This window comes from Lactuca sativa, chromosome 8, assembly GCF_002870075.4.
Source record: "Lactuca sativa cultivar Salinas chromosome 8, Lsat_Salinas_v11, whole genome shotgun sequence".
NCBI classification, from domain to species: Eukaryota; Viridiplantae; Streptophyta; class Magnoliopsida; order Asterales; family Asteraceae; genus Lactuca; species Lactuca sativa.
This window is the reverse complement of record NC_056630.2, coordinates 301,832,476-301,904,564: the sequence shown is the minus strand read 5'-3', so window position 1 is coordinate 301,904,564 and position 72,089 is coordinate 301,832,476.

Here is a 72,089-nt window from a genome sequence, read left to right as displayed (position 1 = left end):
ATTCACCATAAGGGATGCAAACTGCTTCTAGGTTACTTTTACGGATGATTATAACAAATATGGGTATGTCTACTTGATCAAGCACAAGTCAGAAACCTTTGAAAAGTTCAAAGATTTTAAGCAAGAAGTGAAGAATCAGTTGGGCAGGAAGATAAAGATGCTCCCATCCGATCGAGGTGGCGAGTATCTTAGAATTGAGCTCCACGACTATCTTAAGGAATGTGGAATTGTTTCAAAATTGACGCCACCTAGGACACCACAACTGAATGGTGTGACTAAGAGGCGCAATCGAACCTTGTTGGACATGGTTCGTTCCATGATGAGTCGAGCTTCGTTACCTCATTAGCACATATCAAGGTTTATGGTTGCGAGGCTTTTGTAAGATGAGAGACTCACGACAAGTTTCGTATGACTTTTCATATGAAAAAAAAGGAGATCACTCTAAGCAAGCTTCAAGGCCTTTTGCAAACTGCTAAGAGTAGTTTGAAGGGAAGTTATGTTGCATCAACTCTTACTGCTGCTGCCCCTGTCTTGGCAATTGGACAAGGGAAAGGAAAGAAGAACAACGCTCCTTCTAAGAGCCATAAGGGAAAATCCTATGATGGATCCTCTTCTAGTCGGACCAAAGGTGGTCCTGCTACTCCTTCCTCTAATCTAAAGGATGTAGAGTGCTTCCACTTTCACGACAAAGGCCATTGGAAATGAAGTTGCCCGAAGAATCTACAAGATATTAACGATGGTAAGATAAAGCCCACCTTCGCAGGTATTTACACTATTCAATCTAATAACTCATCACATGCTATGTCTTAGGTCCTTGATATAGGATGTGGTTTTCACATTTTTCCTGATTTGCAGAGTCTAAGAAGAAGTAGGGATGAAGAGAATGGGAAGATAACTTGATCACGAGGAATGGGAGAGCATCGCGTGTCACCAAGATTGGAGTTTATTCTTTAGTGCTTAGTAGTGGGTTAGGATTAGATTTAGAATAATTTTTGCTACTTGTTAGAAATGACACGAAACATTATTTCTTTTCATGGTTTGTATAAACAAGGTTTTAGATTTTCGTTAATAATGAAAATGGTTGTATTAATGCTTTCTTGAATGGTACTTTCTATTTTGAAGCATTGCCTTGTAATGGTACATATGAAACTATGATGGTTGTAAATAACTTAGGAAATAATGTGTTGCATATCGATTCGTCCAATAGTTTGGAAAAATCATGCTTGTGAAATTGTAGACTTGGGCGTGTCAACAAGAAGCGCATAGCCCAACTCCAAAAGGATGGAGTGTTGGAGTCATTTGACCTTAGGTTCGATGACACGTGCGAGTCTTGTTTGCTTGGAAAGATGAAAAAGTCACCTTTCACTGGTACTTGTGAAAGGGATGAGGTTTTATAGGATCTCATACATACAGATGTATGTGGGCCCTTTAGATTCACCATAAGGGATGCAAACTGCTTCTAGGTGACTTTTATCGATGATTATAACAAATATGGGTATATCTACTTAATCAAGCACAAGTCAGAAACCTTTGAAAAGTTCAAAGATTTTAAGCAAGAAGTGAAGAATCAGTTGGGCAGGAAGATAAAGATGCTCCCATCCGATCGAGGTGGCGAGTATCTTAGAATTGAGCTCCATGACTATCCTAAGGAATGTGGAATTGTTTCAAAATTGACGCCACCTAGGACACCACAACTGAATGGTGTGACTAAGAGGCGCAATCGAACATTGTTGGACATGGTTCGTTCCATGATGAGTCGAGCTTCGTTACCTCATTAGCACATATCAAGGTTTATGGTTGTGAGGCTTTTGTAAGATGAGAGACTCACGACAAGTTTCGTATGACTTTTCATATGAACAAAAAGGAGATCACTCTAAGCAAGCTTCAAGGCCTTTTGCAAACTGCTAAGAGTAGTTTGAAGGGAAGTTATGTTGCATCAACTCCTACTGCTGCTGCCCCTGTCTTGGCGATTGGACAAGGGAAAGGAAAGAAGAAGAACGTTCCTTCTAAGAGCCATAAGGGAAAATCCTATGATGGATCCTTCCTCTAATCTAAAGGATGCAGAGTGCTTCCACTTTCACGACAAAGGCCATTGGAAATGAAGTTGCCCGAAGAATCTACAAGATATTAACGATGGTAAGATAAAGCCCACCTTCGCAGGTATTTACACTATTCAATCTAATAACTCAACACATGCTATGTCTTAGGTCCTTGATATAGGATGTGGTTTTCACATTTTTCCTGATTTGCATGGTCTAAGAAGAAGTAGGGATGTAGAGCATGGGAAGATAACTTGATCACGAGGAATAGGAGAGCATCGCGTGTCACCAAGATTGGAGTTTATCTTTTAATGCTTAGTAGTGGGTTAGGATTAGATTTTGAATAATTGTTGCTACTTGTCAGAAATGACACGAAACATTATTTCTTTTCATGGTTTGTATAAAAAAGGTTTTAGATTTTCGTTAATAATGAAATTGGATCTATTAATGCTTTCTTGAATGGTACTTTCTATTTTGAAGCATTGCCTTGTAATGGTACATATGAAACTATGATGGTTGTAAACAACATAGGAAATAATATGTTGCATATCGATTCGTCCAATAGTTTGGAAAAATCATGCTTGTGAAATTGTCGACTTGGGCGTGTCAACAAGAAGCGCATAGCCCAACACTCCAAAAGGATGGAGTGCTGGAGTCATTTGACCTTAGGTTCGATGACACGTGTGAGTCTTGTTTGCTTGGAAAGATGAAAAAGTCACCTTTCACTGGTACTTGTGAAAGGGATGAGGTTTTATTGGATCTCATACATACTGATGTATGTGGGCCCTTTAGATTCACCATAACGGATGCAAACTGCTTCTAGGTGACTTTTACCGATGATTATAACAAATATGGGTATATCTACTTGATCAAGCACAAGTCAGAAACCTTTGAAAAGTTCATAGATTTTAAGCAAGAAGTGAAGAATCAGTTGGGCAGGAAGATAAAGATGCTCCCATCCGATCGAGGTGGCGAGTATCTTAGAATTGAGCTCCACGACTATCTTAAGGAATGTGGAATTGTTTCAAAATTGACGCCACCTAGGACGCCACAACTCAATGGTGTGACTAAGAGGCGCAATCGAACCTTGTTGGACATGGTTCGTTCCATGATGAGTCGAGCTTCGTTACCTCATTAGCACATATCAAGGTTTATGGTTGTGAGGATTTTGTAAGATGACAGACTCACGACAAGTTTCGTATGACTTTTCATATGAACAAAAAGGAGATCACTCTAAGCAAGCTTCAAGGCCTTTTGCAAACTGCTAAGAGTAGTTTGAAGGGAAGTTATGTTGCATCAACTCCTACTGCTGCTGCCCCTGTCTTGGCAATTGGACAAGGGAAAGGAAAGAAAGAAGAACGCTCCATCTAAGAGCCATAAGGGAAAATCCTATGATGGATCCTCTTCTAGTCGGACCAAAGGTGGTCCTGCTACTCCTTCCTCTAATCTAAAGGATGGAGAGTGCTTCCACATTCACGACAAAGGCAATTAGAAATAAAGTTGCCCGAAGAATCTACAAGATATTAACGATGGTAAGATAAATCCCACCTTCGCAGGTATTTACACTATTCAATCTAATAACTCATCACATGCTATGTCTTAGGTCCTTGATATAGGATGTGGTTTTCACATTTTTCCTGATTTGCAGGGTCTAAGAAGAAGTAGGGATGTAGAGCATGGGAAGATAACTTGATCACGAGGAATGGGAGAGCATCGCGTGTCACCAAGATTGGAGTTTATTCTTTAGTTCTTAGTAGTGGGTTAGGATTAGATTTAGAATAATTGTTGCTACTTGTTAGAAATGACAGGAAACATTATTTCTTTTCATGGTTTGTATAAACAAGGTTTTAGATTTTCGTTAATAATGAAATTAGTTGTATTAATGCTTTCTTGAATGGTAATTTCTATTTTGAAGCATTGCCTTGTAATGGTACATATGAAACTATGATGGTTGTAAACAACTTAGGAAATAATGTGTTGCATATCGATTCGTCCAATAGCTTGGAAAAATCATGCTTGTGAAATTGTCGACTTGGGCGTGTCAACAAGAAGCGCATAGCCCAACTCCAAAAGGATGGAGTGTTGGAGTCATTTGACCTTAGGTTCGATGACACGTGCGAGTCTTGTTTGCTTGGAAAGATCAAAAAGTCACCTTTCACTGGTACTTGTGAAAGGGATGAGGTTTTATTGGATCTCATACATACTGATGTATGTGGGCCCTTTACATTCACCATAAGGGATGCAAACTGCTTCTAGGTTACTTTTACGGATGATTATAACAAATATGGGTATGTCTACTTGATCAAGCACAAGTCAGAAACCTTTGAAAAGTTCAAAGATTTTAAGCAAGAAGTGAAGAATCAGTTGGGCAGGAAGATAAAGATGCTCCCATCCGATCGAGGTGGCGAGTATCTTAGAATTGAGCTCCACGACTATCTTAAGGAATGTGGAATTGTTTCAAAATTGACGCCACCTAGGACACCACAACAGAATGGTGTGACTAAGAGGCGCAATCGAACCTTGTTGGACATGGTTCATTCCATGATGAGTCGAGCTTCGTTACCTCATTAGCACATATCAAGGTTTATGGTTGCGAGGCTTTTGTAAGATGAGAGACTCACGACAAGTTTCGTATGACTTTTCATATGAAAAAAAAGGAGATCACTCTAAGCAAGCTTCAAGGCCTTTTGCAAACTGCTAAGAGTAGTTTGAAGGGAAGTTATGTTGCATCAACTCTTACTGCTGCTGCCCCTGTCTTGGCAATTGGACAAGGGAAAGGAAAGAAGAAGAACGCTCCTTCTAAGAGCCATAAGGGAAAATCCTATGATGGATCCTCTTCTAGTCGGACCAAAGGTGGTCCTGCTACTCCTTCCTCTAATCTAAAGGATGTAGAGTGCTTCCACTTTCACGACAAAGGCCATTGGAAATGAAGTTGCCCGAAGAATCTACAAGATATTAACGATGGTAAGATAAAGCCCACCTTCGCAGGTATTTACACTATTCAATCTAATAACTCATCACATGCTATGTCTTAGGTCCTTGATATAGGATGTGGTTTTCACATTTTTCCTGATTTGCAGAGTCTAAGAAGAAGTAGGGATGTAGAGAATGGGAAGATAACTTGATCACGAGGAATGGGAGAGCATCGCGTGTCACCAAGATTGGAGTTTATTCTTTAGTGCTTAGTAGTGGGTTAGGATTAGATTTAGAATAATTTTTGCTACTTGTTAGAAATGACCTGAAACATTATTTCTTTTCATGGTTTGTATAAACAAGGTTTTAGATTTTCGTTAATAATGAAAATGGTTGTATTAATGCTTTCTTGAATGGTACTTTCTATTTTGAAGCATTACCTTGTAATGGTACATATGAAACTATGATGGTTGTAAATAACTTAGGAAATAATGTGTTGCATATCGATTCGTCCAATAGTTTGGAAAAATCATGCTTGTGAAATTGTAGACTTGGGCGTGTCAACAAGAAGCGCATAGCCCAACTCCAAAACGATGGAGTGTTGGAGTCATTTGACCTTAGGTTCGATGACACGTGCGAGTCTTGTTAGCTTGGAAAGATGAAAAAGTCACCTTTCACTGGTACTTGTGAAAGGGATGAGGTTTTATAGGATCTCATACATACAGATGTATGTGGGCCCTTTAGATTCACCATAAGGGATGCAAACTGCTTTTAGGTGACTTTTATCGATGATTATAACAAATATGGGTATATCTACTTAATCAAGCACAAGTCAGAAACCTTAGAAAAGTTCAAAGATTTTAAGCAAGAAGTGAAGAATCAGTTGGGCAGGAAGATAAAGATGCTCCCATCCGATCGAGGTGGCAAGTATCTTAGAATTGAGCTCCATGACTATCCTAAGGAATGTGGAATTGTTTCAAAATTGACGCCACCTAGGACACCACAACTGAATGGTGTGACTAAAAGGCGCAATCGAACCTTGTTGGACATGGTTCGTTCCATGATGAGTCGAGCTTCGTTACCTCATTAGCACATATCAAGGTTTATGGTTGTGAGGCTTTTGTAAGATGAGAGACTCACGACAAGTTTCGTATGACTTTTCATATGAACAAAAAGGAGATCACTCTAAGCAAGCTTCAAGGCCTTTTGCAAACTGCTAAGAGTAGTTTGAAGGGAAGTTATGTTGCATCAACTCCTACTGCTGCTGCCCCTGTCTTGGCGATTGGACAAGGGAAAGGAAAGAAGAAGAACGTTCCTTCTAAGCGCCATAAGGGAAAATCCTATGATGGATCCTTCCTCTAATCTAAAGGATGCCGAGTGCTTCCACTTTCACGACAAAGGCCATTGGAAATGAAGTTGCCCGAAGAATCTACAAGATATTAACGATGGTAAGATAAAGCCCACCTTCGCAGGTATTTACACTATTCAATCTAATAACTCAACACATGCTATGTCTTAGGTCCTTGATATAGGATGTGGTTTTCACATTTTTCCTGATTTGCATGGTCTAAGAAGAAGTAGGGATGTAGAGCATGGGAAGATAACTTGATCACGAGGAATAGGAGAGCATCGCGTGTCACCAAGATTGGAGTTTATCTTTTAATGCTTAGTAGTGGGTTAGGATTAGATTTTGAATAATTGTTGCTACTTGTCAGAAATGACACGAAACATTATTTCTTTTCATGGTTTGTATAAAAAAGGTTTTAGATTTTCGTTAATAATGAAATTGGATCTATTAATGCTTTCTTGAATGGTACTTTCTATTTTGAAGCATTGCCTTGTAATGGTACATATGAAACTATGATGGTTGTAAACAACTTAGGAAATAATATGTTGCATATCGATTCGTCCAATAGTTTGCAAAAATCATGCTTGTGAAATTGTCGACTTGGGCGTGTCAACAAGAAGCGCATAGCCCAACACTCCAAAAGGATGGAGTGCTGGAGTCATTTGACCTTAGGTTCGATGACACGTGTGAGTCTTGTTTGCTTGGAAAGATGAAAAAGTCACCTTTCACTGGTACTTGTGAAAGGGATGAGGTTTTATTGGATCTCATACATACTGATGTATCTGGGCCCTTTAGATTCACCATAACGGATGCAAAATGCTTCTAGGTGACTTTTACCGATGATTATAACAAATATGGGTATATCTACTTGATCAAGCACAAGTCAGAAACCTTTGAAAAGTTCAAAGATTTTAAGCAAGATGTGAAGAATCAGTTGGGCAGGAAGTGAAAGATGCTCCCATCCGATCGAGGTGGCGAGTATCTTAGAATTGAGCTCCACGACTATCTTAAGGAATGTGGAATTGTTTCAAAATTGACGCCACCTAGGACGCCACAACTGAATGGTGTGACTAAGAGGCGCAATCGAACCTTGTTGGACATGGTTCGTTCCATGATGAGTCGAGCTTCGTTACCTCATTAGCACATATCAAGGTTTATGGTTGTGAGGATTTTGTAAGATGAGAGACTCACGAAAAGTTTCGTATGACTTTTCATATGAACAAAAAGGAGATCACTCTAAGCAAGCTTCAAGGCCTTTTGCAAACTGCGAAGAGTAGTTTGAAGGGAAGTTATTTTGCATCAACTCCTACTGATGCTGCCCCTGTCTTCGCAATTGGACAAGGGAAAGGAAAGAAGAAGAACGCTCCTTCTAAGAGCCATAAGGGAAAATCCTATGATGGATCCTCTTCTAGTCGGACCAAAGGTGGTCCTGCTACTCCTTCCTCTAATCTAAAGGATGCAGAGTGCTTCCACTTTCACGACAAAGGCCATTGGAAATGAAGTTGCCCGATGAATCTACAAGATATTAACGATGGTAAGATAAAGCCCACCTTCGCAGGTATTTACACTATTCAATCTAATAACTCAACACATGCTATGTCTTAGGTCCTTGATATAGGATGTGGTTTTCACATTTTTCCTGATTTGCATGGTCTAAGAAGAAGTAGGGATGTAGAGCATGGGAAGATAAGTTGATCACGAGGAATAGGAGAGCATCGCGTGTCACCAAGATTGGAGTTTATTTTTTACTGCTTAGTAGTGGGTTAGGATTAGATTTTGAATAATTGTTGCTACTTGTCAGAAATGACACGAAACATTGTTTCTTTTCATAGTTTGTATAAACAAGGTTTTAGATTTTCGTTAATAATGAAAATGGTTGTATTAATGCTTTCTTGAATGGTACTTTCTATTTTGAAGCATTGCCTTGTAATGGTACATATGAAACTATGATGGTTGTAAACAACTTAGGAAATAATGTGTTGCATATCGATTCGTCCAATAGTTTGGAAAAATCATGCTTGTGAAATTGTCGACTTGGGCATCTCAACAAGAAGCGCATAGCCCAACTCCAAAAGGATGGAGTGTTGGAGTCATTTGACCTTAGGTTCGATGACACGTGCGAGTCTTGTTTGCTTGGAAAGATGAAAAAGTCACCTTTCACTGGTACTTGTGAAAGGACTGAGGTTTTATTGGATCTCATACATACTGATGTATGTGGGCCCTTTAGATTCACCATAAGGGATGCAAACTGCTTCTAGGTGACTTTTATTGATGATTATAACAAATATGGGTATATCTACTTAATCAAGCACAAGTCAGAAACCTTTGAAAAGTTCAAAGATTTTAAGCAAGAAGTGAAGAATCAGTTGGGCAGGAAGATAAAGATGCTCCCATCCGATCGAGGTGGCGAGTATCTTAGAATTGAGCTCCATGACTATCTTAAGGAATGTGGAATTGTTTCAAAATTGACGCCACCTAGGACACCACCACTGAATGGTGTGACTAAGAGGCGCAATCGAACCTTGTTGGACATGGTTCGTTCCATGATGAGTCGAGCTTCGTTACCTCATTAGCACATATCAAGATTTATGGTTGCGAGGCTTTTGTAAGATGAGAGACTCACGACAAGTTTCGTATGACTTTTCATATGAACAAAAAGGAGATCACTCTAAGCAAGCTTCAAGGCCTTTTCAAACTGCTAAGAGTAGTTTGAAGGGAAGTTATTTTGCATCAACTCCTACTGATGCTGCCCCTGTCTTCGTAATTGGACAAGGGAAAGGAAAGAAGAAGAACGCTCCTTCTAAGAGCCATAAGGGAAAATCGTATGATGGATCCTCTTCTAGTCGGACCAAAGGTGGTCCTGCTACTCCTTCCTCTAATCTAAAGGATGCAGAGTGCTTCCACTTTCACGACAAAGGCCATTGGAAATGAAGTTGCCCGAAGAATCTACAAGATATTAACGATGGTAAGATAAAGCCCACCTTCGCAGGTATTTACACTATTCAATCTAATAACTCAACACATGCTATGTCTTAGGTCCTTTATATAGGATGTGGTTTTCACATTTTTCCTGATTTGCATGGTCTAAGAAGAAGTAGGGATGTAGAGCTTGGGAAGATAACTTGATCACGAGGAATAGGAGAGCATCGCGTGTCACCAAGATTGGAGTTTATTTTTTACTGCTTAGTAGTGGGTTAGGATTAGATTTTGAATAATTGTTGCTACTTGTCAGAAATGACACGAAACATTATTTCTTTTCATGGTTCGTATAAACAAGGTTTTAGATTTTCGTCAATAATGAAAATGGTTGTATTAATGCTTTCTTGAATGGTACTTTCTATTTTGAAGCATTGCCTTGTAATGGTACATATGAAACTATGATGGTTGTAAACAACTTAGGAAATAATGTGTTGCATATCGATTCGTCCAATAGTTTGGAAAAATCATGCTTGTGAAATTGTCGACTTGGGCGTCTCAACAAGAAGCGGATAGCCCAACTCCAAAAGGATGGAGTGTTGGAGTCATTTGACCTTAGGTTCGATGACAAGTGCGAGTCTTGTTTGCTTGGAAAGATGAAAAAGTCACCTTTCACTGGTACTTGTGAAAGGAATGAGGTTTTATTGGATCTCATACATACTGATGTATGTGGGCCCTTTAGATTCACCATAAGGGATGCAAACTGCTTCTAGGTGACTTTTATCAATGATTATAACAAATATGGGTATATCTACTTAATCAAGCACAAGTCATAAACCTTTGAAAAGTTCAAAGATTTTAAGCAAGAAGTGAAGAATCAGTTGGGCAGGAAGATAAAGATGCTCCCATCCGATCGAGGTGGCGAGTATCTTAGAATTGAGCTCCATGACTATCTTAAGGAATGTGGAATTGTTTCAAAATTGACGCCACCTAGGACACCACAACTGAATGGTGTGACTAAGAGGCGCAATCGAACCTTGTTGGACATGGTTCGTTCCATGATGAGTCGAGCTGCGTTACCTCATTAGCACATATCAAGATTTATGGTTGCGAGGCTTTTGTAAGATGAGAGACTCACGACAAGTTTCGTATGACTTTTCATATGAACAAAAAGGAGATCACTCTAAGCAAGCTTCAAGGCCTTTTGCAAACTGCTAAGAGTAGTTTGAAGGGAAGTTATTTTGCATCAACTCCTACTGATGCTGCCCCTGTCTTCGCAATTGGACAAGGGAAAGGAAAGAAGAAGAACGCTCCTTCTAAGAGCCATAAGGGAAAATCCTATGATGGATCCTCTTCTAGTCGGACCAAAGGTGGTCCTGCTACTCCTTCCTCTAATCTAAAGGATGCAGAGTGCTTCCACTTTCACGACAAAGGCCATTGGAAATGAAGTTGCCCGAAGAATCTACAAGATATTAACGATGCTAAGATAAAGCCCACCTTCGCAGGTATTTACGCTATTCAATCTAATAACTCAACACATGCTGTGTCTTAGGTCCTTGATATAGGATGTGGTTTTCACATTTTTCCTGATTTGCATGGTCTAAGAAGAAGTAGGGTTGTAGAGCATGGGAAGATAACTTGATCACGAGGAATAGGAGAGCATCGCGTGTCACCAAGATTGGAGTTTATCTTTTAATGCTTAGTAGTGGGTTAGGATTAGATTTTGAATAATTGTTGCTACTTGTCAGAAATGACACGAAACATTATTTCTTTTCATGGTTTGTATAAAAAAGGTTTTAGATTTTCGTTAATAATGAAATTGGATCTATTAATGCTTTCTTGAATGGTACTTTCTATTTTGAAGCATTGCCTTGTAATGGTACATATGAAACTATGATGGTTGTAAACAACTAGGAAATAATGTGTTGCATATAGATTCGTCCAATAGTTTGCAAAAATCATGCTTGTGAAATTGTCGACTTGGGCGTCTCAACAAGAAGCGTATAGCCCAACTCCAAAAGGATGGAGTGTTGGAGTCATTTGACCTTAGGTTCGATGACACGTGCGAGTCTTGTTTGCTTGGAAAGATGAAAAAGTCACCTTTCACTGGTACTTGTGAAAGGAATGAGGTTTTATTGGATCTCATACATACTGATGTATGTGGGCCCTTTAGATTCACCATAAGGGATGCAAACTGCTTCTAGGTGACTTTTATCGATGATTATAACAAATATGGGTATATCTACTTAATCAAGCACAAGTCAGAAACCTTTGAAAAGTTCAAAGATTTTAAGCAAGAAGTGAAGAGTCAGTTGGGCAGGAAGATAAAGATGCTCCCATCCGATCGAGGTGGCGAGTATCTTAGAATTGAGCTCCACGACTATCTTAAGGAATGTGGAATTGTTTCAAAATTGACGCCACCTAGGACGCCACAACTGAATGGTGTGACTAAGAGGCGCAATCGAACCTTGTTGGACATGGTTCGTTCCATGATGAGTCGAGCTTCGTTACCTCATTAGCACATATCAAGGTTTATGGTTGTGAGGATTTTGTAAGATGAGAGACTCACGACAAGTTTCGTATGACTTTTCATATGAACAAAAAGGAGATCACTCTAAGCAAGCTTCAAGGCCTTTTGCAAACTGCTAAGAGTAGTTTGAAGGGAAGTTATGTTGCATCAACTCCTACTGCTGCTGCCCCTGTCTTGGCGATTGGACAAGGGAAAGGAAAGAAGAAGAACGTTCCTTCTAAGAGCCATAAGGGAAAATCCTATGATGGATCCTCTTCTAGTCGGACCAAAGGTGGTCCTGCTACTCCTTCCTCTAATCTAAAGGATGCAGAGTGCTTCCACTTTCACGACAAAGGCCATTGGAAATGAAGTTGCCCGAAGAATCTACAAGATATTAACGATGGTAAGATAAAGCCCACCTTCGTACGTATTTACACTATTCAATCTAATAACCCATCAGATGCTATGTCTTAGGTCCTTGATATAGGATGTGGTTTTCACATTTTTCCAGATTTGCAAGGTCTAAGCAGAAGTAGGGATGTAGAGCATGGGAAGATAACTTGATCACGAGGAATAGGAGAGCATCGCGTGTCACCAAGATTGGAGTTTATCTTTTAATGCTTAGTAGTGGGTTAGGATTAGATTTTGAATAATTGTTGCTACTTGACAGAAATGACACGAAACATTATTTCTTTTCATGGTTTGTATAAAAAAGGTTTTAGATTTTCGTTAATAATGAAATTGGATCTATTAATGCTTTCTTGAATGGTACTTTCTATTTTGAAGCATTTCCTTGTAATGGTACATATGAAACTATGATGGTTGTAAACAACTTAGGAAATAATGTGTTGCATATCGATTCGTCCAATAGTTTGGAAAAATCATGCTTGTGAAATTGTCGACTTGGGCATCTCAACAAGAAGCGCATAGCCCAACTCCAAAAGGATGGAGTGTTGGAGTCATTTGACCTTAGGTTCGATGACACGTGTGAGTCTTGTTTGCTTGGAAAGATGAAAAAGTCACCTTTCACTGGTACTTGTGAAAGGGATGAGGTTTTATTGGATCTCATACACACTGACGTATGTGGGCCCTTTAGATTCACCATAACGGATGCAAACTGCTTCTAGGTGACTTTTACCGTTGATTATAACAAATATGGGTATATCTACTTGATCAAGCACAAGTCAGAAACCTTTGAAAAGTTCAAAGATTTTAAGCAAGAAGTGAAGAATCAGTTGGGCAGGAAGATAAAGATGCTCCCATCCGATCGAGGTGGCGAGTATCTTAGAATTGAGCTCCACGACTATCTTAAGGAATGTGGAATTGTTTCAAAATTGACGCCACCTAGGACACCACAACTGAATGGTGTGACTAAGAGGCGCAATCGAACCTTGTTGGACATGGTTCGTTCCATGATGAGTCGAGCTTCGTTACCTCATTAGCACATATCAAGATTTATGGTTGCGAGGCTTTTGTAAGATGAGAGACTCACGACCAGTTTCGTATGACTTTTCATATGAACAAAAAGGAGATCACTCTAAGCAAGCTTCAAGGCCTTTTGCAAACTGCTAAGAGTAGTTTAAAGGGAAGTTATTTTGCATCAACTCCTACTGATGCTGCCCCTGTCTTCGCAATTGGACAAGGGAAAATCCTATGATGGATCCTCTTCTAGTCGGACCAAAGGTGGTCCTGCTACTCCTTCCTTTAATCTAAAGGATGCAGAGTGCTTCCACTTTCACGACAAAGGCCATTGGAAATGAAGTTGCCCGAAGAATCTACAAGATATTAACGATGGTAAGATAAAGCCCACCTTCGCAGGTATTTACACTATTCAATCTAATAACTCAACACATGCTATGTCTTAGGTCCTTGATATAGGATGTGGTTTTCATATTTTTCCTGATTTGCATGGTCTAAGAAGAAGTAGGGAGGTAGAGCATGGGAAGATAACTTGATCACGAGGAATAGAAGAGCATCGCGTGTCACCAAGATTGGAGTTTATTTTTTACTGCTTAGTAGTGGGTTAGGATTAGATTTTTTGAATAATTGTTGCTACTTGTCAGAAATGACACGAAACATTATTTCTTTTCATGGTTTGTATAAACAAGGTTTTAGATTTTCGTTAATAATGAAATTGGTTCTATTAATGCTTTCTTGAATGGTACTTTCTATTTTGACGCATTGCCTTGTAATGGTACATATGAAACTATGATGGTTGTAAACAACTTAGGAAATAATGTGTTGCATATCGATTCGTCCAATAGTTTGGACAAATCATGCTTGTGAAATTGTCGACTTGGGCGTGTCAACAAGAAGCGCATAGCCCAACTCCAAAAGGATCGAGTGTTGGAGTCATTTGACCATAGGTTCGATGACACGTGCGAGTCTTGTTTGCTTGGAAAGATGAAAAAGTCACCTTTCACTGGTACTTGTGAATGGGACGAGGGTTTATTGGATCTCATACATACTGATGTATGTGGGCCCTTTAGATTCACCATAAGGGATGCAAACTGCTTCTAGGTGACTTTTACCGATGATTATAACAAATATGGGTATATCTACTTGATCAAGCACAAGTCAGAAACCTTTGAAAAGTTCAAAGATTTTAAGCAAGAAGTGAAGAATCAGTTAGGCAGGAAGATAAAGATGCTCCCATCCGATCGAGGTGGCGAGTATCTTTGAATTGAGCTCCACGACTATCTTAAGGAATGTGGAATTGTTTCAAAATTGACGCCACCTAGGACACCACAACTGAATGGTGTGACTAAGAGGCGCAATCGAACCTTGTTGGACATGGTTCGTTCCATGATGAGTCGAGCTTCGTTACCTCATTAGCACATATCAAGATTTATGGTTGCGAGGCTTTTGTAAGATGAGAGACTCACGACAAGTTTCGTATGACTTTTCATATGAACAAAAAGGAGATCACTCTAAGCAAGCTTCAAGGCCTTTTGCAAACTGCTAAGAGTAGTTTGAAGGGAAGTTATTTTGCATCAACTCCTACTGATGCTGCCCCTGTCTTCGCAATTGGACAAGGGAAAATCCTATGATGGATCCTCTTCTAGTCGGACCAAAGGTGGTCCTGCTACTCCTTCCTTTAATCTAAAGGATGCAGAGTGCTTCCACTTTCACGACAAAGGCCATTGGAAATGAAGTTGCCCGAAGAATCTACAAGATATTAACGATGGTAAGATAAAGCCCACCTTCGCAGGTATTTACACTATTCAATCTAATAACTCAACACATGCTATGTCTTAGGTCCTTGATATAGGATGTGGTTTTCATATTTTTCCTGATTTGCATGGTCTAAGAAGAAGTAGGGAGGTAGAGCATGGGAAGATAACTTGATCACGAGGAATAGGAGAGCATCGCGTGTCACCAAGATTGGAGTTTATTTTTTACTGCTTAGTAGTGGGTTAGGATTAGATTTTTTGAATAATTGTTGCTACTTGTCAGAAATGACACGAAACATTATTTCTTTTCATGGTTTGTATAAACAAGGTTTTAGATTTTCGTTAATAATGAAATTGGTTCTATTAATGCTTTCTTGAATGGTACTTTCTATTTTGACGCATTGCCTTGTAATGGTACATATGAAACTATGATGGTTGTAAACAACTTAGGAAATAATGTGTTGCATATCGATTCGTCCAATAGTTTGGACAAATCATGCTTGTGAAATTGTCGACTTGGGCGTGTCAACAAGAAGCGCATAGCCCAACTCCAAAAGGATCGAGTGTTGGAGTCATTTGACCATAGGTTCGATGACACGTGCGAGTCTTGTTTGCTTGGAAAGATGAAAAAGTCACCTTTCACTGGTACTTGTGAATGGGACGAGGGTTTATTGGATCTCATACATACTGATGTATGTGGGCCCTTTAGATTCACCATAAGGGATGCAAACTGCTTCTAGGTGACTTTTACCGATGATTATAACAAATATGGGTATATCTACTTGATCAAGCACAAGTCAGAAACCTTTGAAAAGTTCAAAGATTTTAAGCAAGAAGTGAAGAATCAGTTAGGCAGGAAGATAAAGATGCTCCCATCCGATCGAGGTGGCGAGTATCTTTGAATTGAGCTCCACGACTATCTTAAGGAATGTGGAATTGTTTCAAAATTGACGCCACCTAGGACACCACAACTGAATGGTGTGACTAAGAGGCGCAATCGAACCTTGTTGGACATGGTTCGTTCCATGATGAGTCGAGCTTCGTTACCTCATTAGCACATATCAAGATTTATGGTTGCGAGGCTTTTGTAAGATGAGAGACTCACGACAAGTTTCGTATGACTTTTCATATGAACAAAAAGGAGATCACTCTAAGCAAGCTTCAAGGCCTTTTGCAAACTGCTAAGAGTAGTTTGAAGGGAAGTTATTTTGCATCAACTCCTACTGATGCTGCCCCTGTCTTCGCAATTGGACAAGGGAAAATCCTATGATGGATCCTCTTCTAGTCGGACCAAAGGTGGTCCTGCTACTCCTTCCTTTAATCTAAAGGATGCAGAGTGCTTCCACTTTCACGACAAAGGCCATTGGAAATGAAGTTGCCCGAAGAATCTACAAGATATTAACGATGGTAAGATAAAGCCCACCTTCGCAGGTATTTACACTATTCAATCTAATAACTCAACACATGCTATGTCTTAGGTCCTTGATATAGGATGTGGTTTTCATATTTTTCCTGATTTGCATGGTCTAAGAAGAAGTAGGGAGGTAGAGCATGGGAAGATAACTTGATCACGAGGAATAGGAGAGCATCGCGTGTCACCAAGATTGGAGTTTATTTTTTACTGCTTAGTAGTGGGTTAGGATTAGATTTTTTGAATAATTGTTGCTACTTGTCAGAAATGACACGAAACATTATTTCTTTTCATGGTTTGTATAAACAAGGTTTTAGATTTTCGTTAATAATGAAATTGGTTCTATTAATGCTTTCTTGAATGGTACTTTCTATTTTGACGCATTGCCTTGTAATGGTACATATGAAACTATGATGGTTGTAAACAACTTAGGAAATAATGTGTTGCATATCGATTCGTCCAATAGTTTGGACAAATCATGCTTGTGAAATTGTCGACTTGGGCGTGTCAACAAGAAGCGCATAGCCCAACTCCAAAAGGATCGAGTGTTGGAGTCATTTGACCATAGGTTCGATGACACGTGCGAGTCTTGTTTGCTTGGAAAGATGAAAAAGTCACCTTTCACTGGTACTTGTGAATGGGACGAGGGTTTATTGGATCTCATACATACTGATGTATGTGGGCCCTTTAGATTCACCATAAGGGATGCAAACTGCTTCTAGGTGACTTTTACCGATGATTATAACAAATATGGGTATATCTACTTGATCAAGCACAAGTCAGAAACCTTTGAAAAGTTCAAAGATTTTAAGCAAGAAGTGAAGAATCAGTTAGGCAGGAAGATAAAGATGCTCCCATCCGATCGAGGTGGCGAGTATCTTTGAATTGAGCTCCACGACTATCTTAAGGAATGTGGAATTGTTTCAAAATTGACGCCACCTAGGACACCACAACTGAATGGTGTGACTAAGAGGCGCAATCGAACCTTGTTGGACATGGTTCGTTCCATGATGAGTCGAGCTTCGTTACCTCATTAGCACATATCAAGATTTATGGTTGCGAGGCTTTTGTAAGATGAGAGACTCACGACAAGTTTCGTATGACTTTTCATATGAACAAAAAGGAGATCACTCTAAGCAAGCTTCAAGGCCTTTTGCAAACTGCTAAGAGTAGTTTGAAGGGAAGTTATTTTGCATCAACTCCTACTGATGCTGCCCCTGTCTTCGCAATTGCACAAGGGAAAGGAAAGAAGAAGAACACTCCTTCTAAGAGCCATAAGGGAAAATCCTATGATGGATCCTCTTCTAGTCGGACCAAAGGTGGTCCTGCTACTCCTTCCTCTAATCTAAAGGATGCAGAGTGCTTCCACTTTCACGACAAAGGCCATTGGAAATGAAGTTGCCCGAAGAATCTACAAGATATTAACGATGGTAAGATAAAGCCCACCTTCGTAGGTATTTACACTATTCAATCTAATAACTCAACACATGCTATGTCTTAGGTCCTTCATATAGGATGTGGTTTTCACATTTTTCCTGATTTGCATGGTCTAAGAAGAAGTAGGGAGGTAGAGCATGGGAAGATAACTTGATCACGAGGAATAGGAGAGCATCGCGTGTCACCAAGATTGGAGTTTATTTTTTACTACTTAGTAGTGGGTTAGGATTAGATTTTGAATAATTGTTGCTACTTGTCAGAAATGACACGAAACATTATTTCTTTTCATGGTTTGTATAAACAAGGTTTTAGATTTTCGCTAATAATGAAATTGGTTCTATTAATGCTTTCTTGAATGGTACTTTCTATTTTGACGCATTGCCTTGTAATGGTACATATGAAACTATGATGGTTGTAAACAACTTAGGAAATAATGTGTTGCATATCGATTCGTCCAATAGTTTGGACAAATCATGCTTGTGAAATTGTCGACTTGGGCGTGTCAACAAGAAGCGCATAGCCCAACTCCAAAAGGATGGAGTGTTGGAGTCATTTGACCTTAGGTTCGATGACACGTGTGAGTCTTGTTTGCTTGGAAAGATGAAAAAGTCACCTTTCACTGGTACTTGTGAAAGGGATGAGGTTTTATTGGATCTCATACATACTGATGTATGTGGGCCCTTTAGATTCGCCATAAGGGATGCAAACTGCTTCTAGGTGACTTTTTACCGATGATTATAACAAATATGGGTATATCTACTTGATCAAGCACAAGTCAGAAACCTTTGAAAAGTTCAAAGATTTTAAGCAAGAAGTGAAGACTCAGTTGGGCAGGAAGATAAAGATGCTCCCATCTGATCGAGGTGGCGAGTATCTTAGAATTGAGCTCCACGACTATCTTAAGGAATGTGGAATTGTTTCAAAATTGACGCCACCTAGGACACCACAACTGAATGGTGTGACTAAGAGGCGCAATCGAACCTTGTTGGACATGGTTCGTTCCATGATGAGTTGAGCTTCGTTACCTCATTAGCATATATCAAGGTTTATGGTTGCGAGGCTTTTGTAAGATGAGAGACTCACGACAAGTTTTGTATGACTTTTCATATGAAAAAAAAGGAGATCACTCTAAGCAAGCTTCAAGGCCTTTTGCAAACTGCTAAGAGTAGTTTGAAGGGAAGTTATGTTGCATCAACTCCTACTGCTGCTGCCCCTGTCTTGGCAATTGGACAAGGGAAAGGAAAGAAGAAGAACGCTCCTTCTAAGAGCCATAAGGGAAAATCCTATGATGGATCCTCTTCTAGTCGGACCAAAGGTAGTCCTGCTACTCCTTCCTCTAATCTAAAGGACGCAGAGTGCTTGGACTTTCACGACAAAGGCCATTGGAAATGAAGTTGCCCGAAGAATCTACAAGATATTAACGATGGTAAGATAAAGCCCACCTTCGCAGGTATTTACACTATTCAATCTAATAACTCATCACATGCTATGTCTTAGGTCCTTGATATAGGATGTGGTTTTCACATTTTTCCTGATTTGCAGGGTCTAAGCAGAAGTAGGGATGTAGAGCATGGGAAGATAACTTGATCACGAGGAATAGGAGAGCATCGCGTGTCACCAAGATTAGAGTTTATTTTTTACTGCTTAGTAGTGGGTTAGGATTAGATTTTGAATAATTGTTGCTACTTGTCAGAAATGACACGAAACATTATTTCTTTTCATGGTTTGTATAAACAAGGTTTTAGATTTTCGTTAATAATGAAATTGGTTCTATTAATGCTTTCTTGAATGGTACTTTCTATTTTGAAGCATTGCCTTGTAATGGTACATATGAAACTATGATGGTTGTAAACAACTTAGGAAATAATGTGTTGCATATCGATTCGTCCAATAGTTTGGACAAATCATGCTTGTGAAATTGTCGACTTGGGCGTGTCAACAAGAAGCGCATAGCCCAACTGCAAAAGGATGGAGTGTTGGATTCATTTGACCTTAGTTTCGATGACACGTGCGAGTCTTGTTTGCTTGGAAAGATGACAAAGTCACCTTTCACTGGTACTTGTGAAAGGGATGAGGGTTTATTGGATCTCATACATACTGATGTATGTGGGCCCTTTAGATTCACCATAAGGGATGCAAACTGCTTCTAGGTGACTTTTACCGATGATTATAACAAATATGGGTATATCTACTTGATCAAGCACAAGTCAGAAACCTTTGAAAAGTTCAAAGATTTTAAGGAAGAAGTGAAGAATCAGTTGGGCAGGCAGATAAAGATGCTCCCATCCGATCGAGGTGGCGAGTATCTTACAATTGAGCTCCACGACTATCTTAAGGAATGTGGAATTGTTTCAAAATTGACGCCGCCTAGGACACCACAACTGAATGGTGTGACTAAGAGGTGCAATCGAACCTTGTTGGACATGGTTCGTTCCATGATGATTCGAGCTTCGTTACCTCATTAGCACATATCAAGGTTTATGGTTGTGAGGATTTTGTAAGACGAGAGACTCACGACAAGCTCAAACCTTGTAGTGAGCGATGTATTTTCATCGGCTACCCGCAGAAGTCCTTAGACCGAAGGACAATGTTGTCTTCGTTGCGAGGAGAGGGGTATTCCGAAAGAGAGAACTCATATGCCAAGAGGGCAGTGGGAGGCAAATTGATCTTGAAGAGCTTCATGAATCAAGAAATGAAGGAACCTCTAACATTGGCGCTCAACTCGAGGAGGAAACTCCTACTGAACTGATTGATGAGTCCTTACCTCTTTGACGTTCCAGTATAATTAGTGTTCCACCCGTATTATATGGTTTCCATATAACTACTGAGGGTGATACGTTTATTAGTTATAGTACACTAATAAATATGGATGAACCTAACAACTACAAGGAAACCATGGCAGGCCCGGAGTCTGCAAAATGGAAAGAGGCTACAGATAACGAGATTCAGTCCATGTATGTGATGGGTTTGAGCCATAAGAACTTTCCTATGTGCACATGCAAACCCTAATGCTTGGATCTAGGTTTCTCTAATTAAACATGCTTTGCATCCAAGACTTTCAATCATAGATCTAGAGTAAACAAACAATTCATAACATATGAAATTAGATCTAGAAGAATACCTTGAGTTACTTGCTTGAAAACTTCTTTTCCTTGGAGCTTAGAGTCACAATTGGCACTCCTCTAATGCCTTACAAACACCTACTATCAATAAGATGATTTGAGAGAGGGAGAGAGGTGAGAAATCGGCTCTAGGGTGTCCTCAAAGATAGAGTGGTCGATTTCTCCAACCCTAAGGGTCTATTTATACTATGAGCTCCTAGGGTTTCACCTTAAACTCTAATTGGATAACTTATCCTCAAAGCAATCCAAAGATCCTTATAGATAAGGCCTTGGACGATTTTTAAGATATCCATATCTCCAAATTGTCCCTTCCCATATCCATAAAGATTCATAACCCTAAACACAACTATCACACATTTGACAGTTTATGCCCCTTTATTCAATTAATCTCTTTAAGTCACCAAATTAATTCCTAATTAATTTATGACTTATATCAATCAAATAATATTATTATTCCTTTAACATATTATTCTTATAATACATTAATAATAATAATATCTCTTCTCTCTATATAAATCACCTTGTCTAGTTGCTATGGTGAAGGCAACCCAAAAGGACCATGCACAACCGGGTCAAGTACTTACCAAATATAATTACTGCCTTAAACACTAATCCAATAGTCTCCCACTTGGATAAGTCTAGTAACTATAAATGCAAACACAATCCAATTAGCAATCGTAGCTCTCAAAGACGCTGTCAACTCTGATCTTGTTAGTATCCTGTCCTTTAGATAAGGGATCGTACAGTACTCTGTTTTGATATCATGCAGACAATCTCATGAAATATTTTTCATACTTATTATCTAGCTATTATTTTCTCGATCTCAGATTTATTCAACATAGAAATTAATCGAACACATCAATTCAGTCCTGACCGGGCCCGGCACATAAGTCAAACCAAATCATCAAGCGGCTGTGATATCGCTTTTACCCTCTTAGGATAAAAGTAACAGATAAACATCGACTTATATGCATTTACTTATCCACTAATCAACTATACACAACAATGTGTTTTATAACATCAATTTACTGATGTGGTTTCGCATTATCAATGCACAACCAATTAGTAAATATTAAACCATATATCTAGGTTTTAAGACCATATGATATTATCGACTTGCTATCACTTGTGGTATATTCCGTAGAGTGATTCTAGAAAGTGCGGGTTTATTCCAATGCTCAGAACTTGTTCATAAGAACTCATGAATGTTGTAGCAAACCTTTGATATGCCTAATACCATTTAGACAATCTACACACCAATTCATGACAATCTTCATTCATACCTACTTCCAACATATGAACGATTGTGGACTGTTTGAATAATTCGATTATTCTTAATAAACTCAATTATTCTGGAAGTCAAAACATGCAAAGTGAAACAATAGTTAAACAATTAACATAAGACAAAACTATTAAATAATACTCCTTTATTTAATCATCCACTGTCAATTACATTTATCTATTACAAGTTTCCAAACTATCTAATCTAAACTAATATCATCCTTCAGCCCAATACTCCTAGCATCCTGTAAGTGCTTAACCCTGCTCAGTCCCTTCGTAAGCGGATCTGCTGGGTTATCTTCTGATGATATCCTCTTAACCACGAGGTGTCATTCTTCTACTCGATGTCTAATAAAGTGATATTTTCTGTCGATATGCCGAGATCTACCATGATCCCTCGGTTCTTTCGTCAAGGCAACCGCTCCTTCATTATCACAGAAAATTTCCATAGGCTCCTTTATGGAAGGCACAACTCCAAGGTCACCAATGAAGTTCTTTAACCATATCGCCTCCTCAGACGCTTCGCTTGTTGCAATGTACTTTGATTCGCACATTGAATCAGCTACAGTTTCCTTCTTGGAACTTTTCCAAGTTACTGCTCCTCCATTAAGGGTAAAGACCCAGCCCGACTGCGAACGGTAGTTGTCCTTGTCGGTCTGGAAACTGGCATCACTATACCCTCGCACCTTTAAGTCATCACATTCTCCGAGGACTAGAAACCATTCCTTGGTCCTCTGAAGGTACTTAAGGATATTCTTACCCACAATCCAATGAGCTCTGCCAGGGTTCCCTTGATATCTACTGACCATGCTCAAAGCAAAGGCCACATCAGGGCGAGTACAAGTCATAGCATACATGATCGAGCCAACTGCGGAAGCATAAGGTACTCGGCTCATCTCATATATCTTGGCTTCGGTACTCGAAATTTGAGTCTTATTCAACTTGGCATTACTTTGTATCGGTAGTTCTCCCTTCTTCGAGTTTTCCATACTAAAATGTTTTAGTACTTTATCTAAGTAAGTATTTTGACTAAGTCCTATTAGTCTCTTACTTCGTTCTCTCACTATCCTTATTCCTAAAATATAGGAAGCCTCTCCGAGGTCCTTCATAGTCAAACACTTCCAGAGCCAGGACTTAACTTCCTGCAGAGTCGGGATGTCATTTCCAATAAGCAGTATGTCATTGACATACAAAACGAGGAAGCTAACTAAACTCCCACTGCCTTTGACATATACACATGATTCATCTTCGCTTCGTACAAATCCAAACTCGTTGACTTTCTCATCAAAGCAAAGATCCCATCTGTGAGATGCTTACTTAAGTCCCTAAATGGACTTTCAAGCTTGCACACTCTATTGGGATGCTTGGCATCAACAAAACCCTCTGGCTGAGCCATGTAAACATCCTCTACCAACTTCCCATTAAGGAAAGCAGTCTTGACATCCATTTGCCATATCTCATAATCATGAAATGCAGCAATGGCTAGCATCACCCTAAAAGATTTTATCTTCGCAACTTGTGAGAAGGTCTCATCATAGTCAACTCCGGGAGGTTGAGTAAAGCCCTTCACCACCAGTCGTGCCTTATACGTGTGCACATTCCCATCCACTTCAGTCTTCTTCTTGAAGATCCATTTGCACCCAACCGTCTTACGTCCGGGCATATTGCCAACCAAATTTCAAACTTGGTTGTCATACATGGACTGAATCTCGCTGTCCATCGCCTCTTTCCATTTTGCAGACTCTGGGCCTGACATGGCTTCATTATAGCTATTAGGTTCATCTAGATTTATTAGTGAACCATCACTAATATACATGTCCCCTGCAGTAGTAATATGAAAACATAAAACTGAGGTTGAACTCTAACTCTTTCGGAACGTCTAAGAGGTATGGACTCGTCAATTGGTTTAACCGGAGTTTCCTCCTCGGGTCGAGCGCCAGCGGTAGAGGCTCCTTCATCGCTCGATTCTTGAATCTCTTCAAGATCGATTTGCCTCCCACTGTCTCCTTGGCTTATGAGTTCTCACTTTCAGAAAACGCCTCTCCTCTAAACAAAGACAACATTGTCACTCGGTCTATAGAAGATATATCCAAAGGATCTCTGCGGGTAGCCAATGAAAATACATCGCTCACTACGAGGTTCGAGCTTGTCATGAGTCTCTCGTTTTACGAAAACCTAACAACCCCAAACCTTGATATGTGCCAATGAGGGAGCATTCCCTGTCCACATCTCGTGAGGTGTTTTGGAAACCTTCTTTGTAGGGACACGGTTAAGGATATGGGCGGCAGTCTCTAAGGCATACCCTCAGAATGAGATAGGTAGTGAAGCACGACTTATCATAGAACGGATCATGTCTAACAAGGTTCGATTACGCCTTTCTGCCACACCATTCAACTGTGATGTCCTTGGTGGCGTCAATTGCGAAACTATTCCGCATTCCTTGAGATAGTCGTGGAATTCAAGACTTAGGTACTCTCCTCCTCGATCGGATCGAAGCATCTTGATTTTCCTGCCCAATTGATTCTCCACTTCATTTTTGAACTCTTGAACTTTTCAGCCATTTCTAACTTGTGCTTGATTAAGTAAATATACTCATATCTACTATAATCATCGGTGAAAGTCACATAGAAGCGATTCCCATCCTTTGTGGTGGATCTAAAGGGCCCACATACATCGGTATGTATGAGATCCAATAAACCCTCACCCCTCTCACAAGTGCCAGTGAAGGGTGACTTGGTCATCTTTCGAAGTAAACAAGATTCACACGTGTCATCTTCCCTAAGGTCGAATGAATCCAACACTCCATCCTTTCGGAGTTGCGCTATGCGCTTCTTGTTGACATGTCCAAGACGAAAATGCCACAAAGATGCTTTATCCATACCATTGGAAGAATCCATACACAATACATCATTTCCTAGGTTATCTACAACCATAACAGTTTCATAAATTCCATTACAAGGCATTGCTTCAAAGCTAAAACACCATTTAGATAAGCATAAATAGAACCATTCTCATTATTAAACGAATATCTAAATCCTTTTCTAAATAAACCATGAAAAGAAATGATGTTTCTTTCCATATCTGGCGAGTAGCAACAATTATTTAAATCTAAATTCAATCCATTTCTAAGCACTATAGAATACACTCCAATCTTGGTAACAGGCGACGATCTTCTATTCCCCATGATTAGATTTATTCTTCCTGGCTCCACATCCCTATTTCTTCCTAGTCCCTGCAAATCAGAACAAATGTGGTAACCATACCCTGTATTAAGAACCCAAGAAATAGCATGAGATGAATCATTATATTTAATTGTGTATATACCTGCAAAAGATGGCTTGATCTTTCCATCCTTGATGGCTTGCAGATATTCCGGGCAGGTTCTCTTCCAATGCCATATTTTGTGGCAATGATGGCACTCTGCATCCTTTGGGTTAGGGTTGGGCTAAGCAGGATCAACCTTGGTGCCACTAGAAGAGGAACCATCTTGGTACTTTCTCTTGTGGTGGCTATTTGATGGAGCCTTCCTCTTCTTGCCCCTTCCCTATCCTATAGCCAAAACAGGAGCAGCAGATGGATTGGGAGTTGGTGCAACATACTTTTCCTTTAGGTTGCTCTCAGCAGTCCTTAGAGCCCTTGGAGTTTGCTTAGGGTGACCTCTTCCTTGTTCATGTGGTAGGTCATCCTAAATTGGTTGTAGCATGAGGGAAAGGAGTGAAGAACAATGTCGATGGCTAAATCCTCCCCAAAGTTAACATTTAACTTGCAAATATGATCAACATATATTTGCATCTTTTGCAAGTGCACGGTAAGAGATTCTCCACTTCCCATTTTAGCAGTGATCATATTCGTGATGATCTCATAGCGCTATTACCTCGCGCTTTGGTGGTACCTCTCCATTAAGTCTTGATGCATTTCAAACGGATACATGTCCTCATAGGACTTTTGGAATTCTTCATTCATTATGACTATCATGATGCAATGGTCTTTCGTTGCATCACGTTTATGGGTCTCAAAGATAGCCATCTCTTCCGGGGTAGCGATTTATGGGTTGACCTTCTCGAGCTTTTCGTCGAGGACATACTCTTTATCCTCGTAGCGTGCGATCATGCGAATGTTTCTTATCCACTCGCTAAAGTTCGATCCATCGAAAGTCAACTTTTGGCAAAGACTCATTAACGTGAATGAGTTAACAGTAGCGTTGTTTGCGTTCGACATCTACAAATAGAAAGGACAATGTTTGATTAGAATTGAATCCCTAATTAAACACCCAAAAATGAAAAATTAGGGCTAGGACCCAACAACATTATTCACATATTAGAAAAGGGATGTCGTAATCCAACACGCAAATAATTTGGAGGTAAGTGAATGACGATTCACTAATTCTTCACCATCAAAAAAAAACATAACCTTAAGTTTTAAATGCATTGAGAATTACTATATTTTCTTGGAGATTCATTGAACTTTTCAATGGCATGTTTAAATCTCGATATTCCCCTCTCGTTTGTGACTGGGATGCCGAGGATCACAAAGTGGGTGTGAATAACCATGCAAATTTACACGGTGTCTTCATTGTTACAATCACCTATTCGATGTGCCGGTAAACCACACACGCTCCATCGAACTATGATAAACAATGAATCACCCTTTGCCACCTTTGCTTAGAACCAATAAGTGTATCGGTTAACCACACACGCTCCACTAACTTCTTAGCAAGGGTGCAAAGTGTAATTTCATGGGATTCGATCATTTCACTTTTGCCTAAAGTAACTAGGATTGGGAATTTGGAAAAACATGTAGTTACTTTATATTTTAACATTATACTTTTAATGAGAAGAAAGAGTTGCCCTATCCTACCCGTTCGGCTAACGAGCCTCCACCAGTCAAGCAACTGGTGGGTTTGAGTGTACACCCATTAAGCGCCATTTTATAGGAAACAACCTTATAGCCACCTTATAGACCGGCTTCGTGAATGAGGCCTACTAACGGTAAGACTAGCATTTTAATTATGCTTATATATTCATTAAGCTTTTAATACTATAATAGTATAGGGTTGAATTTTAAACTTGTAAAACTCTAAGGGTTGAAATTTAAATTCTTCAAAATTAAACTTTTAATCACAAAATTCAAATTTTAAAACTTGAGGACAAATTTTGAAATTTTCAAAACTAAAGGGATCAAACAACAAATAATTCAAATAACTAATTTCATAATTATCTATATTTGACATATTCCAATTTTAGTCATTAGATAATTACCAAATAATTTTAAATAGTCCATATTTATCATATAAATAACCAATATGCAAAAGATTTGAAATTATCTATTGTTATGTCAAGGATAATCATTAAATTAAGTCAAAATTCAGATTTTAACATAACAAAACGATTTAGATATCAAATCCAAGACAAAACAACAACAAAATCCCGAAATATCCTCTGCCTGACGCTCGGACTGGCTGAGTAGGGCCAACTCGCCGAGTCCAGACACTGACTCGCCGAGTTGGGTCGGACAGAGGCCAAGAAAAACGATTTTCAACAAGCAAAACAGTTAAGCATCATATTCAATTGAAACCAATCAAGGCTCTGATACCACTGATGGGTTTGAGCCATAAGAACATTCCTATGTGCACATGAAAACCCTAATGCTTGGATCTAGGTTTCTCTAATTAAACATGCTTTGTATCCAAGACTTTCAATCATAGATCTAGAGTAAACAAACAATTCATAACATATGAAATCAGATCTAGATGAATACCTTGAGTTACTTGCTTGAAAACTTCTTTTCCTTGGAGCTTAGAGTCACAATTGTCACTCTTCTAATAGCTTACAAACACCTACTAGCAAGAAGATGATTTGAGAGAGGGAGAGAAGTGAGAAATCGACTCTAGGGTTTCCTCAAAGATAGTGTGGTCGATTTCTCCAACCCTAAGAGTCTATTTATACTATGAGCTCCTAGGGTTTCACCTTAAACCCTAATTGGATAACTTAGCCTCAAAGAAATCCAAAGATCCTTCTAGATAAGGCCTTAGACGATTTTTAAGATATTCATATCTCAAAATCGTCCCTTCCCATATCCATAAGGATTCATAGCCCGAAACACAACTATCAGACATTTGACAGTTTATGCCCCTTTATTCAATTAATCTCTTTAAGTCACCAAATTAATTGCTAATTAATTTATGACTTATATCAATCAAATAATATTATTATTCCTTTAACATATTATTCTTATAATACATAAATAATAATAATATCTCTTCTCTCTATATAAATCACCTTGTCAAGTTGCTATGGTGAAGGCAACCCAAAAGGACCATGTACAATCGGGTCAAGTACTTACCAGATATAGTTACAACCTTAGACACTAATCCAACAGTATGACAATCAAGTTTGGCACTTGGTTGACAATGTACCAGGTCGCAAGATGGTCGGGTGCAAGTGGGTCTTCAAGAAGAAGACCGATATGGATGGGAAAGTACACACATATAAGACACGATTGGTTGCGAAGGGCTTTACTCAAACTCTCAGAGTTGACTATGATTATACCTTCTCACCAGTAGTGAAGATTAAAGCTATAAGGGTTATGCTATCAATAGTTGCATTTCATGATTATGTAATATCACAGATGGATGTCAAAACCGCTATGCTAAATGGAAAGTTAGCTGAAGATGTTTACATTAGTCAGCCAGAGGGTTTTGTCTATGCGAAGCATCCTAATAGAGTGTGTAAGCTTGAGAAATCCATTTATGGATTGAAACACGGATCTCACAAATGGAATCTTTGTTTTGATGAGAATGTCAAAGAGTTTGGTTTTTCGAGAAGTGAGGATGAGTCCTGTGTATATGTCAAAGCCAGTGGGAGTATAGTTAACTTTCTCGTATTGTATGTGGATGACATACTACTCATAGGAAACGACATCCCAACCTTGCAGGAGGTTAAGTGCTGGCTTGGGAAGTGCTTCGCTATGAAGGACCTCGGAGAAGCAACTTATATTCTAGGGATAAGGATATTGAGACATAGAAGTAAAAGACTAATAGGACTTAGTAAAAGTACTTACTTGGATAAAGTGTTGAAATGTTTTAACATGGAGAATTCCAAGAAATGGGAGTTGCCAATCCAAAGCAATACCAAGTTTAGTAAAACTCAGAGTCTGAGTACCGATGCTGAGATAGTAGACATGCCGAGTACCATATGCTTCCGAAGTTTGCTCGATCATGTATGTTATGACATGTACTCGCCCTGATGTGGCCTGCTCTTTAAGCATGGTCAGCCTATATCAAGGGAATCCTAGTAGAGCTCACTAGACTGCGGTAAAGAACATTCTTAAGTACATACGAAGGACTAAGGACTAGGTCCTTATCCTCGGTAGGAGTGATGACTTGACAGTGCGAGGATATAGTGACTCCAGTTTTTAGACTGACCGAGATAATTTCTGCTCTCAGTTGGGCTGGGTATTTACCCTTAATGGAGGAGCAGTGATGTGACACCCCAAAACCGAAGGCGAAAACGTTTCGGGGCAGAGGTGACTTCATCTTAAGTATCACAACCAATGTACATAGTAAGCGAAGTAAACATAACCATTACATTACATAAAAGTATTTACATTTGAAAGTAAAGTGATACTTATACATATACACCACATAAACAAAAGCAAAGACGAGTCTTCTATACGCTCCGTCTTCTCCAAAAGATCACGGGTACCTGTCTAATGTGAACCTGAGAATACAAGCAGTTTGAAAATCAGCATAAAGCTGGTGAGTTCATAAGCTGTTTGTTTATGTAAAAAGAACATGTTTCCTTTGGTTTTCTGAAAAGTTGTTATCCAAGAAAATCCCATATTTTCTTATAAAGGCAGTTTAGTTAAAACTTCTGAATTCCGTTTAGTACAACAGTAGATAGTTTAATACGTAAAACTATAGATTGAAAACCCTGGAATACCATCCAGTACCACAGTAGGTAGTTTTAATACATAAAACTATAGATTGAGGGAAGAAATATAATCCGTGAATATTCTTATATTTAATACGTATTGTGAGTCGTATAACCATGCTAATATGACCCGAGACCTCCTTGACGTTCTTCAGGTGTCGGACGATATCCAAAAATTGTCACCCCAGGCATGCCCGCCTAACTGTAGCTAGCAGTTAAGGTGTGGGATTGTCAGTCCCGAATAGATCTATTCACAAATTCCACGCTCTCCATCCAGGAGACTCTAGTTATACTTCCGGGGAGGATTTACTGATAACCCGAAGGGTTTAATGAAGACAAATCTCACAAGCTAGTATTAAATTATTCACGGTGTAGTCGGTCGTTATCGAATATCATAATCTTTTCGAAACATAATAGAGTATAAGTAATTGAATACAAAGAAATTATCTGGCATGATACTCTACATTGAACAGAGATAAACTGAATCAGACATAGTTTATCTATTGACTTTGCATGAAATCCGAAGTCATAAAACAAGAAATGAAGATCCCAAATTATTCCCATAATAATTTCATTGGTTTAATTGTTTCCTACATTGTAATTGAAATCTTTGTAGTTATATTCAGAAAAACATCACTTATGCTCCACATGATACAAAAGGGGTATAAATATCTAAAACTTTTCCATATATTTATAGAATTACATCAGTTTTAAGTTTCGAAATCATTTATAATTTGCTTGTATTCCCCCTGGAAACATTGAAAAACACGGAAAAGGCGTAGGGGTATGAACTCACCAGACGAGGAATGTGTTGGATAGGAAGCTAAGTTTCAGTTTGGGGCTTGATTATACGCGAGGTCCCTATGTAATATGAAGAGATGCACATTTGTATCTAATTAGAATTTGAACTACTAATCAAATAAGAATAAACACTTCAAGATGCGAAAACACTTCAATTCAAGTGTTAGGAGTGACCCGGGTGGCATTTATGGATGTGTATGACCTAGATATGGAGTTTGCTCTTCAAGAGTAAACTCCTTGGGGAGATTACGGCCCATAGACCATATCCCCATGAGTTTACGGCAGTAAACTCATGGGTGGTGGGTTCTTGGGTACTTAAAGGTTATACTCTTTCCTTTTGTGTTTTAGTGGTCCAAGATTAATCACATGTGATTCTAATTCAAAATACAAGCGATAGGATGAAGTTAGGGCACCATTTGACCATGCTATAGGATTTTATGGCCCAGGAACCATTCCATGGGGGGTTTATCGCCGTGAACTCCTGAAGGGATGGTTTTTATCAAGTTTAAGGTCCCTAACACATTGGAGGATGATTCTAGACTTTATTCCAAGGCTTAAGAGGTGTTTAAGGGGCATCTTAACACCTTGAAAGGTGTTTACGGCCTATGAAAGGGTGTTTACGGTCCAAAAATGTTCTTGGGACGTAAACTCATGTTTACCCCTCAAATGATAAGTTTTTGGTGTTCCAAGTCCGGTCTTGTAAGCCTTTAAGTCATATCTAAGCTCTAAAGGTGGTTTGGAAGGGTTTTGGGGCTCCAAAACCCCATCTATGTGTGTTTGCGGCCTAGGGATGTTCTAGGGCCGTAAACAAATGATTATGGTCCTTTTGGATGATTTTGACACGAAATTGAAGGCTAAAGATGTTAATCTAAGAGCTAGGATAAATATCTTACCAAATTGAAGCTTGAAATGAGGTGATTTTGGATCAAAAGCTTGGAATTGTAGAGAAAGAGAGTAGAGAGAGGTTGAAAAAGCTTCGAATGAAGTTCTTTGAACTTTAAATATGGATTAAGTTTGAGACACGGTGGAATTCAACCCGATACTAACGTTTAACGAGGCTTTAGGTTGTACCCGATTAAGTGTTTGTAACTAAAAATTATCCAAATAAATAACGAAAGTGTTTTCACGTGTTTCTAACGTGTTTGGACACCCATTAAGTCATAATAGAAGTCTCAAAATTAATGACTTAATTAAAAATATAAACGAAACAATTCGATAAAGACGAGTTTTATTGACGCAACGGGTTACAATGATGGAATAAACTTCGGTTTGTCACATTATCCCTCCATTAGAGGGAATTTCGTCCCGAAATTTGAAAATTAAGATATAAATCATGGATTTGGAAAGAGATGTGGATATTTCTGCTTCATCGCGTCTTCGCGCTCCCAAGTGAATTCGGGTCCCCGCTTGGCATTCCAGTGAACCTTCACTATCGGGATGTGGTTTTGCTTCATACGTTTGATTTCTCGATGGGTCACGAGGGTTTCATCGGATAAACACATTTTAAGATTCGAGTCGACGTGGAATACAGGATGGATGTTACTAAGCTCATGGGGTAAACGGAGTTTATAGGCTACGGGACCGATTCTAGCGAGGATCTCGAAGGGTCCTATGTACCTCGGGTTAAGTTTTCCGCGCTTTCCAAAGCATATCATACCTTTCCAGGGAAAGACCTTCAACAGGACACGGTCACCAACCGGTAATTCCAATGGTTTTCGTCGTTTATCAAAGTAACTCTTCTGTCTGTCTCGTGAAGCTTTCAGTCGTTCTTGGATTTGGGTGATCTTCTCGGTGGTTTCACAGATGATTTCAGGACCAGTGAGAGCACTGTTGGGGACTCAAGTCTTAGCTAGCTGCGTGTCCCCTACCTCAGCTCAGCACAAAGGGGATCTGCACTTTCGACCGTAGAGGGCTTCGAACGGAGCAGCCTTGATACTGGTGGGGTAACTGTTGTTATACGAGAACTCAATCAAAGGCAAATGTGTGTCCCACGACTTTCCAAAATCGATGACACATGCTCTAAGCATGTCCTCCAGGGTTTGGATAGTTCTCTAACTTTGCCCATCTATATGAGGATGATAAATCATGCTCATGTCTAGTTTAGTTCCAAGAGATTTCTGAAGGGACTGCCAAAACCTTGAGGTAAACCTGCTATCTCGGTCGGAGATAATGAACACATGCACACCATGCAGTTGGACTATCTCTTGGATGTAGACTCGCATGACTCTTTCCATCTTGAATGATTCTTTGATCGGAATGAAGTGAGCAGATTGTGTCAAACGATCGACAATTACCTAAATGGTATCGTACCCACTCGGAGATTTGGGTAACTTGGTGATGAAATCCATGGTAATCATCTCCCATTTCCATTCAGGTATCTCGGGCTGCTGGAGTAGACCCGAGGGCTTCTGATACTCGACTTTTACATTGGCGCAAGTCAAACACTTGCCCACGAAGGTAGCAATCTCAGCTTTCGTTTTTGGCCACCAGTACTGCTTCTTGAGATCCAGGTACATCTTATCCGAACCCGGGTGAACAGAGTATTTGGTCTTATGAGCTTCGTTCATAACAATATCCCTGAAACCTCCGAAATTTGGAGTCCAGATTCGATCCATGAAACAGTAGACTCCGTCACCTCTGATCTCAAGTTTCTTATCCATTCCCCTCAAGGCTTCGCTCGACACGTTCTCTGGTTTAAGGGCTTCCAACTGAGCTTCTCGGATATGTATGGATAAGTGGGAATGGATAGTCATTGTCAATGTCTTCACCTTGCAACTTGAACTCTCCTTTCGGCTGAGAGCATCTTCTACCACATTGGCCTTGCCGGGATGGTAGCGGATTTCGCACTCATAGTCACTGAGCAACTCTGCCCATCGCCATTTCCTCATGTTTAAGTCTTGCTGATCGAAGATGTGCTGCAGGCTTTTATGATCAGTGAAGATCGTACACTTGGTTCCGTAGAGATAATGTCTCCAAATCTTCAGCACAAACACTACTGCTCCTAACTCCAAGTTGTGAGTGGTATAGTTGACTTCATGTGCCTTCAGTTGTCTCGAGGCATAAGCAATAACTTTTCCCCTTTGCATAAGCACACAGCCTAAGCCCTGGTTGGACGCATCACAGTAGACAATGAAGTCCTACGTCCCTTCGAGCAGGGACAAGATAGGTGCGCTGCACAAGGATTGCTTTAACGTTTGAAACGCAGTTTCTTGCTTTTCACTCCAACTAAAGGGTACACCTTTCGGTGTTAGAGTGGTTAAGGGTTTGGCGATTCTGGAAAAATTCTAGATGAACCTCCGATAATAACCGGCGAGACCCAAGAATTGCAGGATTTCTGTGGGTGTCTTCGGTGCAGACCAATTCTCTATCGCTTTGATCTTGGAAGGGTCCACGTGTATACCCTCCTTGCTGACCACATGACCAAGGAAAGTTACCTTCCGAATCCAGAATTCACACTTGGAGAATTTCGCGTACAGCTTTTCAGATCTAAGGGTTTCCAACACTGACCACAAGTGTTGTTTGTGATCTTCCTCGCTTCTGGAATAGACAAGTATGTCATCAATGAACACGATTACGAACTTGTCAAGAAAAGGACGACACACCCGGTTCATCAGATCCATGAACACTGGCGGTGCGTTGGTTAGACTGAAGGGCATCACTACGAATTTTTAGTGTCCATACCGAGTCCTAAAAGCTGTTTTGGAAATATCACTCTCATGAACTCGTAGCTGATGGTACCCTGACCTAAGGTCTATCTTTGAGAAGTAGCTGGCTCCCTGAAGTTGATCGAAGAGGTCATCAATTCGAGGAAGAGGATATCGGTTCTTGACGGTCAAGTTATTCAACTCACGGTAGTCGATACACATCCGAAAGGATCCATATTTCTTCTTTACAAACAATACCAGAGCTCTCTAGGGTGAGGAACTCGGTCTGATGAACCCTTTGCTGAGTAGCTCGTTGAGTCGGCTGGATAACTCCTGCATTTCTACTGGAGCTAGGCGGTATGGAGACTTGGCTACGGGGGTAGCTCCAGGGATTAGGTCGATACGAAACTCAAGTTGACGTTCGGGAGGAATTCCCGGGAGGTCTTCGGGAAAATCATCAGGAAAGTTACAGACTTCGGGGATGCTCTTGAGGTTTTTAACTTCCTGTTTCTCGTTGATCACATGGGCTAGAAATGCATGGCACTCCATTCGCATAAGCTTTTGAGCTTTGATGCAGGAAATGATGCGAAGATTGAAGCTAAGCTTATTGCCATAGATCAGGAGAGTTTGGCCAGAGGGGAGATTGAGATGGATGGATTTTTCATAACAAAGGATATCAGCATGATTGGGACTCAACCAATCCATGCCAATGATAACATCAAAGCTCTTTATGGAAACTGGCATAAGATCGATGGGAAAAAAATGGTCGTTCAAGGTAAGGGTACAGCCTATGAATATATCGCTAGCACTTTCTTTCTCACCGTTAGCCATCTCGACGATAAATGTTTTGGTTATTGGTTGGGGATTATGTTTAAGGAGATGTTTGAATGAATGGCTAACAAAACTTCTTTCAGCACCAGAATCGAAAAGGATACTAGCATAAGAGTTGTCGAGAAAGAACGTACCCGAGACAACGTTGGGATCGGCGACAGCCTCCTCTCGTCCCATAACTAGGACTCTCCCCGTGTTGCTAGTTGTTGTTGCCTTGGGGCAGTTTCGCTTGAAATGCCCTACTTCACCGTAACTGTAGCAGGCCTGACCGACACCTGCTCCGGAAAGTTTGATTTGTTGATTGGGCTGGTTTTTTGCAGTTTCGAGCAAGGTGGCCCTTCTTGCCACAGTTGTTGCAGAGTCTTTCACGACATGGCTCAGGAGTATGATGATAGTAGTTGCACTTGCTGCACCAAGGAAGGGTACCGGTGTATCCGCTGGTAAGAGTCTGAGCGGTGGATCCGACAGCAGAAACAACAGCAGGGGTAGTAGCTGATGGGTATTGAGCATTCTAACACTTTCTAAGTGTACATGCAACCCTAATAACCTTGGATCTACGTTTTGTCTAATTATCATGCAAAGTTGATATCTAAGGCTATGATCCTATCTAGCATACATGGGGAACAATTTTAACTTGAATAATAGATAGAACTACATACCTTGTTGTTAATTTTAATCCTTGAAACCTTGTGAGCCTAGCACCCCAAGTGTGATGCCTCAAATGCTTCACACAACACCAAATGCTATGGAGTAAACTTGGAGAGAATGTATAACACACTAAAATCAGCTCTAACCCTCAAGTATGCATGTGTAACCGATTTTGGGAGAAACATGAGCTTTATATAGTGTTGGCACATCTAGGTTTACACCATGTAAACCGTAATGTGTCATGACTCTTCATTTCCATGACCCATGGGTTTGTAACTCCCATGGAGCCTCCATGGAGCATCCAATGGGTCCAACCCAACTTGATTATCCATGGGGCCTCTTAGCCCACTATATAAGTTATGGATGATTTACATAATCTACCCATATATTTAATTAGTTATCTTTTGATCACTTAATTAATTCTAAAATTAATTTTTGATCAAACTAGTTAAATAATATTATTAATATATTAGAACGTATAATATATTAATAAACCATATGTGTTATTTCTCTCATTTTGTTTATCCATTTGCATGGTGCCATGCAACCCAAATGGACCATGCCGGGTCGGGTCAAGTACATACCAGAAATAGTTATGGACTTAGACACCTTATCCAACAGTCTCCCACTTGGATAACTCTAATAACTATAAATGCAAGTATGATTTCAGGAACCGATCGGCAATCGTAGCTCTTTTCAAGGTTTCTCGGAACTGAGAAGATGATGGTACGCCATTTCAGATAAGGGATCATATAATCCTCTATTCTAGATATCAGCCGGACAAACACATGGAACATTAGTCTTGCTTATTGTCCAGCAGTTTGTTTCCTGATTTCCGATTTATTTGACATAGAACTTAATTGAACACATCAACTTAGTTCTGACCGGGCCCGGTACATAGGTCAAAACAAAATCATCGAGGGGCCCAGATATCAGCTTCTAATCCAAGAAGGAACAGATAAACTTCGACTCATATGCTTGTTCTACTACTTGTTAAATTACACACAAACGCACGTTTTATAACATCGAGTTACCAATGCAGTTTCGTACGTTCAATGCATAACTAACTCATAGTTAACAAGTCATATCTCTAGGTTTGAAGACTTATATGATATTATCGTCTCGCGATCACTCGAGATAAATTCCATGAAGTGATACCAGCGGGTGTGGGTTGAATCCAATACTCAGAACTTATGAGCACTCATGAGTGTTGAAGCCATGTCCAACATCTTAGACCTCTACAACCAACTCATGACAATCTTACTTCATATCTACTTCCAACATATGACTGATTGTGGATAATTTTAATAATATGTAAAACAACATAAATATTCTGGAAGTCAAAACATGCAAAAGAAATAATAGTAAACGATTGACAAGAGATAGCAACACTTTACTCATAAATAAACACATCTTTTTATTCATCATCAAATGTTAATTACATTTTACATATTTCAAAATTATCTAACTACTAAAACTAATATCATCCTTTAGCCCTATGCTCCTAGCATGCTGGAGATGCTTAACCCTACCCAGTCCCTTCATGAGGGGATCTGCCGGGTTCTCATCCGATGATACTCTCTTTGCCACGAGAAGTCCTTCTTCTATGCGATGTCTGATAAAATGATATTTTCAGTTGATGTGTCTGGATCTCCCATGATCCCTTGGTTCCTTTGCTAAGGCAACTACGCTTTCACTATCACAGAAAATCTCTATGGGCTTCGATATAGCTGGAAAAACTCCAAGGTCTCCAATGAAGTTCTTTAGCCACACAGCCTCTTTTGCCGCTTCGCTTGCTGTTATATACTCTGATTCGCAAGTTGAATCAGCCACTATCTCCTGCTTGGAACTATTCCAAGAGATTGCTCCTCCATTTAAGGTAAAGACCCAGCCCGACTGAGAGCGGAAATTATCCCTATCAGTCTGGAAGCTAGCATCACTATACCCTATAACTCTCAAGTCATCACTCCCACCAAGGGTAAGGACCCAGTCCTTAGTCCTCCGCAGGTACTTGAGAATGTTCTTTAACGCTGTCCAGTGAGCCTTACAAGGATTCCCCTGATACCTTCTAACCATGCTTAAAGCAAAGGCTACATCAGGATGAGTACAGGTCATAGCATACATGATCAAGCCTACTGCCGAAGCATAGGGAACCCGACTCATTTCTGCTATCTCATCCTCAGTACTCGGGCTCTGAGTCTTACTCAGTCTAGTGTTACTTTGGATGGGTAACTCTCCTTTCTTGGAATCTTGCATGCTGAATCTCTTCAACACCTTATCCATGTAGGTACTTTGACTATGTCCAATTAGTCTTTTACTCCGGTTTCTCAAGATCCTTATCCCTAGAATATAGGTAGCCTCTCCTAGGTCCTTCATAGCAAAACACTTCCTAAGCCAGGACTTAACTTCCTACAGAGTTGGGATGTCATTTCCTATGAGTAGTATGTCATCCACATACAGTACCAAAAATCTAACTATACTCCCACTAGCCTTGACATATACACAAGATTCATCTTCACTCCTAGAGAAGCCAAACTCTTTGACCTTCTCATCAAAGCATAGATTCCATCTGCGAGGTGCTTGCTTTAATTCATAGACGGATTTCTCAAACTTACACACTCTATTAGGGTACTCTGTGCTGACAAAACCCTCTGGCTGATTCATGTAAACATCCTCAGCCAACTTTCCATTAAGGAAAGCGGTTTTGACATCCATTTGCCATATTTCATAGTCATGAAATGCAGCTATGGCTAACAATACCCTAATGGACTTAATCTTAGATACTGGAGAAAAATTCTCATCATAGTCCACTCCAGGAGTTTGAGAGAAGCCCTTTTCTACCAGTCGAGCCTTATAAGTGTGTACATTACCATCCATGTCGGTCTTCTTCTTGAAGATCCATTTGCACCCTACAGTCTTACGACCTAGTACATTCTTAACCAAGTTCCAAACTTGATTGTCATACATGTATTGTATCTCGCTATCCATTGCCTCTTTCCATTTAGCAGACTCAAGGCCTGCCATGGCTTCCACATAGTTGTTAGGTTCATCCAGGCCTACTAGTGTCTCATCACTAATAAGTGTCTCACCTTTTGCGGTAATATGGAAACCATAGTAATGCTCAGGTACATTCCTAACCCTTATGGAACGCCTCAGAGGTACAACTGGAGGTATAATTGGATCAACAGGAGATCCCTCCTCAAGTTGACTGCTAGGGTTTGAGGTTCCTTCACCACTTGACTCTTGAAGTTCTTCAAGGTGAATTAGCCTCCCACTGTCTCCTTAGCTTATGAACTCTCTCTCTCTCGAAAGACAGCCCTCCTTGCTACAAAGACCACATTCTCACTAGGTCTGTAGAAGAGGTAACCTAAGGATTTTTGTGGGTAGCTGATGAAAATACACTTCTCGCTTCGAGGTTCGAGCTTGTCATGAGTCTCGCATCTCACGAAAGCCTCGCAACCCCAAACCTTGATATGGGCTAGACTAGGAACTTTTCCATTCCACATCTCGTGAGGTGTTTTGGCAACCTTCTTTGTAGGGACCAGATTAAGGATATGGGTGGCAGTCTCTAAGGCATACCCCCAAAATGAGATTGGTAGCGTAGCTCGACTCATCATGGAACGAACCATATCCAACAAGGTTCGATTACGCCTCTCAGCTACACCATTCAACTGTGGTGTCCTAGGAGGTGTCAATTGTGAGACAATCCCACATTCCCTTAGATAGTCAAGGAACTCAGTACTAAGATACTCATCACCACGATCGGATCGAAGCATCTTAATGTTCCTGCCCAATTGATTCTCGACTTCCTGTTTAAACTCTTTAAACCTTTCAAAAGTCTCTAACTTATGCTTGATTAACTAGACATATCCATATCTACTATAATCATCCTTAAAAGTCACATAATAACGATTAGCTTCCCTTGTGGCATGTTTGAAGGGTCCACACACATCCGTGTGTATAAGGTCCAACAAACCTTCACCCCTCTCACAAGAACCTGTGAAGGGTGACTTTGTCATTTTTCCAACTAATCATGATTCACAACTATCATCTGACTTTAGGTCAAATGACTCCAAGACTCCATCCTTTTGGAGTTGGCCTATGCGTTTCTTGCTTATACGTCCAAGATGACAATGCCATAATGATAATTTATCCAAGTTATTATCATTAGTAGAATCAATACACAATACATTATTTCCTAAGTTATCTACAACAGATACAGCTTCATAGACACCATCACAAGGTAATGCTTTAAAATAAAACACATTATTAAAGAAAGCATTTATTCCACCAGTTTCATTATCAAAAGAAAAGGTAAAACCTTGTTTATACAAAGCATGAAAGGAAATAACATTTCTTAACATTTCTGGCGAATAACAACATTTATTCAAATCTAAAGTAAATCCACTACTAAGCAACAAAGTATAAACTCCAATCTTGGTGACAGGTGAAACTTTCTTATTCACCATGATCAAGTTTATCTTTCCATGCTCCACATTCTCACTTCTTCTTAGTCCCTGCAATTCAGAATAAATATGAATACTGCAACCGGTATCAAGGACCCAAGAGTTAGAATAGAGTGAATTATTAGATGAAATAGTGTAAATACCTGCATGGTTGGGTTTAACCTTCCCATCCTTCAAGTCTTGTTGGTACTTTGGGCAGTTACGCTTCCAGTGCGCCTTTTCATGTCAGTAGAAGCATTCAGCCTCTTTGCGATCAGAAGAAGGTGTAACAAAACCTTTCTTGGTTCTGCTAGAAGAGGAGCCATCAAGGGTCTTACCCTTGGTACCCTTCAAAGGGTTCTTTCTCTTCTTCCCTCTACCTTTCCCGATTGCCAGGACAGGTGCTGATTCTGCGGTCTTTAGGAATCCCTGAAGTTTGCTAAGTGTAACTTCCTCCTTATTCATGTGGTATGTCATGCGCAATTGATCATAACACGAAGGTAAGGAGTGAAAAATAATATCTATTGCTAACTCCTCAGGGATGTTCACATTCAACTTCATCAAACGATCCACATACCTTTGCATTTTCTGCATGTGGCTGGTGATGGGTTCGCCATCTTTCATCCGGGTTGTGATCATAGAGGAGATGATTTCATATCGCTCTTGACGAGCACTCTGATGGTAGCGGTCCATCAAATCCTGGTGCATCTCAAAAGGATAGTAGTCCTTATAGGACTTTTGGAGCTTGGCTGTCATGGTAGCCATCATGATGCATGCCACTTTGGTTGCATCTCTTTCATGTGCCTCATATTCAGAAAACTCCTCAGGAGTAGCATTTGGCTCAGGCACCTTGAGCTACTTGTCAAGAACATATTCCTTGTTCTCGTAACAAGTGACCATCCTGATGTTTCTGATCCAGTCAGTAAAGTTTGATCCATCAAAGATGACTCTCCCACAAAGATTCATGAGAGAGAAGGAGCCAATAGGGTTTAAGCCAAGAGTAGCATTGTTGGAAGACATCTGAAAAGAAGAAAGTAAGTTTAGTTTAGATATAGGGATAGTCCATAATAAAACACCCAAATGTAATATTAAGGCTAGGATCCAATCACAATATATTATAACCTAGAAGAGGGATGTCGTAATCCAAGTTATAACATATTTGAAAGGTAGGTGAATGACGATTCACCAATTTCCACCATGAAAACGAAATATAAATAATTAGGTTTTATTTGGCTTTTAGAAATTCCTAGATTCTTTGATATTCATTGAACTTTTCAATGGCATGTTCCAATCCCGAGTGTGCCCTTCATGTTTTGTGACTGGGATACTGAGGATCACAAAACAAGGTGTGAAGTAACCATGCAAATTACTTGGTACCCTTAATTTTTTTCACTTAATCGTTGTGCCGGTAAACCACACGCACTCCTTCCGACTTCATGAAAAACCTTAAGTCACCCTTTGACTTCCTTGTTAAGTCCAAGTTAGTGTACCGGTAAACCACACACGCTCCACCAACGACTTAAACAAGGTGCAAAGTGTAATTTCATGGATTAGCACCTTATTCACATTTTTCCTAAAGTAACTAAGATTGGGAATTTATAAAACATTTAGTTACTTTATAATAATCATTATACTTTTAATGAGAATTTATAAGTCCTTGTCTTAACCGTTCGGCTAACGACCCTCCACCAGTCAAGCAAGCGGTGGGTGAGAGTGGACACCCATTAAGTTGCCATTTTATAGGCAACAACCTTATACCCACCTTATAGACCGGCTTCGTGAATGAGGCGTACTAGCGGTAAGACGACTTTGTTCTTATACATATATATATATATATATATATATATATATATATATATATATATATATATATATATAATTATTAAATGATAATACTATAAGTATAAGGGTTGAATTTTAACTCTTAAAATTCTAAGGGTTGGAACTAAAGTTTTAATCAAGACTTTACTTGTTCCAAAACTTGAGGGCAAGTTTTGTAAACTTCCAAAACTTTTCATTTCTTGTAACTTATGAGTTTATTAGGGTATTAAAAATGAAGACTCTTCATTTTTATAACCCAAGTGTTATTTTAATGGTTTTAAAGCAAAGTGACTTTTGGTTTTCCATAACTTGAGGACAAGTTATGGACTCCATTAAAACACACAATAATCATGACTGAATCTACCACATAGGTTACAAATAATTCCTATGATCATCTAAACATCATCAGATCAAGAACTTGAATATGAACACTTTCATGAATCAAAACTTACATTTAAAACTTTGTAATTTTGATAACTTGTTGTTGTAAATGGATTAGCAAACACATTACACCATCTAAAACAGGTTTTCAAGTACCAAAACAGTTTAGGGTAATGTTTCTAGTCCATTTCCAGCAACTAAAGTAGAAAATCTGCATTCTGAGGCTTCTAATCGCCGAGTGCATAAACCTACTCGACGAGTAGGTTGAAGATACACATGAACTCGGCGAGTCTCCCCATGGACTCGGCGATTTCATCAGGCAATTTGCAAAAATATCGACTTTTTTCAACTTTCTAGCACAAATAACAAGCAAACAAGCCTAGGATCTAATACCACTGATGGGTTTTGAGCATTTTAACACTTCCTAAGTCTACATGCAACCCTAATAACCTTGGATCTATGTTTGTCTAATTATCATGAAAAGTTGATATCCAAGGTGATGATCCTATCTAGCATACATGGGGAACAATTTTAACTTGAATAATAGATAGAACTACATACCTTGTTGTTGATTTTGATCCTTGAAACCTTGTGAGCCTAGCACCCCAAGTGTGATGCCTCAAATGCTTCACACAACACCAAATGCTATGGAGTAAACTTGGAGAGAATATATAACACACTAAAATCGGCTCTAACCCTCAAGTATGCATGTGTAACCAATTTTGAGAGAAACATGAGCTTTATATAGTGTTGGCACATCTAGGTTTACACCATGTAAACCCTAATGTGTCATGACTCTTCATTTCCATGACCCATGGGTTTGTAACTCCCATGGAGCCTCCATGGAGCATCCAATGGGTCCAACCCAACTTGATTATACATGGAGCCTCTTAGCCCACAATATAAGTTATGGATGATTTACATAATCTACCCATATATTTAATTAGTTATCTTTTGATCACTTAATTAATTCTAAAATTAATTCTTGATCAAACTAATTAAATAATATTATTAATATATTAGAACTTATAATATATTAATAAACCATATGTGTTATTTCTCTCATTTTGTTTATCCAATTGCATGGTGCCATGCAACCCAAATGGACCATGCCGGGTCGGGTCAAGTACATACCAGTAATAGTTATGGACTTAGATACCTTATCTAACAATAGTAGTGTGGATTGCCACAATTTTTTGCTTCTTAGAGGATGCTTGTGAACCTTGGGCCTTCCATTTGTTCCATAATTTCTTTTTACTACCACCACTACCCTTAACCGGCTCAGGAGTGGTGGCCTCCTCATCGGGATTGTCTCCGTGATCAATCAGGGTTTGCGCCAGACATTTAGCATTGTCAAAAGTGTTTGGCTTTGCGGCCAAAACATTCCCTTTGGTTGGCTGGGTCAGCCCCCAGATAAATCTTTCAATCTTTTTACTTTCCGGGGTAACCATTCCCGGACAGAGAAGCACCAGGTCCTAGAATCTGGAGGTGTAAGCGGCAATGTCGGAACCCTTCATCTTAAGATTCCATAGTTCATGCTCTAATTTCCGCATTTCACCCTGAGGGCAGTTCTCCGCTAGCAGAAGTTCCTTCATGGCCTCCCAACCCATAACATTAGCCACAGGTAAGGTTAGGAATTTGACTCGGCCATTCCACCAAGTCAGGGCTTTATCGGTGAAAGTGCAGGCAACGAACTTCACCTTATCAGCTTCCGAACAAACATAGATTTCGAAAATTGATTCGATTTTCTTGAATCATCGGGTCAGGGTGATAACACCTCCTGTGCCATCGAAAGATGTATGTTTCGCATTCATAAAGTCTTTGTAGGAACACTCCTTCTGGTGTCCCTAGCTACCTTCCTGGTCTTGGGATTGGGTACCACCTCTTGGACCGCCGGAGCCACCGGGGTTCATTTGAGACATGGCGGCTGCCACTGCGGCAGTAACAGCTGCCTGGAACATTACGGGATCAAATTGAGGAGGAGGTGGTGGCGGAGGGTTGTTGTTCTTTGAGCTGGGTCTCTTTCTTGGAGGCATCTTGATCTAAAAAGATCAGGAAAGAGAGGATGGTAAGTCCTCTGAATCGAATCAAGAGATATGACAGATATGGAATTTTATTAAGCGATAAAGCAGGAATAAGTCATCAAAGCAGATAAAATATTGCTAAAGGAATGATTGAGAAGTAACGCTTGAATGAGGATTTATATAACGAAGTTGGCTTTAGAAAATACTCCTATAGTATTTTATGTTTCGCTGCGACAACGGCTTGTTGTTTGGATATTGGGTAAGTTTTAGGCATGCTGAACACCACAGTCACTCCCAAGCACATGTTGGCCGTGTCTCGAATGAATATAGTTGATCAGGCTATATTGACCCTAGACACGATTACATAACTGCCCAGGTTTAACCGCGGTGTACAACACCCATTTACTTATGTTTTGTTCTACTCGAGGTTACGGATTCCAGCGGTTAGGTATACTTGTATACTTTTGAAAATACTTATATTTTGAAGTATACTTTTAGTTCAGAGCACTTTGGCCCCTTTAGTGTTTATAGTCTTATACCATGTAAGGTTTGGTATACATAGTTCACTATAAACAAGGGCTCTGATACCAATCTGTCACACCCCGAAACCTAAGGCGGAAACGTTCCGGGGTGGAGGTGACTTCATGTTAAGTATCACAACCAATGTACATAGTAAGCGAAGTAAACATAACCATTACATTACATAAAAGTATTTACATTTGAAAGTAAAGTGATACAAGTTTTATATGTATACATCATATAAACAAAAGCTAAGACAAGTCTTCTATACGCTCCGTCTTCTCCAAATGATCACGGGTACCTGTCTAATGTGGACCTGAGAATACAAGCAGTTTGAAAATCAACATAAAGATGGTGAGTTCATAAGCTGTTTGTTTATGTTAAAAGAACATGTTTCCTTTGGTTTTCCGAAAAGTTGTTATCCTAGAAAATCCCATATTTTCTTATAAAGACAGTTTAGTTAAAACATCTGAATTCCGATCGATACAACAGTAGATAGTTTAATACGTAAAACTATAGATTGAAAACCCTGGAATACCATCCAGTACCACAGTAGGTAGTTTTAATACATAAAACTATAGATTGAGGGAAGAAATATAATCTGTGAATATTCTTATTTTTAATACGTATTGTGAGTCGTATAACCATGCTAATATGACCCGAGACCTCCTTGACGTTCTTTAGGCGTCGGACGATATCCAAAATTTGTCACCCCAGGCGTGCCCGCCTAACTATAGCTAGTAGTTAAGGTATGGGTTGTCAGTCCCGAATAGATCTATTCACAAATTCCATGCTCTCCCTCCAAGAGACTCTGGTTATACTTCCGGGGAGGATTTACTGATAACCCGAAGGGTTTAATGAAGACGAATCTCACAAGCTAGTATTAAATTATTCACGGTGTACTCGGTTGTTATCGAATATCATAATCTTTTCGAAACATAATAGAGTATAAGTAATTGAATACAAAGAAATTATCTGGCATGATACTCTACATTGAACAGAGATAAACTGAATGAGACATAGTTTATCTATTGACTTTGCATGAAATCCGAACTCGTAAAACAAGAAATGAAGATCCCAAATTATTCCCATAAGAATTTGATTGGTTTAATTGTTTCCTACATTGTAATTGAAATCTCTGTAGTTATATTCAGAAAAACATCCCATATGCTCCGCATGATACAAAAAGGGTAAAGATATCTAAAAGTTTGCCAGATATTTATAGAATTACATCAGTTTTAAGTTTCGAAATCATTTATAATTCGCTTGTATTCCCCCTGCAAACATTGAAAAACAGGGAAAAAGGCGTAGGGGTATGAACTCACCAAACGAGGAATGTGTCGGATAGGAAGCTAAGTTTCAGTTCGGGGCTTGATTATACGCGAGGTCCCTATGTAATATGAAAAAATACACATTTGTATCTAATTATATATTGAACCACTAATCAAATAATAATAAACACTTCGAGACGTGAAAACACTTCAATTCAAGTGTTAGGAGTGACCCGGGTGGCATTTATGGATGTGTATGACCTAGATATGGAGTTTGCTCTTCAAGAGTAAACTCTCCTTGGGGAGATTACGGCCCATAGACCATATCCCCATGAGTTTACGGCCATAAACTCATGGGTGGTGGGTTCTTGGGTACTGAAAGGTCATACATCACTTAAGGAATTTGGTTAGGATCAAATCTAGGGCATAGGAAGTGATTAAACCACCAAAGGGACCATTTAATGGAGTTTACGGCTGTAAACTAGGAGTTTACAGCCATAAGCTCTTATATACTCTTTCCTTTTGTGTTTTAGTGGTCCAAGATTAATCACATGTGATTCTAACTCAAAATACAAGCCATAGGATGAAGTTCGGGCACCATTTGACCATGTTATAGGAGTTTACGGCCCAGGAACCATTCCTTGGGGGGTTTATGGCCGTGAACTCCTAAAGGGATGGTTTTTATCAAGTTTAAGGTCCCTAACACATTGGAGGATGATTCTAGACTTTATTCCAAGGCTTAAGAGGTGTTTAAGGGGCATCTTAACACCTTGAAAGGTATTTACGGCCTATGAAAGGGTGTTTATGGTCCAAGCATGTTCTTGGGCCGTAAACTCATGTTTACCCCTCAAATGATAAGTTTTTGGTGTTCCAAGTCCGGTCTTGTAAGCCTCTAAGTCATATCTAAGCTCTAAAGGTGGTTTGGAAGGGTTTTGGGGCTCCAAAACCCCATCTATGTGTGTTTGCGGCCTAGGGCTGTTCCAGGGCCATAAACACATGGTTATGGTCCTTTTGGATGATTTTGACACGAAATTGAAGGCTAAAGATGTTAATCTAAGAGCTAGGATAGATATCTTACCAAATTAAAGTTTTTTGGATCAAAAGCTTGGAATTGTAGAGAGAGAGTAGAGAGAGGTTGAAAAAGCTTCAAATGAAGTTTTTTGAACTTTAAATATGGATTTAGTTTGAGACACAGTGGAATTCTACCCGATACTGACGTTTAACGAGGCTTTTGGTCATACCCGATTAAGTGTTTGTAACCCGACATGGTCGTAACTAAAAATTATCCAAATAAATATCGAAAGTGTTTTCACGTGTTTCTAACGTGTTTGGACACCCATTAAGTCATAATAGAAGACTCAAAATTAATGACTTAATTAAAAATATAAACGAAACAATTAGATAAAGATGAGTTTTATTGACGCAACGGGTTACAATGATGGAATAAACTTCGGGTTCTCACAAGTGACTTGGAATGGTTCCAAGCAGGAGACTGTAGCTGATTCAATGTGCGAATCAGAGTAAATAACAGTGAGCAAAGTGTCGAAGGAGGCAATATGGCTAAAGAACTTCATTGGAGACCTTAGAGTTGTACTGACCATAAATGAGCCTATGGAGACTTTATGTGATAACGAGGGTGCGGTCGCTTTAACCAAGGAACTGAGAGATCATGGTTGATCCAAGCATATCGACAAAAAATATCACTTCATTAGACATCGGGTAGAAGAAGGACTCCTCATAGTAAAGAGGGTATCGTCAGAGGAGAACCCAACAGATCCGCTTACGAAGGGACTGAGTAGGGTTAAGCACTTGCAACATGCTAGGAGTATTGGGATGAAGGACAATATTAGTTTTAGTAATTAGATAGCAATTTAGAAACTTGTAATAGATAAAATGTAATTGACAATTGATGATTAAATAAATAAGTTTTACTATTGTTTCATTTTTCATGTTTTGACTTCCTAAATAATAAGATTATTTTCACTATCCAAAGTCGATCATACTTTGGAAGTAGGTATTGAGGCAAGACTGTCATGAATTGGCTTGTAGATTGTGTAAATAGTTTAGACATAGCAAAAGGTTGTTGCAACGTTCATGAGTGCTCCTGAAATAAGATTTGAGTATTGGATTAAACCCGCACTCACATGAATCACTTCATGGAATTTATCACGAGTGATTGTGAGACGATAATATCGTATAGCCTTTAAACCGAGATATATGAGTTGTTGTTTACGAGTTTGTTGTACATTGATAATGCATAAACGTATCAGTAACTTGATGTTATAAAACGTATTGTTGTGTATAATTTAATGAGTAAATACTATAAGCATATAAGTCAAAGTTTATCTGTTCCTTTTATCCTAAGAGGATTAAAAGAGATATCTTGGGCCACTCGATGATTTTGTGTTGACTTATGTGTCGGCTCCGGTCAGGACCAAGTTGATGTGTTCAATTAAGTTCTATGTCCGACAAATCAGAAATCGGGAAACAAACTGCTGGATAATAAGTATGACTATGTTCCATGTATTTTTCCACATGATATCTTGAGAACGGAGGACTACATGATCCCTTATCTATGGGACATGTCAGAGTTCGAAAACGGATTTTAAGAGCTACGATTGCTAATCGGATTTTGAAGTCGTACTTACATTTATAGTTATTAGACTTCTCCAAGTGGGTTAAATTAGGTGTCTAAGCCCATTACTATAATTAGTATGTACTTCACCCGATAGTAGCATGGTCCTTTTGAGTTGCCTTCACTAGAGCAACTTGACTGGATTAATTATGGAGAAAGAGGTTAATTATGATTTATTAATATATTATTAGAATAGTATATTAATTGAGAAATCATATTATTTAATTAACATTAGTCAAGAATTAATTTGGAATTAATTTTGTGATCAACAGAGATTAATTAAATTAATGGGATTGATATTGTAATTATATGATAACTGAAAGTTGGGCTTGTGGACCCTTAAGAAGAGGTAGACGAATTCTATGGAAGTCCGTAAAAGAATTCGTCCAAAGGCATCTTCTGGAAGGATCTACTGGGTTGCTTAAGGCTTAAACAATCAGATTAGGTGTTTGACTGAAACCCTAACAGGTCAACTATATAAGGAACCCTTGGGTATCCTATATTCAGCCACTTGAAACCCTAAGAAAAGTTACAGTTGAAATTGTGATCCTAAGCCTCTCTCTCATATTCCTTCAATTTGCTCTTGGTGTTTGTGATCAATTAGAGGTATCAGACTTGAGATACTAAGCTCTCAAAGGTTGAAGATCTTCAACCTACAAACAAAGGTAATCATCTAACTTGTTTATTATGTCAATTTTGAAAATAGAATGTTAGATTAGGGTTATAACTTTGGATAATTTTTGTTGCATGTATAACTACAGAAAACCGAGATCCTAAGCTTTAGAGTTACATGTGCACCATAAGATTAATGTAATGCTCAAAACCCATCAGTTTTCTAGTATCGACAAGTGCATTTTTGGAATCAATGGTCTTGATTTTTGCTGATGGAAAGTTGTTTTGATCGTTAATCATTCGAATAAAATCACAGGTTTTAAATCTTTATTGATTTATTTTTGCAAATGGGTATTTTACCACGACACGTGCCAAAAATTGTTGAGCTAAAAGCAGACCTTGTTTCAGTTCATGAAGTGAATGATATGTAGAAATACTTCATCAGCAGTGGGTTTGCTTAATAGGTTGATGTGTTGTGATAATTGCATAACAGGTCAATGTGAAGATACTTCATGAAGCTGAAGATCTCGCTGGCAATTAATTATTTTTCTTATACATTACAAAATCGTTGGTTTTCACATGGTAACATTAGACGGGGATGAAATTTTTCTGATCAGACTATTGTAACAAGAAGTAGCATTATATTTCTAGTTATTAGATTATTATTACATTGTATATCCTATTAAAAGATTGAAAATAGAATGCTAGAATTGGTTGAAAGTTCAATATTGTAATTGAAAGAAATGACAAAGAAAGGTAAAATGATCATTTTTATTATTCAGCCCAACAAATGTAGAAGTTTCAACCAAACAACATTTTAAAATTTAGATCTTAAAAATAGACCCTAGTATGTGAAAACCAAACTAATTCTTATTGGTTTCATGAACTTGCTATATTTGCTAACAAAACAAACAAATTGGGCATATATATATATAAAGGTTGTAAAAATCGATCGGTGTTAGTTAGTCGGTGGACTGGGGTTAAGAGATTAATCGACTAGGCGGAGATTAATCGGGGACCATTAATTGCTAATTTAATAGATTTTAAAAAAATTAAATATGACTAATATCACATAAAAGTTCGTAAATACCATCAATATCATAACAAAATAGGTTAATATGATAAATACAATACTAATCATATCTCAAATAGTTTTTATTGAGATATAACTTCTTCAAAGTGGTAAAATTTTATGGGGTTCTATTGTTTCAGTCATTGTGTATGTAGTGATTAATCGTTAGACGCTTTCTAATAGGTCGAGTAGCGCCTAGGGATTAATCGGAGATTAATCGAAACCTAATCGTGATTTTTACAACACTGATATATATATATATATATATATATATATATATATATATATATATATATATATAGCGTTGTTGAAAACGATGCGTATACGCTTTTATGTGCAAAATCTGTTCCCCAGTACACTTGCAACTCTCAATGGCAGATATATCGTCAAACATATATGTATACAACAGATATCATTACCTGTTCAGCCAATTTACCCAAGACTTGATAATAATAATAAGACAAAATTTCACGATTGGTCCCTGTGGTTTACACAATATCGCACTTTGAGGACTTTCTAGCAAAAAGTCACGCGAATAGTCCTTAAGGTTTCATTTAATTGCGCGATTGGTCCTTGACCCTAACCCCGTCATTTTTGAGCCGTTAGTGAAGGGGTAAATTTGTCTTTTCATCTTGCAGTCACTCTAATAATCGATCATTATGCACATATACGCATGAACTCTGTAATTAAGTACAAAGATCATCTTCCTCAGCTACCCATTACCCTTTCGCATTCATCTTCTTCTCCAACAGAACACAAGGCTTTTGGATCATCTGTCGATTGAAAACGATAATGGTGTTAACATTATGGTCACTTCGTTCCAAACACACTAAAGCATCAAATTATGATTTGGAAAGGATATACCGTAAGTGACTTACTAAAGTGATCTTTGATTTTCTCGATTTGATATTATGCCCAAATTGTTGAAATTTTTTTTGTTATTCTTTATTTCAGAGGGAGTAAGCAACTATTTCACTCTGAAAATCCATCATGGTGGGATATTCACGAAAAGCCCTGGGAGAAGGTACGTAGATGGAACAATAGACTATGTTGACTTCGTAGATATTGACGTTTTCTCTGTGCAAGAGTTGGATACAATGGTTCGAGAAATAGGGTACGTAGAAGGGCAAACTTTGTATTATCATTTTCTTATTTCAGAAGTAGAGTTGGACTTTGGTCTGTTACCTCTAGGAAATGATGGGGATGTGCATGTATTGTCAAATTATGTGGAAAAAAATAACCTTTTAAGTATCTACATAGAGCATGGGCATACAAGGGTTAACAGTTATTTTTTGTCCCCCACCAAGGTTATTATTGAGGAGTTGGTTACTGATGTATCCCCTGAACTAGATAGGAACCAAAAGAAGGGAAAAGTTGTTGGGTCTTCTAGTATAAAATTAGACTACTCCCAGTCCATTGTGCCATATAGAACATTTGATGGACCTTCACAAGTGATACAGGATAGTGAGCCAGTTATGGATGATGAGCCAGTTATGACTGATGAGCCGGTTTTGAATGATGAACTAGTTATGAATGATGAACCAGATTTGAATGATGAACCAGTTATGAATGATGTACCTGTTATGAATGATGTGCCAATCATAGATGACCAATATGATGAGCCAGTTATGAATAATGATCCAGTTGTAGATGATGAATATGATTGTGAGGATAGTGCAGATGAAAGTGATTTTGATAGTCAGCATGATGCAAAAAAAACAGTGTTTGATGAGGAACCTTTGATAGATGATGTGGAGGTGAACATGATCAACTTCTGTAGTGTACTTGATGAAGACATTGACTTGGGCCAGCCTGATCCGACAAACAATAATACAGAGGAACATGAAGACATTGAAGAGGAACCTTTAGAAGTCTTAGACAATGATGTAGTTGAGTCATTTGCTAGTGAAAAAGAGCCTAGGAAGAAATTGTTAAGGTCCATTCTAAAACCAGTTGCTTGTTCATCTGGTAAGGTTCACACTAAAGCTTTTAAGATTGGTCAGACGTTCAAGGAAAAGGAAAAAATAAGAGAAGTTATTGCCAACTACTCTGTAAAAGAAAGGAGGGATCTACATTATGTAAAGAATGACAAGACAAGAGTTAGGGTAAAGTGTAGGGGTATTGTTCCTGAATTGACTGGTGACAGTAATAAAGATAGGGGCAATTTAGTACTTTCCAAGAAAACAACTTGTCCATGGGTTCTTTTTATATCTAGGGCAGATGAGAAACAACTTTGGACTGTCAAAACATACGAAGATTCTCATTCTTGTTTGCAAACAAGGACAGTGAGGGCTTGTTCATCTAAGTTTCTAGCTAACAACATATTGCATCAAGTTGAAAGTAACCCCAAGATCCCTACACGTGCTTTACAAGAGGAGTTAGTACAGAGGTATTCACTTTCAATATCAAAGATGAAAGTATTTCAGGCCAAAGCTACGGCAAAACAATATGTTTATGGTGATTATGAAAAGCAGTACGGTGTTTTGAGAGAATATGCCATGGAATTGAAGTGAAAGAATCCAGGAACAACTGTGAAGATAGATGTCGAAACTGAACCCAATGTGTCTTCTGAGACAAGGATCTTCAAACGGATATATATATGCTTAGGTCCATTGAAGGAGGGATTTAAAAAAGGTTTGAGGGATTTTCTTGGATTTGATGGTACGTTTTTGAAGGGTCCCTTTCCAGGACAAATTCTTACTGCAGTTGGGCTTGATTCGAACAATGGCATTTACCCAGTTGCATATGCCATTGTAGAGACTGAAAATATTAACTCTTGGACATGGTTTTTGGAACACTTGGGTGATGACTTAGATTTGAATTCTTCATCTAACTTCACTTTCATTTCAGATCGGCAAAAGGTACCCTCTAACTTTTTATTCACTTTTACTTTTTTTTATTATTTCATTTACTAACTTATTTTAATTGTACTCACAGGGAATCTTGGCTGCAATAGAGAAGTTATTTCCATCAGCTGAGCAAAGGTTCTGTTTAAGACATGTGTATGACAACATGAAATTGAAACACAAAGGAGATGAATTGAGGGAAGCAGTATGGTGTTGTGGAAAAGTATACAACATACCAAAATTTAATAGGGCTATGGAGAAACTGAAAAAGCTTAACCCAGAAGCACATGAGTGGTTAAGTAAAATTCCTGCAAAACACTGGGCAAGATCCTATTTCTCTGGTAAGTATCATACTCTTTTCACTAACATATTTCATAACTGATTTTAGTAATTAATTATTTGGTTTTATATATAGGAAGGGCATTGACTGATAGTTTAACAAATAACTTGTGTGAGGTATTTAACTCCAAGCTAGATGAGGCAAGGGACAAGCCTATAATCACTTGTTTGGAATATATTAGAGAATACCTCACAAAGAGAATAGTAAATGTTCATAAGGTGCTAGACAAATGCAAAGGTTCTCTAAGTACAACTGCAACAACAATCTTAGAAAACAATAAGACAGAGGCAAGTAAGATGAGGGTTTTATTTAATGGAGCTGATAAATATCAAGTACTGGTCTATGGATGGAGCAGTATGTTGTGAATTTGAAAGAGAGGAGTTGCACTTGCAGGAAATGGGACATTACAGGTATTCCATGCCAGCATGCTATTGCTGCAATGTATGATAAGATGCAGAATGGGTCAGAATGTGGAGATCCTGAGGCTTGGGTGAGCAAATGTTACTGGCTTAGTACATGGAATGCTATGTACCAACACACAATTGACCCAATAAATGGAAGGAGCATGTGGCCTAGATCTGATTGTCCAACAACCCTTCTCCCACCCAAACATCACAAACAGGTTTGTTGTCATACATGTTTTGTTTAATTTAACTTGAAACTATTTAATAAACTTGTTAATATGTAACCATATGAATTTGTTTATAGGTTGGTAGGCCAAAGAAAAAAAGGAAGAGGGCAGTTGATGAGCCAATTCAAAGTACCAAGTTAAGTAGGAAACACTTGACAGTCACTTGTAGCAAATGCCACAACAAAGGTCACAATGCTAGGACTTGCAAGGGGCAGGGAGGTCCTAGTGAAGCTGGATAGGGGGGTGGACAAAAGAAGGGAAAACATGTTGTAGCTTAGTTTGTATTTCTAAGTAATCTTTTGCTATTATGTCTAATTAAAGTTAGAACATGTTTACTAAGTTTGGTTATGGTATGTCAATCAAAACAACTACTTTTGATAGGTCTTTTGGGTATTCTATGTTTGTAACATGATATTACACTTACATGTATTATGGTTAATGGTAATGCTACTTTGGTAATTAGTTTTTTGGCTATGTTACTGCACTTTAATAATCAACATTACACTTACATGCAATCAAATTGACAATTTCCTTCCTTGCTAATATAATATCCATCACATTAAAACAAAACATCAACCTTACATTACATATTATATCTGTTACATTTTCTTGTCCCAACATTACATACAATCATAGGGAAAATCCTTCAAAAGCTATGAAAAAAATGGGACCAAAACACAGATTCCAAGTTATAGATTTCCCCCCCAAATGCTTCTTGATTTTTTACTTGAAAAGGTAACACACCATGAAAAACAACCAACTCAGACAAAGTAGCCATTTCACCATCATCAATCTTGCTTCGAGATTGTTTCTTCCATGCAACAACCCCGGAATCACAACAGTTGACCTAGGGCACATGGGAGGGTCGAACCATCCAAAAAAGCTGCATGTTCCTCCTAACCTTGAGCATGACCAAAATCGACGACCTGGGTTCAAGTCAGTCCACGATGTCACCAAAATCGCCGGCCTTCCACAGTGGCATATCACCATCTTCTTCAATTTTGGAATAGAATGTGAGTAGGGAGGGAAGAACAGAGGCAAGGAACGAGAAGTAGAAGGATACAAAGGCGGACCTTAAATTATATACTCTGATGCACAACAAGATGAAAAGACAAATTTACCCCTTCACTAACGGCTCAAAAATGACGGGGTTAGGGTCAAGGACCAATCGCGCAATTAAATGAAACCTTAAGGACTATTCGCGTGACTTTTTGCTAGAAAGTCCTCAAAGTGCGATATTGTGTAAACCACAGGGACCAATCGTGAAATTTTGTCTAATAATAAAAAAAAGAACAGCCTCTAAGTCATATATTAGTACCATTTTGTCGTTTCCGCTGACGACTCTTTCCCCTAAACATAATCAATTATTACCTTTGTAAGGGAGGAAATGCTTAAAAAATCAGTTATTTCCCCTTGTTCACAACTGACGCTTTAGTAATTACTTTAGTGGTTATATTGTGTTGCACCGACTAATATTTTATTTTGATCGGTGTACATAGACCAAATAGTGATTTACTCTGCTTTAACTAGATCTTGATTTCAATCTTATTGGCTGCCCTGTGCCCATGTAATCGTGTTATAATACTTTTTATCTCATTATTGCTCAAACCCACATGATTTTGCCTGTTAATTACTGTTGGAAAAGTAAAACCTAAGCAATGAGCAAAGGGAAAGCATAGGGATGTTAAAATTATTCTGTATTAATTCGTTAGTAGCAATTGTACACATACATATAAATAGCCAAATAAGTAAACTACACCTCTTCTTCTAACTCGTCATCTAGAAAAGCTGATTTACCATCAAACTTTTGGAGGTAATTGAATCTTTTTGCAAGAAGAGGTAACTGAAGCATAAACAATGTATCCGAAAACTTTAGGTGATTTGTGGCTTTCTACCTCATATTAATTATTAAGTTGATAATGAGGTTAATGCACCGCTTTAGGGGAATGAAGAATGCTAATGATATTTCTATTTCCCATCGTAACCTTAAAGTTTGCGAAACATTCAAAGGTTCCAAACTTATTTTTCACGAAGTACACTCAAATATAATCATCCATAAAAACAAAAATATCGACTACTATTCCAAGTTCTCCAAGAGTCGCTAACAAAATTCTAATGCATCAGCTTTTGAAAGCCTGAAAGGTCTATGTTAAGCTGCCCTCATTCATTAGTAAGTTATCTCCTTAATTGAAATGTATAAGATATGGTCATGAGTTCTCTATACCTTTTTCAGTAAGCGGCCTCTCTTGTCTAAGGAGCTGTGTGTTTTTACTTAATGTGATTAAGGGGTTAAGCACTTAAAATATGACACTTATTTACCTATCTACCCTTCTTTTTTCCTCCCAAGTCCAAACTTCTCTGACCTCTCACGCTAAATTAGAAGCATAATGAAAAAAATTAATGAATATTCTGAAAATCGTTTGTCAGAATGTAAGGGTAAAATGGTCTAGTCTCTGCAAGTTAGTTTCATAAACATTTAAAAATCAAAATAAAGTTTATAGTTTTGTGTTGACTTCAAAGTCTTTGAATGAAAGCTCGAGGCATTTACATTTGCTCTCGGGACTAAATGAATACAATTTTGTGGGTCTATTTTTTTCATTGACTTCCAAGGCCACTTTTTTTTTTTTTCTCTTTTCTTTTTTTTATAAATGCATTATATTAAATCTGCTAAATTATTGGGCTTTGATAAATTCTTCATTCTGTTTAATTAATACTTGACTTGATTGTTGGTAATGCACAAATTTAGCTATTTGAGCATTCTCATTTTGTAGGTTCTTGTTTACAACTATATGGGTTAAATGCAATATATAGCAACATGTTTTCATTAATTTGCTTATTGTAATTTCAGACTTTTATTTCTTTTGATTAGAAAATTGTACTTTGAGAAATCTACCCAATCATCGTATCCAAATATTTAGCAATTTTCATTGCTATTTTTTCGTACAATGCAATAAATTAACTCGTAACATTCTTTTAAGTAGAATGCCTTAATAAGAAAAATGTTGAAAACACAATGTTGTAGTGGAACAAATGAAAGTAAGATGTTATAATACACAAATAAAAGAAAATTACAGTGTCCTTCAGACCATCCTTAAGTAAATTTAGGCTTAAAACTATGTAACTTGTCTTTTATTGGGCTGGAATGGAAACTTCAACCTTGTTAAAGTCAAATAATCAAAGCCTTTTAATGAAAAGTCGAGGCCTAAGACATTTACATGTGATGTGTGAACTAAAGGAATACAAGTTAGTGGATATTATTCTTCTATTGACTTCCAAGGTTTCTTTCTATTTATTATATTATTAATTCATTTTTATATTGTTCACCACTTTCTTCAAACCAACTAATATGTTATGCTGTCTTGATCATTTCTCTATCACGCTTGGTTGTTTAGCTTATATATAGACTTTCATTTGAAATAAAATTAACAAACAAAAAATTGACATTTAATAAAAAATCAACATTAATTATGATAGAGAGATTACACCAAATAAGTTGAAGACATATTGACTTATCATTTCAATATATATATATATATATATATATATATATATATATATATATATATATATATATATATATATATATATATATATATATATATAATAGGACCACAAGAATACAAGTCTGTCACTGTCACTGACTTCCAAGTCTTCCATGGCATTATAGATTAACTAGTTTTTTCATTATAGCAACCGATTACTTCATCTTAACAATCCATCTTTCTACTTCAGATTTCTTTCGAATTTCTAAACTGAGTTACGGTTGATAATGGGGAATCATCTCATTTTTGTATGTGTATTATTGTTTGCAGGAGGTACATATACTTGTTTGGGCAATGAAAATACCAGTCTCATTTGCTCTGAGCAAGAGCGACTTGCTCTTCTCAAGTTGAAAGACAGTGTTGAAGATGATTCTGGAATGTTGTCATCATGGGTTGGCAATGACTGTTGCCTTTGGGAAGGAATCGACTGTGATGGTGTCACTGGAAGCGTCAAGAGCCTTCATCTCAGAGGATGTAGGGGATCTGAAGATGTGTTAGAGCTGGGCTGCTACTTAAGTGGTAATGAAGTGGACTCTTCTTTGTCAGAGTTGAGGCATCTCAAACACTTGGACTTGAGTGGGAATGATTTTCAAGGAAGTCGGATCCCAAAGTTCATTGGATACTTCAAACACCTGACCTACCTCAATCTGTCTCATGCTGGATTTGATGGTATTATTCCTCCTCACATTGGAAACCTTTCTAATCTAAATGTTCTTGATCTCCATTCAGACAGTTATGAGCCGATGGTAGACGACATGACATGGATTTCTGGTCTTTTGTCACTTGAGCATCTTGACTTGAGTTGGGTTAATCTTTGCGGAGCACAAAACACGGACATGCTGTTTTACATGATTCCTTCGTTGAAAGAGTTAAGTTTGTCAGGTTGTGGACTCTCTAATGTTGATCTTGGTCCTTTTCTTAATTTGAGTAGAATACTTCCCAACATCAAACACCTTGATCTTGGCTTTAATTCTTTCCAAGGTCCTCTCCCTGGCATTCTTCAAAACATGTCATCCCTAACATTTCTGGATCTTTCATACTTCAATCTTTCTTTAGCATGGAACTTTGGGAACTTGCTAAGCATGATCCCTTCTTTATCAGAGCTGCATTTGTCACATTGTGGGCTTCATAAGACCCATCTATCTTCCCTTGGTCTTAATCTCAGCACACTTTCTAACATCCAACACCTGGATCTAAGCCTAAATTCAGTTGAAGGCACATTTCCATCTGTTTTCACAAAGATGACTTCCCTAAGAGTCCTTGACCTCTCACAAAACATGTTGAATTCACTGCTTCCTACTATGCCAAATTATCTACATCTTGATCTTTCCGGTAACCAGTTGACCGGTTCAATTTCTACATTCCTTGGGAATCTTTCCAAACTTGACCTTTCTTTTAATCAATTGAATGGTTCAATTCCAGAATCCTTTGGAAACCTGGCAGCTTTAACATATTTAGATCTAAGCTTCAATCGGTTAACTGGCCCCATCCCATCATCTCTAGGAAGACTTGTTTCATTACAAACAGTTTCCTTACGTTCAAATCTCTTGAATAATACTATTCCAGTTTCAATTGGGCAACTTACTAAACTCCATTCTCTAGATTTTTCTAATAATTCTTTTGAAGGAGTAGTTACTGAAGCCCATTTTGCTAACCTTTCAATGTTGAAGGTCTTGGATATTTCTTCTAACACCAAGTTGACATTCAATGTTTCACGAGAGTGGATACCTCCATTCCAATTGGTATCTCTTGACCTTGGTTCTTGCACTATTGGTACTGAATTTCCGCAGTGGCTTAGAAGTCAAAGGAAGCTTAGGAGGTTAGTGTTGTCAAATGCTACAATTTCGGGAGCTCTGCCCAGATGGTTCTGGAAGATGCCCATCATTCCTGAGTTGGATCTCTCTCACAACAAACTCATCGGACCTTTGACAAACCTTCCTAATGGGGAAACCTTTCGTGGATATGCATCTATTCAGGTATTATTTCTAGAAAATAACTTTTTCAATGAATCGATTCCAAGGTCATTGTGTAGAAGGACAGATTTGAGGTATCTTGATCTTTCCAGAAATAGGTTAACCGGTAAAATTCCAAGGTGTCTTGAGAATCCGCACCTGTTGAATACCATGATACTCAGCTCAAATCAAATATCTGGTGTCATTCCAAGTTTTATAGCTCGTAATTCATTACGTCGGTTAAAACTGAATGGCAATAAACTTAGTGGTGAACTTCCTCGAGAATTGAGGAATTTACAATATTTAAAAATCTTAGATGTGGGTGATAATAAATTCTCTGGAAACATACCGGAATTTCTTGGAACAAACCTTACATATTTGGTAGTTTTGAGGTTACACAAAAATAACTTCACCGGAAGAATTCCTGTGACTTTGTGCAAAGCTTCAAATCTTCAAATTTTGGATGTTGCACACAACAACTTAAAGGGACCCATCCCTAGTTGTCTAGGAGAGTTGAATGCGATGGTTAATGAAAGCAGATCCAGGTACGCTGCAGATCCCTCTTTCGATAACGATGAGAATGTTAATCAGGTCATGAAAGGTGTTATTCTTGAATATACAAAAACTGTGTATATGGTTTATAACATGGACCTATCTAGCAATCAACTTGTTGGAGAAATACCAGTCGAGCTTACTGCACTTTCCATGTTGGTGGGTCTCAATTTGTCTAATAATCATCTCAAAGGCTATATTCCAGATAACATTGGTAGCATGATGAAGTTGGAATCTCTTGATTTATCTGGAAACGAGTTGACTGGTGTGATCCCTCCGAGCATGGCAGATTTGACCTTTTTGAGCCGTTTGAATTTGTCACACAACAACTTGTCAGGACGAATTCCAACAGGAAGCCAACTGCAGACCCTTACAGATCCATCGATATATGAAGGGAACAAAGATCTCTGTGGACCTCCATTGCTAAACAATTGCACAAATCCGGGAGAAGACCCATCAACAGCCACGAACGAGAAGAAACACAAAGCAGCTGATGAGCAGAGCAAGGTATGGTTGTTTTACATGGACATAATGAGTGGATTTGCAACAGGGTTTTGGGGTGTAATTGGACTTCTGTTCTTCAAAAAGCATTGGAGACAGAAGCTTTTCATTTTTGCTGAGGAAACCATGGAAAATATATACGTTGCGGTCGTGTTAAGAGTTGCCAAGATCAAGAGAGGAAGAGAACATGCATAGATTTTGTCTTTGTAATCAATGGTTAATTTGCTTTCCAATACTGCTAACGTGCTTTTTATACTACTACTTAGATTTTGTTTTTGTAATATGGATGTTGTTTGAAGGTGTCAATTTTGAGAATATTGCTTGGATTTTTATTTTATACAAGATCAAGTAGTTAGATTGGTTTACTATTGAATTGAATCTTTTGAATTCGAAAAAAAAAAAGAAAGGAGTTTTAACATCAAATGACCTGCTGCCGCATTTGTTTCTTTTCATCTGTGCAGCAGTAAGATTCAGGTAATTGATTTGTCATCTATCTTGGTTGCACCTTTTGTTGTGCTTCTGTATTTGTTTCTTTTCATCCCTCTAATTCCGTTTTTTTGGAGCTTAAATTTATAGTACACTTCAATATCATAATTATATGGAAGATCAATGAAGTGATCAAAATGGGAGGAGTTTGGACATCAAATGACCACCTTTTACATGTTTATTAAAAAATGACCACATATTTCGCTTAAAAAGTGATTGTGAAATAACTTTTAATCTTTTATGGACATATTCTGCAGAATAATTTTTTTTCTCATATTTTACAAAAATACTTTTTTTTTTTTTTTCAAAAATAGATTGCAAATCTATAGTCCGACCACTCACAAGACTAATTTTCAATTCCATTTTTGTGATATAAATGCATAAAAGTTTTGGGCATTTTGGTGATTAGCTTAGTTTTAAAGATATTAAAGCCAATATTATAATATTTAATTTTTTTTTTGTTTTGAACAATTGTAACTTTATATATATTAAATAATCTACTAAGTTACTAAAATGTTAAAAAAAATAATTACAACAAATTTAAAAGCCAAGCATTCCAAACTATACCGGAATTGGAAGCTCGGTTATTCAACCATGAAAAAGAATTAGTCACTACACTATTAAAAACTTGAATTTATCTTGAGCTGTAAATCCCCAAAAGTGAGTAGTTACGTGGTCGTCAAATAAACCAACATGAAATTGGGACAATCACTTCCGGTTGACGTTTCTTGTCAGTAGAGGTTTTGGTCATCAATCCATGATAAGTGTTCATTGATCGAAGGTACTACAGGTAACACCATTTTGCAATAGGATTCCAAACATCAACGGCTACCTCATATAGAAAAAAAGATATTGTGCAGTTTGTACACCACGAGAACACAACACAACGGAGCACACCATGGATGAAAGCTCCAAACCTTTCGTAGATAGGTTAAATCGTGTTGGTAACCGATCCAAAAAAACTCGCCAAATAAAAGTTTTAATTCTCCTTGGCACCACATGCACCATTAAGTATGGACACCACCATCCACCGTAGTAAGACTAGCATCTCCCTACAATGACAAAAATTCAGATAAGAAGCAGAATCTCAATGCTCAAGCCCCCCCCCCCCCCCCCCCCCACCCAAAACACAGACACACATGGCTCCCCCACTTTAACATTTGTTTTTTGGTATTGCTATTGGGATTTATCAATTCTAATTTGGAGAGTTTTAGTGAATTTTGACCGACAATGACGTGGTGATGGAGCTCACCATGACACAGTCCCGCCATCCGAATGAGCTGTATGTTTTAAATGACCACAGCGTAGTCATGTATTGGCTACACCATGGTGATGGTTGGGTGCAAAACCCTAGATCTCAAGTCTTAGGCCATATTTAGGAAACCTTATGATTAGGTTTTGCTCTCAACTCCAACCTCCATCCCTTTGGAGTTCTAGAAATAAGGGTTAAGAGCTTAATGAATTAAGCTAAAACAGAACGTTACCACGACGTGGTGCTATTTTGGAGTCTAGCTACCACGACGTGGCCATGGTGTTGGCCACGATGTCGTGGCTCAATTGTTAACCTTGGCCATTAACTGTTGACTCTTTTACTAAGTTTGACTTAAAGTCAAACTTTAGTGTTCAGGTCTTAGATTGAGAATTTACCCATTATGTAATGTCTAGGTGGCCGTTGTACCGATTGTTACGTGTGTTGAGCTATAGGGATTTCTGCTATCGACTGTGAGGTGAGTTTTCTCACTATACTTTGTACTAAAATATAGATCCTTTGTATGTTAGGATGTTGGTATGTTGTAGTGATCTGTTAGACATGTAGATTTGTTAATAATTGTTTGTGACTATTTGTTTGTTTATTGTCTATTAATTGTATATAGGTTGAGGGCAGTCTAGCTATGTGTTGAATACTCAGGCGGTCCAAATGATATTGTAGGCCCAAAGGGAGCGGTCCAACTTTATGTTATAGGATTAGGGGGCGGTCCAACTTTATGTTGAAGGCCTATGTAGCAATCCATCCTTGTGTTGTACGCCTTGTGTGTATGCATCATATGTGCATTATTTTGTGGGTTATTTTTAAGGAACTCACTAAGGTTTGGCTTATAATTATCGATTTAAATGTTCATGTACTTTTAAGGATCGGCGAAAGGAAATGGCGTGACTATAAACATTATACATGATTTTATGGCAAATTGGGAAACAATGATTTTAATGATGTTTGGTTTATGAAAATGACTGTTAACTCTTTTTAAAATTGAAAAATTTTACCATGATTTTTGAGATGTTACAAGTATGTATTAGAGCCTTGGTTGAACGAGTTGGATGAACACTCATGTGATTCCAAACTCAAACCAAGGATCTGTAAAATTTTACAACCATTTTTTACAAGTATAACTTAAAAATGGAGAAGAAGGATGCAATGTGTACAGTCAGTCGGAGCTCAATGTAGAGTAATTCCCTAATATATGTACACTTGTTATATGAATACTTGTTGATTTGTGAATTGCAAGAACTTTAGGGAGTGGTTGATGCAATATTAGGATTTCTTATATGTGTTGTTGCCTAGAGAACCTGAAGGTCATATTTTCACTGAACATGTAGAGTATAAGATGTTGTGAAGATATTCTCTATCAAAGTCTTTAGATCTTAATGTCGAAGTGCGTCTTGTTGTTTATATCAAAGGTTACGTACCTTCGATATATCTATATATTTTAGAGAGCATATAGGCTATAACACTTTCAATGTCGAAGTGTCTCTATATTTTTTGTGTCTGTTGAGAGTATTATATATTGTACTGTACTCTTGGTTAAGGGCAACCCTTTTCCAGAACTTTCTTTGTACTTTGTAACTATTGGCGTATTTAGGTCACAAATCAATTGTACGTGTGGATCTATGTCTTTTTCACATCTAATAGTCACATACTTATGAAAAACATAAACTAAACCCTATGAATCGAACTTCATGGTTAAGAACACATACCTTTTGTTGATTCTAATCAAGCTAATAAAAATCTTCTTGTCTCCTTGGAAAAACTAGTTCCAATAGTATGTGTGCCTCTAATGTTTCACACCTACAACACAAGAAAACCTAAGATTGAGAGGAGAGAGGGAATTGAAAGTAAATTTTCGGATTTCACTCTTGAAAAGTCTAGCCACGAATTTTGGTACTCCAAGGGTCCGATTTATAATTTAGGTAACTTGTAGATGAATCTAGATTTGAATAATTAAATACTACATTTTAACTGTATTCAAATCCTTTCCTTATCTACTATCAGGAGGATTGCCTCTTTTATTAGTTACGAGGGCAACCCCAAAAAGGACTTCATTTTTATTCTTCAACATTATACCAATTTAGTTAGGACCTTAGACACCTTAATCCAGCAGTCTCCTACTTGGATAAGTCACTAACTATAATTGCATGTACAACTCCAAATAACCAGTAAAGTCTGTTTTCCAAAGATACTATCAAATTCTGATTAGACGTTGGTCCTAAGATAAGTAATCAGCTATCCCTTTGTTCTTCATGATATCATATGAATAGAGTCTTAGATTAAATGATCGACATCATGCTCATTTATTTGTTTCTTCGGCCTACAATTTTAATGATTAAATTTAGACTACAAAATCAATCACCTCAATTTAGTCCGGACTAGGTGTCTGTTTTTCAAAGATCAACTCAAATCACCGAGGTGACTAACGATATCGCTTTTCATGATAAGGAAAAAGCAAAAATTAAATATGATGATATAATCATACATTTTTACTCACCAAATCATGCATGAAATTACACTTTATAACACCTAGTTATGAGATGCGTTCGAGTAAACCAATGCACAATTGATTTGCAACATATAACTTATACATCTTTGTTTGAAGAATAGATGATATTATTGTCTTCGAATTACTCATGATTAAATCCATGAAGTAATCTCTAAGCACGGGTTTAAGCAATACTCAAAATCCCTATTTCTATGTACTCATGAATTTTGCAGTAATCCCTATGCTATGTCCAATCTCTATGGAAAATCTACAAACGATTCATGATAGTCTTAAATCAATACCTATTCCTAAAGTATGACTCATTGTGATATTTCAAATAAGTTAATATTGTAGAGGTAAACCATGTAAAGTGAAACACAATAATAAATTAATTAACTATGGTATCACAGCCCTTGAATATAAATAATTCCCTATTATTTAATCACCATAAAAATTATGAATTTATTCATTGTACATTGTTTCCTATAATCTACTAACCACTTGAATTAAATAACATCAGTCATGCCCTGTTATAAACATTCATACTATGCGTCTCCATGGTCCCTCCTTTGCGAACAGATCAACTGGACTTTACTCTAATGATACTTATTTCATAATTCCAAATTCTTATCGTTATCTAAGATGTAGTGCAGTTTCATCCTTTCATGCATTGACCTTCTGTGTTGTCGAGGTTCTAAAGTCAAAGAGACCAAGCCTTCTATATTATAGAATATTCCACTAAAACTTGTTACTCAGAACAATTCCATGGCTATGAAGTCTCAAATTCAAGGTACAATCCTTGGAAACTTCTCTTACATTAAAGTTTGCAGCTCACATGTAGATTTTAAAAACATCTCCCATTATGGAAACATCTCCATATTCCCATATGACCATCAATTCTGACCAAGAGTCATCTCAATCCAAAAAGTTTCACTATGGTTCGTCCCTAACAACACCATACTTCCAACTGTCCACAAGCAAGCAATCTTTGGTAAAACCTCAGAATGTTCTTGATAGTTGTTTAACAACTTTAGTCAAAAAGTTCTAATCATTTTCTCACAATGCTCAAGGCATTTAAAAATTAGAATGGGTAAATATTATAGCATATATGATTGATTCTATATTCGAAGCATAAAGGAATCGAATCATTATTACCTGTACAAATATTTAATATATGTTCAATTTCTTGCTAAAATATTTCCATATATGGAATCACCTATGTTGAACCATTTCAACTTGATATTCATATATGTCTTTTCCTAAGTTCTATCAAATTATACGATCTAAACCTTTAGATTCAAAAGGAAGTATGAGTGCCCTCTCCCTTAAGTCTATCGTAATAAAACAGATCTTGAACTTTGCAATTTGGAAACTATAGACATTTTTTTCTACGTATAGTATTGTCATCATGCAATACCAGCTTACCATTTATGCTCCCACTAGCTTTGACATGTATTTAGAAATTAATTGTACTTCCCGAAACCAATACCCTTTGGCTTTCTTATAGAAGTGCAGATTTCTATTTTGCGATGCTTCATCAAGTCTCTAATTAGACTTCTCAAGCTTATGAACTTTATCTAGATAGTGTATGTGTTCAAAGCCTTCAAGGTATAATAAACATATCTCTTGAAAGTTTAAACAATTCCTTACCAATCCTCACAATTCGAAATATGAAGATGGATGCCATAATCATATTGTGAATGAGAGAATGCAATTAATACAACCAATATCCACTTTGATCTTTATCAGATTTTAGAATATATCAGTGGAAATATTTCCTCATAACCATATTCATGAATTAGAGCGAAACCTTTTGCCACTTATATTTGAAGGTGAATACATTCCCATCCATATGGATCTTTGAATTTCAACCTACACTCAAAAGACAAGGTTTAGGACAAACCAAACTCAAACTTAGTTTGCCTTCATGGACTAAACTTTGTTATTCTAAAGTTTTTGCCTTCTGCCAGCTCAAAGCCTACCAGTGCTTCTGCTGCATTAGCAACTTTCCTGTACTGATCAATGTACCTTCACTAACCATCATGCTTTGCTTTTTGACTTAAATAAAATATAGAACTCATAAGTTTTTCTAAATTAACTGGGAGTGCATAAAAACAAGAACGTACCAATTAAAACACAATAGGTTTTTAACCTCAGGTCACATGCTAGTGATAACTAAAGGTTTATTGTAGGTGTAAGGTCCCTAAAACTGAGGATCCAAACCAGTGATCAAACAAATAGCAATCAAACACAATAAGAATGAAGTAGAAGAAGAATTAAGCCAAACATGCACACATTTATATCATAAAAACATCAAATACACCTTAGTTACACACACTCTGACCGTAAACTATAAGACACATCACTCTGGTTCGTCAACAACCCTGACAGACTCTGACAAACCCTATATATAGGGGATAGATAATCGTAAACACTGCAAACATCAACAAAACATGACCATAAACCCATTAAGACCTATACATATGATTTCCTAGACCAAACAACAAAAATAAGACCTTTCAATCTCCCCCTTGATTTGAGGCTAGCATTGATTCAGTCTTTTTCAATGATAACCACATCTGACCCCCCTTGGCACTGAACCAAATCTCCTTTTGAATAATCTATGTAACCATGGCAGTGTATTCTTTAGCTACATTCTCAAAAATCTCTTCAGCTACCTTGATTTGATGTTGAGCCAGATGGTGAATATCCCACCTTCCAAATTGAAGAAGATCTCTCTTATCAAACAAGCGAAAGCAACCATCTGTAAATTTCATGACAACAGAAGTTGTGGATTCATCATAAACCCAGTAGAGCATATTTCTCAGAGAACCATTGCAAACATTGTGCAACACTAGAATATGTCTCACATGGTTGGTAGGTGGCCATAACACCGTCTTGAAAGGCTCATTAGTCCTTGGATCCTGTATGTGACGGTGTGCTTTGATGATAGACTCATCAGTCTTCATATCAGTAAACCCTTTCTGTACTTGATTCTCCAGGAAAAGCTTGAAATGAGTTGCTCGTGGATCATTGGATGGATTAGCGAAGGGAGCATTAGCAGGTTCAGAGAGATCAACTGTGACAAACCAAAATTTCTATTCTGAACAATCATTCACTTCAATAGAAATCAGAACTGTTCCTGCTATATGTTAAGCATTTTGGAGTCAGTCTAAGTGTGTTAAAGTTGAGTACTTCAATGAATACCAGGAGAGAGGATGCCCTAGGTTCATGGTGCATCATTTTCGCAAAACTCCAAGAGTTAGGAGTTTTCAGCCCAAATGGTGTTTGGACCGAAACCCCATGAGTATATATATGACACTTCGCCATATTTTTCACTTTTTCACTCTTTCAATAATAAGAACCGAAATCCCCTCAAGTATCATCCGATTTTTCCTTCTAGATCTTTAAAATCTAAGTGTTTCTTACCCTATCTAGTTGATTCCTTCGATATTCAAGTGTTTTTACATGATTTCATCCATGAAATCATTCCATTTATGGAGATCTTCAAGTGTTTTTAGTTACACCAAGAACACCAAGAGCACACTAGTGTTTTGGGCCGAAAACACACTTCTTTGCTTCCATATTGTAAGTATCTATCTCCTATGCTTGTTATCTAGTAAGGATACTTAATTTAGAGCCTTGAAAACATCCATTTATCCAAGAACAAAGGTGTTTTCGGTCTAGTGCATCTCCTTAGACCGAAAACCCTTTATGAAAGGTGCAAAATGACTTTAAGCCTTTCTTAATGCTTAGTATTGAGCCTAGAACACTTCTTTGCTTGTTGAAAGCCCTTGGAAATCGCCTTATGCATCAAAGATCAAGAGTTTTCGGTCAACCTTTTGGACTGAGAACCATATCGACCGAAAGCTATATGGACCGAAAACCACAAGAAACATATCACTTTGACTGAAAACTCCTTTAAGTGGTTATGCAACCCTTGTTACTTCTAGCACTTGAATCAAAGTGTTTTTCAATGTACTAGGGTGTTTTAACATGATTAATTAGTTGTTAAATGACTAATTAGATACATATATGTTTTACTATGTTAACTAGGATCAGTGTGTGTGTTTATTTCCTCCCGGGACACTTAGCATCCTTTACCGATCCTACTATCGCATCACTCATTTCAGGTGAGTTCATACCCCGTTAAACAACTTTTTTAAATTCTCTTGCACGCTTTTAAATACTTTTATGGGGGGGGGGGGGGAATACAAGTTGAATATCATAGTTATTATATCAATCACATGTGATTAATAACTACCAAAAAGATGGATTTACTATACTTTTGAAACGTTTTATCAAACAAACTACTTTTAAATAGTTTTATAAACTGAAATCAAGTCATGGTGATATTATTGTTTCAAACCTTTTAAATGTATTACAAAACCTCTTTGTTCACTTAAGTATTCATAGAAATCATGTCTATACATTTACGAAGTAAGGCTATATATATGTATTTGATAGGAAGGTTGTGACTGCAGCTCTAACACCTTGTATAGCAAAGGTGGATAAACATACATGGACATTTCAAACTACATTGCTAGCAAACTATAATAGGTATAGTTTGTGAAACACTACCTACTATTCCGAGTAGAAATGGAACATACAAGAGTCAGTTCATTCCTGAGTCCATACAACTGTAGTACATACTATAAGAAGGAATACTATTACATACTATAGGAAGAGATATGATTACATACTATATGATGAGATACTATTATATATTATATGAGTAGATACTGTTATATAAGTACGGGACTAACCATTCTACACCCAGCTGTTAGCTACAGAGGGAAAATGCATATTGACAGATGTCTGCGGTTAATACTATTCGGTAAGATACTCCGCCATGTTTATCCTAATACCAAAGGATAATAGTTACTTGATTATATAATGTTTCCCTTTTACTTTTATTTTGTGACATGCTCACATAAACGATGAAGTAGACTATAATTTGATAATAATAGTTACACATGGGAAAATTACACACTTTTATGGGAAACAAACATACAAAGCAGTCGGGTCTTGGTAAAAGACTACTTTTTACACTAGTAGGAAATATAGAATTTTCTAGGATCTTCACACTTACACGAACTGTTTCATCAAACATTTACAAGTCTGTTCCTTGTGGTTTTACAAATCAAAGACATTAAAATACTTATGAATTCACCATCTTTATTGCTGATACTCTCTTTCAAAATAACTTGTATTCTCAGGTCATCAGTAGACAAGTACCGGTGACAGGTTTTTGAGAAGCCGAGGCATAGACAAGACTCGTCTTTTATCATTCATTTTTGGTGTCTATTACATTACAAAGAACACACATGTATTATAAATATATTTAATGCAATGGATGATGTTTTTTTACTTATTTACTATTATTGTGTTGTGATACTATACATGACGTCCTCCGCCCCAAAACGTTTCCGCCGTTCTCGGTTTGAGGTGAGACAGATTGGCATCAGAGCATTGTTTATAGTGATTTGAGTATGTCAACCCATAAAATATATACTAACTATAAATGCAATGGGATTAAAACACTCTAACCAAGAGTTTATACTTTTAAATAATAAAATATTTAACTAAGTGTAGAAGCCTACATTCATACTAAAACCAGTGTCACAATGACGAATACAAAAGTATTCCAATTATTGAATATCACAAGTAAGCTCGGGGATGTATGGTCATACCTAGGAATGGCATATCCTGTGTAACAAACCGTTATTTCAAACTTATGTAATAGTGTAGGTCAAATTGTACTTCTTTTTAATTAAATAAAGAGAAATTTTGGCATACTATGTATATTTACATAATTGACCCTCAAAAATAAATTATTAAATAATCTTAATTGGGTTAAACCAAGTGATAGAGATTGTAATAAGGTTTCAAAAAATATAAAGAACACTAAAATCCGAGTTATAACGAAGAAGTTATGACCAATCGAAAATCCGCGACAAAACCGGCAAAACACTATTCAGTGTAAAAACTAAATTTTTGATAAAAGGCTTTCTAGCCTTAACAATCTAAATGAAAGTTATAGTTTATGTTAAATCGAGAACTTTCATAAGAAGAACGCTAAAATCTGACTTCGTATGAGGAAGTTATGATTTTTCGAAGTTTCAGTATAGCAGTGTATAGCTAAAAACTCGAAATAAAGATCGAGTGGTTTTTACCCGACACAACCTAAACGAGAATTGAAGGTCTCGTCATTAGTAGTACAGCGATAAAAAGACAGACAAAAACGGACGTCGTATGAAAAAGTTATGAATTTATAACGGATTCACGTCCCAGTCTGTTTAAAATAATAATATAAAATATAAATTCAAAATTAGCCGACGAAGTCTAAGTGAAAGTCGTAGAGTATAATTTTAGCTACGCGTGCATATAAAGAACATCAAAAACGGACGTCGTATGAAAAAGTTATGACTTTATAACGGATTCACGTCCCGATCTGTTTAAAATAATAATATAAAAAATAAAATCAAAATTAGCCAACGAAGTCTAAACTAAAGTCATAGAGTATAATTTTATCTACGTGTGCATATAAAGAACGTCAAAAACGGAGTTCGTATGCAAAAGTTATGAATTTTACAAGTTTTGGCAAAAAAATAAAGAAAAATAGAAAAAAACCGGGAAAAATCGCATGAACAGTGACTGCCACGTCACCCCTCGCATGCGAGCCTCCACGTGTCAGCTACTG